The sequence below is a fragment of the Nicotiana tabacum genome, chromosome 2 (genome assembly GCF_000715075.1).
Source record: "Nicotiana tabacum cultivar K326 chromosome 2, ASM71507v2, whole genome shotgun sequence".
NCBI lineage: Eukaryota > Viridiplantae > Streptophyta > Magnoliopsida > Solanales > Solanaceae > Nicotiana > Nicotiana tabacum.
The window spans coordinates 110,658,214-110,730,302 of record NC_134081.1 but is presented as its reverse complement, the minus strand read 5'-3'; the positions used below and the strand labels follow the sequence as shown (position 1 = coordinate 110,730,302).

Here is a 72,089-nt window from a genome sequence, read left to right as displayed (position 1 = left end):
TTTCTAGATGCATGACGTTCAGTTTTACATATTTTTTCGCTTTTTAACAGCATGCAGCGATGGACGGGAATGCAACAACAAAACTTTCCAATCAAATACTTAGGTTGCCCTTTGTTTGTTGGAAGGCAACGGATTGCATATTACTCAGAGATGATCACTAAAGTAACTAGCAGGATAAGAGGCTGGCACTCTAGGTTATTGTCTCCAGGGGGTAAAGCTACTTTGATCAGACATATTTTTCTTGCCCTCCCTGTGCACCCGATTTCAGCCTTACAACCTCCTAAGGGTGTTCTTGTTCAAATAGAGAAATTACTGGCAAATTTTTTTTGGAGTTCTACAAATGGCACAGTTAGACACCCCTGGGTTTCATGGTCTAATTTATGTTATCCATGTGCGGAGGGGGGTGCGAATTTCAGGAGCTTACAAGATATATGTAAAGCACTCTCATCCAAGATATGGTGGAATCTAAGAATGGGCAACTCTATGTAGAGGGACTTTATGCTAGCCAAATACTGCAGCAGGTACCACCCTGTAGCCAAAAAACGTAGCACGGGGACATCACATAGTTGGAAACAGATGTGTAAGATCAAACATAAAGTAGAGGAGCACATGATATGGTTAGTGGGAAATGGTGAAGTATCGTTCTGGTATGATAATTGGACTTCACTAGGACCACTTTGCAAGTATCTGGGAGATGAAGCGAGACCCAAAGACATAAAGTTGAGGGACGTCTTCGTAAATGGTGAATGGAATGAGAACAACACTGGATTGACTTGGCCAGAATCCTTAAAGAATATCGTGCAAAATATGAATTTGGTCCTATGTCCTGACAAGCCGGGCAAACCAATATGGGTACCAGATAGCAGAGGAACCTTCACGACATCATCAGCATAGAACATATTTAGACACAGAAGGGGACCTTCTACTATGGATATTAGGATTTGGCATAAGTCAGTCCCTTTTAAAATGGCCTTTCTCACATGGAGAGCAATTCATGATAGACTATCTACGGGTGAGAGAGTATCCAGGATGGGTATTTCTTTGGTGGAAAGATGTTACTGTTGCAGATCACCAACCCCTGAAACGACCGAATATTTATTCTGCTTAGGAACTTTTGCAAAAACAATATGGTCTAATTTTTGTGCTCCATTTGGTATTTCTTGCAGGGATACTCACTTGTTACAATTACTTCACTCCTGGTGGAACCTCAGAGTTTTGAATATAGTAGCTTCTTTTATAGCCAAGATATTGCCGCAAATAATTATGTGGGAATTGTGGAGGTCAAGGTGTGCCAGCAAGTACGGCTCTGAGCTCCCTTCTATCCCAAGATCTATGGCTATAATCTCTTTCAATCTCTCATGTTTGGTTCAACAGAAATTCGGACAGTTACAGATGGAAACAATATGGGAAAAGCTGCAAAGAATTGTTGACCAACCTATTACTCATAGAATGTACAAAGTGGTGAAGTGGTCTAGACCTCCTCCTTTTTACTACAAGCTTAACAGTGATGGAAGTTGTGTGGAAGGGGCTTGTGGAGCTGGTGGAGTAATTAGAGACTGCAATGGAACACTTGTCATGGCGTACTCAGTATACTTTGGTCAAGGGACGAGCAATTGGGCGGAAGGGCATACCATGCTCTTGGGACTATAACATTGTATATCGAGAGGATTGGATAAAATAATAGTGGAAGCTGATTCAAAGGTGTTAGTTTCTGCGGTCAATGAAGAATCAAGCACACTATGGAGGCTGTTGCAAATTGTGAATAAAATCAAGCAGATTGTAAGTGAAAAAGGAGCAGCAGTAAAGCATTGCTACAGAGAAGCGAATAAAGTCGCAAACAAACTAGCATCAACAAGCCATCTCCACAAGCAGGCCATTGTATTTTCGGACTTTACTGGATTGCCGAGACAAATCAGAGGGTTGCACCAGCTGGATAGATGGGAAATGGCGTCCTTTCGAATCAGACAAAGGAAAATTTCAGAGATATATTTTGAACCACCTTAAGGTGTCCTGCTAGATAGTAGTCTATGTATTTTCTTTGTAGTAACTAGCAACAGAGCATGTGCACCAAACTAACAAAGATACGAAAGGGTCAGGTGAATGCCCCCATTCCCAAAATGTAGCAGCTCTTTCCACTCGTTAATAAAAGTTTTGATTAGTTAAAAAAAAAAACAAAAAAAAAACAGCATGCATAATCAGCAAGCAGGGACACGTACTGCTTTATGTCTGAATTGACTCTATCAAATGGTTTGATATTTCCAGAACTTGCAGCCAATTACGTCGCTTCATATTGAGTATCCTGGATTCGATCGATTTCTAACATTATACTTTATGTTCAATGTAGAGCAGCAAGTAGAGGCGGATTCAGAATTTCAAGAGAATGAGTGCTCTAATGTGAAGAGATTGATCTAAAATTTATATTTGACGTGTTTAACTTTAGACTCTTACTATGAACCACTACGCTTTTGAAATTATAGGTTCAAAATTATATTCTTTTTAAAATTTTAGTGATTTTCACGTATATATCTATACTCCGTACCAAAAATAAGATCGTCTGAAGTGGATTTGAACCGTCAATTTTACTCGTAGAGGTGCACCCAATAATTATTATACCATAGAAGTCTTTGAGCATGGGTGCACACACATATTTTTGTGAATTTTAAAGAAATGTAATATTATTATATATGATTTAGAGAGAAAAATATGGGTTCACGTGAACTCATATCCTAAGAACTAAATACGCCGCTGGCAGCAAGCACGATTAAGGGATATAGTGTTTGCAAACAGAATTTAGCCGTCCAAAATGGCATTGTTATGAAACAATCCGTGTCAGTCCAGTATAGTTATGTGTGTATTATCTGTCCAAGAACGTTAATGGATAAATCCTTTTCGTTCGCTGTAGCTATCTGAATAACGTTTGCACAAGCACTATACATAATTTGTTTTTTTGTGGAGTATCTTCTATGGAAAATCATAATAATAAGAGGGTCACAACACTCCATATATGATTTCGAGTCGGATAATCAATTAGCTTTTATTTTATTGGGCTAATATAATTTTTCATCCAAAAGAATTTGCAGTTATAAGATTTAATTTTATCTTCATTTTTAGACACATGCCTATTAGATCTTCCTACTTAATGGTTAATTGTTTGCTTTACGGGTTGTATCTGCAACTTAGTCATGTTATGCATATTCGATGTAATATATTACCCATCGACTCATTATGATATGTTCGAATTTCATAAACACTCATCATTATTCTAAGAAACTTAATAAAAGAAAAATATTTCCGAGAAGTTATCGTATTCCCTCCATTCCATTTTACAAAGATGTAGTAGTCAAACAACTTAATTAATTCTCAATGTCATTTCAGATATAAAATATTCAAATTAAGGTTTGGAGCATTACATATTTAAACTAAACCTACATAAAAAGGTACTATAGATCACAAAAATTAATAAGTACGTAATATATATAAGATTTATAAATAATAAAGAAAAAAAGGACAGTTCCTTAATTACGCACGGGACGGAAATCAGACGAAAGATGCTATATATGGAGGAAACACAGGTTCTTCTCCTCAAGCAATCCAATCAGTTTAAGCTACCTTTTATGGCAGAATGTCCGGCACGTGAGTCTAATCTTCATTTGAAAGCGAGAGCACGCCCAGCTAGTTAATTAGCCTCCTCTACTCCTCTCTCTCTCTCTGTGTGAACTTTTGAAACCAGCGCAGCAGTACGTATTTCACTGCAACAAAAGTCCACTCTTTTAGCTGTATTCACTAATCTTGAAAATACCCAGACTAATTATTAGTTAATTAAGCGTACAAAATACATAGTACTATCTATATATGTATGTTCATACTATGAAATACCAGTAACGTAATACATATGTGTTCAGTGTTTACATGTATACACACGCATTCTTTGCCGTTAATGTCAGCGATCAAAACTTGAAAAATGAGCACAGAGTCTCAATTTCTCCTGATTCAAGTCTCTCTAGTGTTGCTTTTCTGTAAGTGGTTTTCATTGATTAGCCATTGTTCAATGCTTGATTAGATCGATGTTGAATTGCTTAATTAAGGAAGAAATTATCTTGATGCAATGTAATGAATTGTACTTAATAAGAATTTGAGTCAGTCTAACCTTTCTAGAGTCATCAGCCATACATAATTGGGGTGTAAAGTTTTGAAAATGGATGGCATGCATTGTGTTCTTGAATTAACACCGAGTGGTGCTTTCTTGATATTTGGAATTGTTGATAACGAGATAAAGGAGCATACTTGGTTTAGTGGCTTTTGTTTTCTTCTTTCCCTTTCTTGTTTTAATTAGATGCAGTGTTTGGTATTTGATTTTGCAAGTCAAAGTTGATCATATTTCCCACGTTGAGAACTAGGATTCCTATCTGTTCTAAAGGAGGCTTTCTCTAAATCAAGATGAGTTCAGAAAACAAATCTTGTGCTCTTGGAGGAGGAGGTGGCAAATAAGTGTAGAGAATTTCTTCTACTACTTCGTATCTTATTTCTTCTTAGAAATTTATGAGTGTAGTACGTGTCTGAACCCTCATATGCTGCGCTCTTGTTCTACATTGTGACTGTTAAACAAAATTTATCATCTGAACCTCACTCTCTTCGAAGAAAAATCCATTCCTATTGACAGGATCTACAAATTATGTTTAGACGTCCCTACTATTTTGGAACTAATATACGGATGTGATAAGGTAGACCTAGAGTGATCAGTGTAAGCGACGTGAGTAACTAATAATGCAGGTCACTTCAACATTTGGTGCATTAATAGCATTTGTGCATAAGCAAGTTGTTTATATTTAAGACGCCAACATGATGACCTCCGTGTTGGATGGAAAACAACACCTCGATGTGCATCACTAATTGAACTCACAGCCTTTTGGATTCAATTAGCGATGATAGATTTCTTCTGACTGATGTTCAATCATTTATGCGATCTCTATGAACTATGTCTCAGTTTCAGGAATTCATGGATCTCTGTGGAAGCAAGATAGTGATATTCTGTCCTCTGATATATTGAGTAGAACTCATTATGATGCCTCTCCAAACATCTCACCTAGCATTGCTCCAGAATCTATGTTGCCGATGCAAGCACCTTCACCATTGATGCCATTTACATATACTGGTGTGCCAAAGTTATCAGGTATGCAACATATAGACTGACAATACCTCATAGGGATTGTTTACTAAAAAATTCCAGTGAGTTGATATAAGCTGGTTACTGATGAATGGTGCTGTTTTTAACTTTTCAGGACATTGTGCATTCAATTTTTCAGCTGCAGACAGTATTTTGAGAACAACAGCGACTAATTGCTGGTCTTCACTTGCTCCATATCTTGCTAATGTGATATGTTGTCCTCAATTTGATGCCAGCCTAGTGGTTCTTGTAGGGCAGGCTAGTATTCAGTCACAAAGGCTCGCGCTGAACTTGACTCATGCTACGCACTGCCTTTCGGATGTTGAACAGATTCTTGAAAGTCAAGGTGCTAGTAAGAAGCTTCTTGAGATTTGTTCTGTGGATCCGTCCAATCTTACAGAATCCTCTTGTCCTGTTATAGATGTTAACGAAATCGAAAACAGTTTAAATACATCAGCTTTGCTGGTTGCTTGTGAAAAAATAGATCCAACTATTGAGTGCTGCAACCAAGTTTGCCAGAATGCTATATCTGCTGCAGCTGAAACTTTAGCTGCCAGGCATAAAAATGTAACAAGATTCAGTGGCTCCCTTATTTTGCCTGAGAAATCAAGTCTTATGAGTGACTGTACGAGCATTGTATTGCGATGGCTGGCCAGCAAATTTAATCCTTCTTCAGCTAATAGAATCATCAGAGCACTTTCAAGCTGTGACATTAACAAATGTAAGTCAAATATTAAATTGAATGAAAAACTGTTGAGAACTTGGAAACTTTGTAATTTTGCCTCTTCAATAGAATCTACATGTTGAATATCAAATCTGCATAATTTGAAATTTATACAATTTAACTCTGGCCTCGAAATTTTTTGACCAAGGCCATGCATAATGTGTCATCTTTAATTTGGATACATATATTTTGAGATGATAAAATTAGGCCTATTTTTGTTTCTGAACTATTCGTTTGTTTACGCTGGTAGCCTGTCCATTGGTGTTTCCTGAAATAAAGGACATTACTAAAGAATGTGGAGAGGTAACGAGTAATCAGACATCCTGCTGCAATGCAATGGATAGTTACTTGTCGCGCTTGCAACAGCAGAGCTTCATTACAAATCTCCAAGCTTTAAATTGTGCTACATTGCTTGGCAAGAAGTTGCAAGAAGCTAATATTACTAGCAATGTTTTTGACCTTTGCCATGTAAATCTCAAGGATTTTTCTCTTCAAGGTTAGCGCCTTTTCTGCATCTTTTCATCCTGCAATGATTTTCTCTTGGTATTGTTTATATTATTGACATTGTTTTGGTGTTCAATTTGTTCTTACTGCTGCGCAACCCTGGATTTCATTCACCACATGCTGATCAACAGTCGATGCTAAAGGTAATGAATTGAATTTTAGGTCTGTCTTTGTATCAACTAGATACTTTATTATATATTCCCAACAGCTTCTCTATATTGACCCCATGAAATGGCACCCCATAATCTACTTATATTTTTTCACTTAAAAGAGAAGACAAATGCAAGTACATTGATATATCTGATAGGATCTAGATTACTTGTTTTATCTTGATCCTCCAGAAGTATGGGACACACTTGATCAATCTGGAGTTGGTTTTTTTGACATGTTGAACTTTTTAATCGAAAACATATGATTTATTGCTTATATACACTATATAGTGTGAGGCATGTAGTTTAATATCGTCGTTTTTAATTGGGTACAACATTGTTTAGCACATGGAATGCATGATATGACACTCTTAGCTAGGAAAAGCAACATGAATGAATGATGCTTCTCTGATTTCTTTAGTATTTCTTTCTGCTCAATAGTTGAATGATATTTATGTCTAATGAGAATTGCAATTGTTGAGTAGAAACTTCTCATTTCACTGTCATTCATTCTCATGTTCGACTGAATTTTTTTGGTTTTAATTTACTGTAGAATCGGGATGCCTCTTGCCCAGCTTGCCTACAGATTTAACATATGACCAGAGTTCAGGAATTGGCTTCATTTGTGATCTTAATGATAATGTGGCAGCTCCTTGGTCCTCAGCATATTCTGGTGCTGCTTCTACCTGCAACAAGAGTATGTACAACTTTTCCCTTCACAAAACTTTTAAAAAGATAGAAATATAATTAGCTTTCTTTACAATTGCAAAAATCTTAGAACTTCCATTTTCCTTTCCTTCTGATTATCCATTTGTCAAACAACAAAATGATTTTGCAGCTGTTGCACTTCCAGAACTTCCCAAGGCAACATCCTCTCAGTTCAGTATAGGTATGGGTTAATAGCTAGAGCCTTGTATTCTCTAAATAAATTAGTTGTTACTACCTCTTTTCTTTTTGGCCTTAGGCATCCCAATATCCTGAAACTCACTGACTCGATTAATTCGGATTCACCCCGGGTAGAATTAGAATGTCACTAATCTATTCTGTTTCTTTTGGTGTCATAAATTTTCTAATGAAGAAAGTTATTTCCTTCAAATTTATTAGTATCTGACAATATTTAACTAAACGGGATATCTAAATCTACAAACTTTTATTGCATTTCAGGAGTCAGCATCAAAGATATGGTGTATACCCTGATATTTGCTTTATCAATGGTCTTCCAGTTGCTCATCTAACTCTTCTGGATTACTTGAATTTTCATCACAAGAAATATGCTATACCGTATATTTATATACGATTCTATCTGGATTTTCAGAAAGAAAATGTTAGCACAAGTAGCTCAAATTTGCTGCATTTACAGCATCATTTATCTATCATTCATTATTCTCTTTTTCTTTTTCTTTTGTTTGTCGCAATAAAAATTGTACAGAGAAACTTGTTACGGTATATACTATTAACCATGCATTTAGATATAGTATATTCTAATAATTGTCATGGTTAAAAGCCTAAGTGAGAGATTGTTGGGATATATACTATTAACCATGGATTTTGGTTTGGATATAGCATTTATTATGGAACAATTGTTTATTCCATTTTAATAAAGTTTTAAATAGATCATATATTTGTTTGTCTTTTTTATTTATATAGTAGATGATATAGTGTATAGAGTTTAACTTATACACGGAAGATTAAATCATCGGTTCTTATAAGTATAAAGATCATGTTCACAATCTAATGATGGAATTGGACAAACCATCACTACTAGAAATTCGGCAAAAACCGACCAAGGTCGACCGACCAGCTTTGGCCGGTCGAAAAACCGGCCAAAAAACCGACCAAAGTTGGTCGGTTTTTCAAAATATTTTATTTTTTAATTTGTTTTACGAAACCGACCAACTTTGGTCTGTTTTCTTTAGCGCAAAAATGCGAAAAACTATTTTTGAGTCACGCGAAATTTATTTTTCAAGAAACCGACCAACTTTGGTCGGTTTTTCAATTAAAATAAATAAAAATTAATATTAAAAAAATCGACCAAAGTTGATCGGTTAATTCGGCCGGTCATTTCAAAAAAATCGACCAACTTTGGTCGGTAATTTTATTTTTTAATAAAACCGATCAACTTTGATCGGTTATTTTCGTGCTAAAATACAATTAAAGAGTATAAATCAAATAAAAGATAATCTTAAAACAAAAAGCACCAATGGTCTAGTGGTAGAATGATATCCTGCCACAGTACAGACCCCGGTTCGATTCCTAGATGGTGAATCTTTTGATTACATAATTAAAAAATCGACCAACTTTGGTCGGTTTTTTTTGCAATATTTATTTTTTGAATTTAATTGATCGACCAAAGTTGGTCGGTAATTTCCGACTAACTTTGGTCGGTATACCTTTCCGACCCCTAAAATACCGTCCACACGTAAATGGTCGCGTTTTGGACGGTTATTGGCCATTACCGACCAAAGTTGGTCGATTTGTTTGGTCGATTTTTTCCGAATTTCTAGTAGTGCATCAGGAATGATTGTAGTACAAGATTAAATATAATTTATCTTGATTATGGGAATGATTTAATTCCGACTTCTTGTACTAATATATTTTGTATGTATTGAACGGACCAAGTAGAGATAAGAATTTTATACTGACTTAATAAAATAACTTCTCTAGCCACTAAACATACTTATACTTTTAATCTTGCTATAATTATTATTAATTGTGTATATTATTTATTGTTTTGATTTATTAAAAGGCGAGATTCTTTTGCAGGTCAATATGCCTGGTAAATTGGACAATGATGATATATATTGACGAAGTAATAGTTAGTTGAAGGAGTCCATGTCTCGATCTAGAGATTGATGATACACATTTATGAAAGCTTATAAGTTTTCATGTGTAAACCCTGCAGGTGGATTTTGTATCCGTCACATGAAATAAGTTAAGCGAAAGTCTAAAGGAAATAATCAATGAATTAAATTGTTAGTAATTTAATTTATTTGATTAGTATTTGAATCTTAACATGGGGAGTTAAATAAGGTTTAATGGAAGAATTTTAAAATTGAACTGATGAGTGCAGTTACGAATTTTTAGTAGAATAATTCATAATTTATTATGGTAGTATTAATTCGGATATTTCGAATTAAGTCCATAATAGGAAGCCTTGTTAATTAAATACTGCGGTCCCTACTGTACCCGAATAATTAGGAATTAAATGGAATCATATTTCTTGGTGTAAAATGAAGACCCGACATGTTTAGAAAAAGGCTTTAAACCCTAAAACATGTGGCTATATAAAGATGTCTTATTCCATAAGGAGGCGATGGTTTTTACTACATGGTTTTCCCAAGAGAAATTCGCTCACACGAATTTCGTTAATTACGGGCATTATTCAGGTTACACAGCAAAAGACTGTGGAACTGGAGGATGATCTCGTGGACGATTTTCGCTCTTACTTGAATGCTGTTTTCGCGATCGCGATCACGCTTCAAGAGATAAGTATCGATTTTATGTTTGATTAAAATTTATGATTATGTATTGTCTATATTACATGCAAGTGATCCGGGTTATTTTCTTTCGTTGTTCATACATGTTTCCAATCAAAACTTTGGATAGGCGATGATTGTATATAGTTATATACCATATACGTGGTTTATTATGAGTTTAATCTGTTACTTTTGTAGTATTGTTGATCAGTAAACTAAAACTCTTTTTTCAGTTGACCGTTTCCATAACAGTGACAAAGTTCTGGTTTATAGACCAAAAGAATTAGAGAATTATTTGGTAATTTTTACTAGCTCGTTGGCCAGCTGCTCGTCAATTCAGACAACTTTTTGATCAGTTGAAGGAAAAATCATTACACCAGCAGCCAAAAGCCAATGCCATAATTTGGAAGGTGAAAATAGTACGGGCTAGCCAGTTTTTAGATTGGTAATTTAAAAATAGTCAGCGTTTGCAAAGTCATTGAAAAATAACCATTATTTTTGCCGAAACACTAAAAGTTCCATCATAATATGCTGGATTATGAAGCTCCTGCATGTAAACTTCCATCATATTATGTTGGAACTCCAGCACATGGAAAGTTTCAGCATAATATGCTGGATTATGGAGCTCCTGCGTATAAACTTTCAGCATATTATGTTGGAATTCCAGCACATTGTGAAATTCTAGCACATTATGCTGGAGTCTCATATGTTAAAAATTCGAGCTCCAGCATATTATGCTGGAATTTTTCCGTACTTTTAATGGTGTTTTTGTTTAAATTTTATTTTTAACATAAAAAATGGCTAAATTTCGATTACTTTTGAAACTATGACTATTTTTCAATTACCAGTTGTAAATCTGACTATTTCTGATTTTTTTCCCCATTAGGAAGTTAACTTAATAAAATGTCAAACATTATTTTCACTACTTATTACTTACGATTATCAGAAAAAATACAACACACCCTTATTTCAGCATCTCATCACATCCCTATTAGATTCTACCAGCTTTAGGCATACAATTCTTTTTTTAAGTAAATATTTTATTGTTTACCCTTAAAATTGAATAACAATTAAACTTATAATGAGGTTCTAAGGATACGTGATTTCACTTAATACCAATAAATAAATATGAAGATTAATGACAGAAATGAACTATAAAGTAAAGTGAACTGGTGTTGAAATGGAATTCGACCCTCGAGCTAGGATGCCCTCGAATTAATTGATACCAAAACAGTTAAGAATAAAGCAAGTTGATGAACAAGATAGTATAAGTTAAAGAGAGAGAGTTATATTGGCTTTTTTATGCGAGAACAATGTGTCTTACAAATGGTTAATACTCCTCTTTATATAGTAGAGGAGTTCTACTTATGGTATAACTCTAATTACAGAAGAAAATCTCATAATTAGCTAATTAACCGTTTCTTATTTGATTCGTTCCGAGATTTATACCATAATCCTCGACTAGTCACTGAGGTTTATGCCGTGATCCTCGACCAGTCACGGATATCTCGTCTTTCTGTTATTGTGCTATCTTCGATCTTGCTAGATATCTGTCTCGTTTGGCTTCGATCGCTACTAGCCTCGATCTCGACAGGTACCTCGGTTCTGAACTTAGTACTTAGTCCTCGTGATTTAGTCTGTTCCGTTACGAGGCCGTCCTTCGATGCAATTCTCCCGGTCTCGGTCAAATAATAAAATCGGATGGGCCCGTTTTAACCGTATACAGATAGTCCCCTCGTTTTTTTGGAGTGTAATGACAAGAAACAAATTAAGCCTTCGATTTTTTTACCTCGACCTGTCATGACGTCATCCTCGTGACGTAAGCAATGGAAGTGAATGAAATGTCCCGTCTGTACAGTTACCAAGGCATTAAACGCACGTCGGTCGATGGTTCGCCACCACCAATTTTGAACCATCGTTGTGAAATCTATAAATAGCTCCTCTCTTCACCATTTCGAACTTTTACTTTCAAATTTCCAATCTCCAAAGCTTTTTACATCTTCTAAGTTTTTCATCTGCAAATCTACGATTCTTACTGCTAACCTCTTCTTAGAATACCAAATCTTATCATCTCCATCTATTTTTAACTTCAAGTCCAAATGGCGAAAACGTCAAAAACTGTTCCTCAAAAGGAAAACGCTTCTTCATTGCGGCCGGCCGGCGACAAAACACCGGTGGAGCCGCGCCCTGAGGAGTGTGTTCCCGGGGGGTACGTCCTCACTTCCGACTTTAAAATTGATAAAGCCTCGTCAATTCCTGGTTGATGCGAGCCAATGTCGAGGTATATATGCTCGATAACCGAGGGATACCTTAAGTAGGTAAATAAAGATTGCAACTAGGAGGGCAAAGAAGTGGTGATCCCGACCCCCGAAGAGGACATCACCACCCATGTTGAAGGGTTTCTAAGTGTTTACACTTACCCTTTCACGCCGGGCCCCCTCGACCCTGTCGTCGTTGATTTTTGCCGTCAATACCAAATAACCCTAGGCCAAGTCCATCCTTCCTTTTGGCGAATTGTTATTCTGCTCCGATTCTTCGTGAGCAAAGTCGAGGGGATGTCTTTCACCCTCGACCACCTCATCAGGTTGTACAGCCCCCGCCTCTATCGAGGCGGGTTAATAAAACTCCAACGCCGGGCTACTAAAGTGCTGTTCTCGAGCATATAGGAGGACAAGGACTGAGACTGGATGGGCCGGTTCATTCGAGTGAGGATTTCCGACCTAATCCGGGCCAAGAAGATGTCATTTCTCGAGAAATGGAATATAAAGCGTAAGTACAATCCCACTGTTAGCTCCTATTTAGTGTTTTGCTCATTTGCTTCTTCTCATCGATATCCTTTTCCGTGATGTAGCGGTTGCTTGGATGCCCGGTGCAATTCCTAACCTCAAGAGCTGGGTTCGGGACCTGGACTCGACCTCTACGTATGCCAAGCGCTCATGGCGCGATTTATCAAAGGGCCGATGGGAGGCCAAAACTCATGGTAAGCTCCTTTTCCACGTCTTTGATGATTTTGTTAAAGCGTTTCTTACTTAATTTCCTTTCATGCATGCCTTGGCAAAGATGCTGTCATGAGGCCCTTATCTGGTGAGGAGGAGACTTTGATCCCGACACCGAAATTGGCGAAGGACAAAAGGAGGAAAAAGACCTCAACCTCTGAGGATCCAGAACCTAAGAAGAAGAAGGCCCGTAAGCCGAAGAAGAAACATCATCCTTCTGACCGAAGACTCTGTTCGGCGTCTAAGGAAGGAAGACGAAGAAGAGGAAGAAGATGACTCTGGGTTGGTGGCCCGAGTGGAAATGAGCACCGAGGCCCCAAAGGCCACCACTGAATCGGTGAAGGCTGCAGAGGCTCCGTCTCGAGATGAGGGGGTCTCGGGAAGAGACTTGGGTGAAGTCCCCGAGTCATCGAGGATTGAAGATGCCTCCCACCATAATGAGCCAGCGGTAGGTACGGCTGTAGGGGCTGGTCTCGAGGCCCCTCGAGATGGAGAGAATGCCCCAAGTGATCCACCTGGGGCAATAGAAATTGGATGCTCGCCTCATTTTTCGAGGAGATGATTCAAGAGGCTCGGGCCTTGAAGACCCTCTCCATCGAAGGAGCCCACGGAAGGGAGGATCCCTTCCGTGATTACTTTATTGGGGTCGAAGATGCTACCGACCTGAGCGACTTGGAGGTCTCGAGGAAGGACTCGGGCGAGGCATCGAGCCTTTTCAACGAAGCACAGCAAGCTCTGAATCGGGTAAGCCTTAACTCCGCTTGTTGGTATTGCCCTTGTGTTCATTTTTCTCTTCATGTTTAACTTCTTTTCTTCTTTATGTGTAGGCCTCAGCGCTTCATCGGGAAGTATTTTCTCGCTCTCGAGCTGAGCTGAGTCAGTGTGAGGCCAACCTCTGAGGGCTCACGGAGGAGAGAAATTCCCATAGACTTCTCTGTGGGAAAAAGAATAGGAGACCAAGGACATCCGAGCCGAGTTGGCCAGGGCTCACCAAGATCAGACCGACCTGATCGAGTAGGTAATAAAAATCTTAAAAGCTCATGGGCTCGATTCGGTAATGGTGGCTAACATTTCAATCTCACAACTGCAGCAGAAGGTCGAGAGGATCGAGCAGCTCCGCGAGGAAGTCAATATGATGCAGGCAGAGACCTTGGGGTGGAAAGAAGGTATGTACCGCTTTGCTGTAGAAAAAGAGACTGCTTTATCCCAATTATCATCGGCCGAAAGTCAACTTCGAGGCATAAAGGAGAAAAGCTCAATTCAGGCAAAGAAAATAGAGGAGCTCGAGGCTTGGTTGGCTTTCGAACTTGCAAAGGCCAAGTCTGAAGCCAAAAAGGCAAAGACCGAGGCAGAGGCGATCGTGGCCGTCTACCGAACCGATGCTGAAGCCGCTCAAGTCCAAGTGAGAGAGGCAGCCGAGACCGCTCAAACTCAAGCACATTGGATTGCTGAACTCGCCAAATGCCAATCTCGGAGGGAAACCCTCGAGGAGATCCACGCTCGAGGTTTCGATCTTACTGACGAGATAATAAAGGCTAGAGAGCTTGAAGTTGATGCTGGAGCGCTAGCCTCCTCCTCCGACGATGATGATGCCGAGAGCAAGAGCGGGTCCGAGAGAGGGGAGGACCTCGATGGAGAAGAAGCTGCCCGTGGAGAAAATTAGGAACCTTAGAATTTTTCACTTTTGATTTTTTGTGTAGGATCCTGATCGGACCTTGTAAATATTCTTATATATATAAAGATCTCTTTCCTTTCCGATTTTTCTTTATTTCATTTTCTGCCTGGTGAAAATTTTGTTTCATTCATGCCTTATGAAAATTTTGTTCATAAGTTCGAGGCTTAGGCAATTTGATCGAAGTCGGACTAGTGTAATTTTTATAATCTAATGAGTACTTGCTCGAACTCGGAGTAGGGTGACCCTTAGGTTTTAATTGAGTGAGGATAATTTCTCGAACTCAAAAATAAAATGGCCATTTAGGCTCTTGAATTAGGCCGATACTGCCATAGTAAAAAGAATGGCTTTCTCCCCCTTTTCGGCTTGAAAAGTTTATTATTTGATCATATAAAATCTGTTGTGCCTTAGCATGAAATAAGGGATTTGCTCGAGAGTTCGAACGATTCCGTACCCATTAGGGTTTTCAAGGGTTGATATTATCAAGACCCTTTGTTTCGTAATGCCTTAGCATAAAATAATATCGACCCTTGAAAGCCCTAATATCAATCCTTTATTTCGTAATGCCTTAACATAAAATAAAGAATTCGTTCGAGAGTTCGAACGACTATTAGGGTTTTTGAGGGTCGATATTATCGAGTCCTTAGTAATTCAGCTAAGGGTAGCCTTTTTAACTGGTTTATGAAAATATTCGAAGGCCTGTTTTATAACGGAAATCGGACGTCTCTGAACCGTGTTAATTTGGCCGTTGCCTTTAGCTTGGGACTCGTCTTTGGGGATTGTTACCCTGTTATACTTCGAACTTGTTCGAAGTATCTGTCCCCGAGTGGGGTAGCCGTGGCCTATAAAATCGAGGGTTGCCTTTTTAAGGTCTTACGATCTCAAGGTTTAGTAATTCGATCATGTCGATTTTTCTGATGGTGGTCCCCGAGTGCGGGGTCAAATGTTCGAACTTTAGTTGTGACTAGCCCTTAAGCCAGTTTCCACAATAGATCACAAACACGACATTGTAAAGTAAATATTTCTCGAAGGCATGAAATATCTGGGAAGGAAAAATACTTTTTTCAATAGATTAACATGCGTATATGTTTGCCATTAGGGCTCGAATAATCTACATGGGCATGGTTCGTTCAACTATTTGACCCTTACAAAATTTACCTATTGAGACCTTGTCGGCACAAAGCATTTTCCTTGTAACTATCCAAGGGTGATGCCCCCAGTATTCGAGGTTGATTGTAAAGGAGCTTCAGATACTGTTGAATTGCTCTAAGTTAGAACGAACAATGGTTGCCTCATTAAAAACCTCGCCGGAAAAACCCGTTTGAGACAAAAATCGGTCTAAGGGAAAAAGAGTGCAACGCGTGCTTTCAGACCTAAGGACGTTGTGTTTGAAGAAACTTTTGATGTATTCGATTAAACACCTCCAAATGGTTAGTATAAAATATAAACGAAAGTTGAGAAGGTCGTACCTTAGCAGTAATATCGTTTGAGGAGTGATATGTTTTAATTGTTTGGTAATTATTCGCCGTTCATCGTGCCAAGTTTGTAGGATCCCTTTCCGATGATATCGAGGACCTGATACGGTCCTTCCCAGCTCGGGCCAAGTTTTCCTTTATTTGGTTCTTGAGTATTGAGGGTGACCTTCCTCAGAAGCAAGTCTCCGATTTTAAAGTGTCGAAGAATGGCTCTTCGATTGTAGTACCTTTCGATCCGTTGTTTCTGTGCGGCCATTCGAACGAGAGCGGCTTTTCGCTTTTCATCTAGCAATTCGAGGCTTGTATTCATAACCTCGTGATTTGACTCTTCCGTTGCATATCGAAAGCTGATGCTGGGTTCCCCGACTTTAACCGGGATCAGAGCTTCGGCGCCATATAATAAAAAGAATGGAGTTGCCCCCATACTGGATTTTGGTGTTGTTCAATATACCCAAAGGACTTCGGGCAATATTTCTCTCCATTTTCCCTTAGCGTCATTCAATCTTTTCTTTAGATTTTGAATGATGGTCTTGTTTGTCGATTCGGCCTGTCCGTTCCCACTAGGATGATATGGTATTGACATGATCCTTTTTATTTTGTGATCTTCGAGAAACTTTGTCACTTTGCTGCCGACTAATTGCTTTCTATTGTCGCATATGATCTCGACAGGCATCCCAAATTGGCATATAATGTGGTCCCAGATGAAATCTATGACTTCTTTCTCTCTAATTTTCTCGAAAGCCTATGCTTCAACCCACTTAGAAAAATAGTCAGTCATAAACAAAATAAATTTAGCTTTACCTGGGGCTGATGGTAGAGGGCCGATGATATCCATTCCCCATTTCATGATTGGCCATGGGAATAAGACTGAGTGGAGTTGCTCTCCGGGTTGGTGAATCATCGGCGCATACCTTTGACAATTGTCGCACTTTCGAACAAACTTTTTTGTATCCTTTTTCATATCGGCCAAATAGTATCCTGCTTTGATGACTTTGTGAACCAATGATTCGGCACTGGAATGATTTCCGCAGGTGCCCTCGTGGATTTCTCGTAGGACGTATTCGGTATCTCATGGTCCTAAACATATTGCCAATGGTCCATCGAACATCCTTATAGCGTGTTCCATCTTCGGCCAATGTGAATCGTGCGGCCTTCGTACGTAGAGTCCTCGATTTCTTAGGGTCCGATGGAAGCTTCCCGTTCTTTAGGTACTCGATGTATTTGTTCCTCCAATCCCAGGTCAGACTTGTGGAGTTGATTTCGGCGTGGCCTTCTTTGATTACTGACCTTGAAAGTTGTACGACAGTCCCCGAGCTAATCGCGTAGTCTTCAACTGTTGACCCCAAATTTGCAAGGGCATCGGCCTCGCTGTTTTGTTCTCAAGGTACATGTTGTAGGGTCTATTCTTTAAACCGATGTAAAGTCACCTTTAATTTGTCCAAGTACCTCTGCATTCGATCTTCTCGAACCTCGAAGGTTCTGGTGACTTGGTTTACCACAAGCAGGGAGTCACATTTGGCCTCGACGACCTCTGCTCCCAAACCTTTAGCTATCTCGAGACTTGCAATCATGGCCTCATACTCGGCCTCATTGTTAGTTAACTTGGAAGTTTTGATAGCTTGTATAATTGTATTACCCGTGGGCGGCTTTAAAACGATGCCTAGCCCGGACCCTTTCACGTTCGAAGCGCCATATGTGAAGAGGGTCCACACCCCCGATGATGTACCCGACTTTAATAATAGTTCCTTTTCGACCTCAGGTACGAAGGTTGGCGTAAAGTCGGCCACAAAGTCCGCTAAGATTTGAGACTTGATGGCCATTCGGGGTCAATACTCGATATCATACACACTAATCTCGACGGCCTATTTGGCAAACCGGTCCGAAAGTTCGGGCTTAGTAGGCATCGAGAAAACTAAGGATCTCGTGGCCGGCCGTGGCATCGATCATGCGATCAATATTCGGCAGAGAAAAAGAGTCTTTAGGACATGCTTTGTTTAAATCTTTATAGTCTACGCACATTCTAAGTTTATTTCCCTTTTTCGGGACTACGACTACGTTTTCTAACCATTCGGAATATTTTACTTCCCGAATGGATCCTATTTTGAGAAATTTGGTTACCTCGTCCTTGATAAATGTATGTTTTACCTCGGACTGAGGCCTTCTCTTTTGTTTTACCGGGCGGAACTCCAGGTCCAAGCTCAGTTGATGTGTAGTGATCTCCGACGAGATTCCTGTCATATCTAGGTGGGACCAAGCAAATCAATCCATATTATTGACAAGAAATTTAATGAGTTTTTCCCTGAGTTCGGGGTTTAACCCCGTACCCAAGTATACCTTTCGATCGGGTAGATACTCGATCAATATGACTTGCTCCTGCTCTTCGACTATCGATTTGGTGGCATCGGAATCCTCGGGGATTATGAAGGATCGAGGGGTCCAGTATTCATCGCCCTCGTCCGTTTCCTGCTTCTCCGACTGAGTCGAGGCTGGTGGCTGTGATTGCTATTTAGCTTCCTGTTCTCCTTTGGACTCCAACCCCTTTGTTGACGAAAGTGCCGATACCAGTATTAATTTGTCGACTGCGAACATCTCTTTGGCAGCATGATGTTCCCCATACACTGTTTCTACTCCCTCTGGTGTTGGGAAGTTTAGCATTTGGTGAAGGGTTGAGGGGACCGCCCTCATGTTGCGAACCCAGGGTCTTCCGAGCAGTGCGTTCTATCTCATATCGCCCTTGATCACATGGAACTTTGATCTTGAATAGTTCCGGCTATATTTACTGGTAGGATGATTTCACCTTTAGTTTTTTCACTCGCCATGTTGAAGCCATTGAGAATTCGAGCTGCGGGTATGATCTGGTCTTCCAGGCCGAGCTGATCTACGACCCTCGATCGAATAATATTGGCCGAGCTTCCTGGATAAATTAAAACACGTTTAATCTGAATTTTATTCATAAAGATAGAGATTACCAAAGTATCATTAAGGGGCTGTGAGATCCGTTTTGCTTCCTCATCATTGAATGATAAAGTGCCTTCTGGCACATAGTCACGTGTTCATTTTTCCCTGGTGATTGATACTTTAGTGCATTTGAACACGGGCCCTTGTGGAATATCGACCCCACCAACGATCATGTGAATTACGTGCTGAGGTTCTTCCTGCTCGTTTTTCCTATTTGCATCTATATGTCTGAAATGGTTTTTAGCTCGGTCGCTCAAGAATTCGCGAAGGTGGCCCTCGTTGAATAGACGGGTCACCTCTTCCCTTAGTTGCCTGCAGTCTTTGGTTTTATGATCATGTGTACCATGGTATTTGCATATTTGATTGGGGTTTATTTGGGATGGATCAGTTTGTAGGGGTCTGGGCCATCTAGTATCTTTAATTCTCCCAATGGCTCACACAATACCTGATGCGTCGATGCTGAAGTTGTATTCCGATAGTCGTGGTGATTCTATGGGGACCGACATGTTTATCGAAGCCACGTTTGCTCATGAGCCCTCGAGAGCTCTGTCCTCGATCGTTCCTTCGATCATTTCGGATGGGTTTGCTTCTTGGGCCGTTGTTCCTACGATCTGCATTGTATGGTTGATACCGATCTCTATTCGACCGGGGTTCTCTATCGATATCCCTTTGAGTTCTGCCGACGGGCCTATTTGGATAAACGGAACCGGAAGGGGTCCCCAATTGATCATCCTCGACCATGATCTTTGACTGGTACCAATTATGTACATCGGCCCAGGTTACCGCTGGATATTCAATTAAATTCTACTTTAGTTGTCGTGATGCCACCGAACTTCGTTCGTTCAAACCCTGAGTAAAGGCTTGATCAACCCAATTGTCTATGAATGGTGGTAGTTCCATGCGTTCCATCTGGAACCGAGATACGAATTCCCTCAGCATTTCGTTGTCTTTTTGTTTTACCTTGAAGAGGTTCGACTTCCTAGTTGCAACCTTTATTGCTCCGGCATGTGCCTTTACGAAGGAGTCTGCAAGCATGTCGGAGGAATCGATAGAATTAGGCAGCAAATTGTGGTACCATATTATAACTCCTTTCGACAAGGTTTCTCCAAATTTCTTCAGTAAAACAGATTCAATCTCATCATCTTCCAAGTCATTCCCTTTTATTGCGCACGTATAAGAAGTGACATGCTCATTAGGGTCGGTGGTCCTATTATACTTAGGAATTTCTGGTATTCGAAATTTTTTCGGAACGGGTTTCGGTGCCGCACTTGGAGGAAAAGGCTTCTGTACGAATTTCTTTGAATCCATACCTTTTAGAATCGGCGGTGCCCCCGGTATTTGGTCAACCCGGGAGTTGTATGTCTCTATTTTCTTGTCATTTGCCTCGATTTTCTTTTCTCCTAATTCAATCCATTTAGTGAGCTCCTCGGGCATTTTCATAATGGCGGGGTCAGTCCCCGATTCGTTGGCGTTCGACCTTTCCGGCACAGGCTCGGTCCTGTGGATGACTTCTGGTTCGATCCTACTCGGTGTTCGGTGCTGATTTTGTAGTTGTGCTATAGCGGCTTGTTGAGCCTGTAACATTTCGAATATCAATTGGAGGCTAACTCCACCGTCTTCTCCGCCCTACGTACCTCGACCACTTGATCGAACTTCCCTGCGTACGCTACCTTCGGGATAAACGCCCAAATTTGCATTTAGGGCGACATGTGAACTGACATCGACAGGATTTGCAATTGGTGCTTCCTCGAGGTCAGCCTGAGGCACCTCGATTCCTGGAGCGGCTATATTGTCATTTTTCCCGTGAAATCCGAGGCCGTTGTCACCATGTATAGGTGTTACTTGTGAGTTTGATATGTTTATCCTGAAAATAAAGATTCTTACGAGAACAAGTGTAAAGCAGTATGTGTTATCAAAATTAGTATTAATCAATCACTATTATCCTTAGCCCCACGGTGGGCGCCAAACTGTTTACTCTTAAAATTGGATAACAATTAAACTTATAATGAGGTTCTAAGGATACGTGATTTCACTTAATACCAATAGATACATATAAAGATTAATGACAGAAATGAACTATAAAGTAAAGCGAACCAGTGTTGAAACGGAATTTGACCCTCGAGCTAGGATGCCTGATACCAAAACAGTTAAGAATAAAGCAAGCTGATGAACAAGAGAGTATAAGCTAAAGAGAGAGCATTATATTGGCTTTTTTATGCGAGAACAATGTGTCTTACAAATGGTTAACCTCTCTTTAAATGGTAGAGGAATTCTACTTATGGTATAATTCTAATTACAGAAGAAAATCCCATGATTAGCTAATTAACCGTTTCTGATTTGATCCGTTTCGAGATTTACGCCATGATCCTCGACCAGTCACCGAGGTTTACGCCGTGATCCTCGACCAGTCAAAGATATTTTGCCTTTCTGTTATTGTGCTATCTTCGATCTTGCTCGATGTCTGTCTCGTTTGGCTTCGATCGCTACTAGCCTCGATCTCGACAGGTACCTTGGTTCTGAACTTGGTACCTAGTCCTCGTGATTTAGTCTGTTCCGTTACGAGGCCGTCCTTCGATGCAATTCTCCCGGTCTCGATTAAATAGTAAAATCGGGTGGTCCCGATTTGAACAGTATACATTTATATTGTCCAAAATAGAGTGTCTCTGCACTTTCTAGCAGCTAGCAATACAAGTAGACATACGAATTCAAGACGTTGCATTAAGACATACGCTTTTATGCTACTTTACAAGTTTCCTTTTTTAATTACAGTCATTTGTCAGAGAGAATTACGAAGTTATTCAATTATAGATCAAGCAATGAATACATATCAATGATAAGTACAAAGTTAGTCACATTAAGAGAAAAAGCGATTAGTACACGTTACCTACATCCAAATAGAGCTGAACCCGTGACCCTAATTTTTCTGAAAAGATTCACTGCAAATACTATTCATCATTATCTATAAAGATTAACAACGTTAATTTGTTATAAACCAAAAATAAAAACACATCAAATTGGTGAGCTTTACGGGAATCCACCAATGCCGTGCAGAGAATCTCCCACCTGCTCCTTTTGGCAACATTGAGCAAAATGTTACTTTCATCTATTAAAAACACATATAACGAATCAAGCAAAAACAAGTATAAAATTAATCGAAGTCTTAAAATATAAATAATTGGTTGTTTTGACGTTTTAAAGGAAATGGTACACTACATCATTTAGATTGACAAAATTTCCTAGATAAATTGAAATTTTGGATTTAGTATATATTGAATTAACAATTTAAGTTATGTACTCAGTCGTCAAATGTTGTTTCATAAAATTGGAAAAGAGTCTTTATTACTATTACATACTCCCTCCCTCTCAAATTATCTGTCATATTGCTCTTTTACACCGCCCTTAAGAAACATTAATTAGAATAGATTTTTGGCTATTTTAACCTTATTTATGTCTTATAAGATATAATCTATCTTCGTTGAATATCTATTCTATTTATAAGTCATCCTCATCTTCAAAAACAATTACTACTAAGGGTAAAATAGAAAAAAATAATTAATTTTGTCTTGAACTTCTAAAATGACAAACAATTTGGAGTAACTTTCATGGGTGGTCATTCAACTTTGTGTTTATTACCCAAAAGTCATTTTTCTTTCTTTTATTACGTAAAGTTCATTCAACTTTGTGTTCGTTATCCAAAAGTCACTTTTCTTTCTTTTGTTGCACGAAAATTATTTTACTATGCTCTAGTTATCACAATAATCACTTTGACCAGATTTTACAAACCTTTCACCTGAAAAAGTCTATTATGCCCTTGACATTATAAATCCTTTCATTTATGTAATACCTTCTATATTATATGATATATAATATACTTTTACCCAGCTATTTTACTTAAAATTAAAATAACTTAATATTATTTTATTTATTATTTTTATAATATATTCGTACATTTAATTTGTTCTTAATATTAATTTTTAAGATATATAAGTAGCATTATTAAATTTGTCAATAACATTACCGTGAACAAATCTCAAGTCCATGTTCTTAATCATGCTTAATAAAATATATTTAATAAAAATTAAAAAATCAAAGCTCATTGATTTATCAGCCAAGCCATACTCATTAATTTAATAAATAAAATACCTACATTTAGCAAAATGACACATCAGATTAATACTTTTAAATAAATAATATTAACAGATAAAGCTTTAAAAAATTTAATATTAAACACAAATATCTTTGAAACTTCTTTTAAAATTTTTATTGACTATAAAAAACTATTATTTGTTAAACAAATATATTTTTTATTATTTTAAATAAATATTAAAAAATAAATATTTTTTGATCATTTTTATATTTAAAATATGTTCATGTTTGAATATGATTAAACAAATTGAGTGCCATGAAAAGATTAAATGCATGGATATATTATAAAAATAATAAATAAAATAATTTGAATTTATTTTATTTTTAAGTAAAATATCTATGTAAAAATATATTATATATTATATAATATAGAAGATATTACATAAATGAAAGGATTTATAATATCAAGGATATAATAGACTTTTCAATAAAAGTATTATAAAATTTGGCCAAGGTGACTTTTGTGATAAATAGAGTAAAGTAGAATAATTTTTGTGTAACAAAAGAAAGAAAAGTGAATTTTAGGTAATGAACACAAAGTTGAATGATTTTTACGTAACAAAAAAAAGAAAAATGACTTTTGCGTAATGGATACAAAGTTAAATGACTACCATGAAATTTTGGTTATGACCAACTAGGAATAATTTTGTTTAGCATTCTGAACCATTTAGGGAAAAATAACTTTCTATAAAAAGTGTACCAGTTATTTATGATCAATAATAACCTACCCTTGAAATGGTTAAGTTATAATGCTAAATCTTTTGGGAAAATAACTACACCTACCTAATTTATTGTTATAAAATTTCTTATTTTAGTTCCTCATATTAATAATGTTTTTGTTTAAATAAATTGACACGAGTGTAAAGAAATTTATCAATTTTCTTTTTTGAATTGCCAACTCACTTTTACTGTATACAGTTAGTTACTACAGATATTATATTAGCAAAACAAATTCGTGTACATGATTATTCCTATAAGTTGAAAAGATGCAACTGTGACAGCTGGTTGTAGCATGTAAGATTTCTTTACATCTCCAATCGTCTATAAAACACACACACACACACACCATTCTAACCAACTTCCAAAACTTCGCTCTCTTTTTCCACTTTAAATTCTTCACTTCACAGCTCCAGCTGCTGCCACCGTCCACGGCTGCAGCCACCAACCCACCACTATGACTTCCTCTAAGAACGAAGTCAACCAACCATTTCTTGAAAACAACGGGGTATCAGCTTTATCACCCCAGTTATCTACAGAGCAAAATCTTGAATCCAACAGTGAGCTAGAGACAGTACTCTTGGACACTTCATTACCTCTATGGAGTCGCCTCCGACTTGCCACGTGGATCGAAACGAAACTCCTTTTCTTCCTTGCTGCTCCTGCTGTAATGGTTTACATGATTAATTACCTCATGTCCATGTCTACGCAAATCTTCTCTGGCCACCTTGGTAATCTTGAACTTGCAGCTGCTTCTCTGGGTAACACTGGCATTCAAATCTTTGCCTATGGCCTCTTGGTATGATCCATAATATTTCTTGTCTATGGTTTTGTTTTCTAACGTTCTCGACAGATCCATGATTCAAACTCTGTGGGCTCCGCCTTTAAAGTTTTTATCATTAACTCATTATTATTATTTTTTAAATTATGAGTTCATATATATAAGGAAGTATTGCCGTAACTGGTAAAGTTGCTGTCATGTGACCAAGAACGGGTTCGAGCCGTGTAAACAGTCTCTTGCAGAAATGTAGGGTAAGGCTGCGTACAATAGACCCTTATGGTCTGAGTCGTCCCCGGATCCCGCGCATAGCGAGAGCTTAGTGCATCGGCTTGCCCTTTTTTTTTTTAGGAGTTCATATATGCTATTTGTTGAAATTTTAGTAGACTTTTATGCATCCTGTCATTTTTACCTTATTAGTCCTATATGGGCTATGTATAGTTAGTATTTGTACTGTATTTAAAGATTTAATTTTGTTTGTTATTGTTTGAACAGTTGGGGATGGGAAGTGCAGTTGAAACACTATGTGGTCAGGCATATGGAGCGAGAAAATACGATATGCTAGGAGTATATCTTCAAAGATCAACAATTCTTCTCACTCTAACAGGGGTGTTACTAACTTTAGTCTACATTTTCTGCAAGCCAATTTTAATATTTCTAGGCGAATCACCAGAAATTGCATCAGCAGCAGCCTTATTTGTATATGGTTTAATACCACAAATTTTTGCCTACGCTGTGAATTTCCCAATTCAGAAATTCCTTCAAGCGCAGAGCATTGTGATACCAAGTGCCTACATTTCTGCTGCGACTTTGGTGTTGCATTTAGTGATGAGTTGGGTTGCAGTTTACAAGATTGGTCTCGGGTTATTAGGGGCGTCATTAGTATTGAGTTTGTCGTGGTGGATCATAGTGATAGCTCAATTTGTATACATTTTGAAGAGTGAGAAATGTAAGCAAACGTGGAATGGGTTCAGTTTGAAGGCATTTTCTGGGTTGTACGGATTCTTCAAGTTATCAGCAGCTTCAGCGGTGATGCTATGCTTAGAGACGTGGTATTTTCAGGTTCTTGTTCTTCTAGCTGGCCTTCTTGAAAATCCAGAATTGGCTTTGGATTCGCTTTCTATTTGGTAAGACAAATATCTCCTAATTAATAATATTCCCACATCCCCCTCTATATCTCGTTCTTGAGCATTAATTGTTCTGCTATAATGACTATTTGAGTGTGGACAAAGGTCTTTGGTTTTTCTGTCATTGATTTAAATTTAATTGGAGGGTTTTGGTTCTTGACCAAGCTTCTTTTGGTCATTTTTTTTTTTTATCAAACTTTTAAAAGAAAAAAAATTATTTTTGAGTAGAATAGAAAAAATAACCAAAAGTATATTTTTTGAAAAAAGTGTTTTTTTTAAAAAAAACACTTAAAAATACTTTTAAAAGGTTGGCTTAATTAGTCAATTCAAGCTGTTTTTCTTAAAAAAGTACTTTTAATTTAGGATTCTTTGCCAAACATTATTAGACCCCGCCATAAGCCAAAATTTCTTGCTGTAACAACAAAAAATAGTTAAACATTGATTTGATCTAACTTTTGTATGGAAAGCTGTGCTCTGGTCAGTCGACTTTCTTTGCTTTATTTTAGTTTTGCTTTTATTATCCTAATGGACAAACATATGAGATCTGCGTCTATGTTGTAATAGACAAAAATGGCTGACATTCTGTGTTGTAGTAATAAAGAAAGACGGCTGACACTTGTGACGGTATTTCACTATATTCTAGTGATACAGAAAATTGGTGTCAGTTTATCTATATTTTAATGGATAAAAATGGCTAATGTATTGCAGTTTATCTATATTCTAATAGTGAAGAAAGGCCTACACATTGGCAGTCTATATTTACTGTCCGTTTGGACATAAGATTTTTTTTATTTTTTTCGATTTTTTTTTATTTTTTTCGAAATTAGTATTTAACCATAAATTTTTTAATTTTTACTTGAAAATTAAAAAAATTCAAAAATTTAAAAAATTCCAAAAAATTATTTGTCAAAATTTCCACTCAAATCACTCACAAAATTTCAAAAACAATCCAAAACTATATTCATGTCCAAACACAACTTTAATTTTCAAATATTATTTTTAATTAAAAATTTCTTCTTCTTTTTTTTTGGAAACGCCCACTTAATATAATAGGGAGCAATGGTTGATACAGTAACTGCTTTCCATGCTATGGAAAAACTCAAAACTTATTTAGCTAATTTCAATCTTTCTTTCCTCTCTGTAAATCCTCACTACTGGAGTAAACAAGAAAAACAAAATTATCATTGTGGCCAAAACTTGGAGTAAATCGTAGCTTATGAGATGAAAACGGGACTAATTGCCACAACTACAAAGTTGATATACTCCACATTTTGAGCCCACAAAAGCCAAAAACATGCCTTTTTAAAAGACCTGTACTACCCAGAACTCTGTCGGCTGCAGCATAATGTAATAAAAAGCAGCCCCATGTCACTGCAATCTTTGTCGTATTGTTAAAACTTAAAATAGCGCACACCTTTTTGGACTTTGCTTATTCAATTGAAAATTTCTAGGTTTATTTACCGTGTCTCTTTCTTGTCACATTTGATTTAACCAAGTCTGAACTTTAGATGCATGGATGATTTGATCGCAATTTATATTGGCTTTTGTACATTATTTCATCCGTTCCAATTTAAATGAGGTAGTTTGATTCGATACGGAATTTAAAAAAAAAAAATTTAAAACTTGTAATCTTAAAGCTTAAGGAATAAAAGTTTTATGGGGGCATGATATTTTTGTGATTATAAAAATTTCTCATTAAGAGTAAAATAGGTAAAATGAAGAGTTTAAAGTTGAATTATTTCTAAATTTAGAAATGTGTCATTTATTTTGGAACAGACTAAAAAAGAAAGTAGCTCATCTAATTTGAAACGGATTGAGTAGTAGTTAAATATCCAAATTTTAATTTTAAAATATAGACTACCTTATATTCTATTCAGCTTTACAACAATAACAACAACCCAGTATAATTCCACTAGTGGGGTCTGGGGAGGGTAGTGTGTACGCAGACCTTACCCCTACCCTGAGGTAGAGAGGCTGTTTCCAAATGACCCTCGGCATCCTTCCCTCCAAGAACTCTCCACCTTGCTCTTGGGGTGACTCGAACTCACAACCTCTTGGTTGGAAGTGGAGGGTGCTTACCATCAGAGCAACCCACTTTATCGAACTAGTTCTATTCAGCTTTAGAACTAGTTAAATTGACCCTCAATGAACAAATAAGTTAAAAATAAATTGGTAAAAGTGAAGTATATATTTGGAGAGTCAACATACAGGAGTAATAAGATCTAAGATTTTCAAAATATATGATATATTGTACTTCTATGATTTATAAGTTTAATAATTCTAATCTTAAAAAGTTGATGAACTATATGAAAACCATAGAAGAAATTAAAGATAGTTTGACTATCATAAATCATACACATTTAGACATGAATATTTTGATTAAAAGACGTAAAAGTTCTAAAAGTCTACCTATTTCAAACTTATTTGGTCATTAGCACCATGAGTCTGGAAGTAATGGCACTTATATTTGCTGTTGTTAGAGAAATTCACTTTCGTGACTATTTTCAATTAGCTAACCTTATTGTGTTTTTCCTTTATTTTGGTGGAAAACAACAAAAGCATGACAATTTCTGGTTGGGTTTTCATGATATCAGTTGGACTCAATGCAGCAGCAAGGTCGGTCAGTTTTAGTTTTCAATCATTTAAAGTCTAGAAATATGCTAGTAAAACCATAGTTAATTGACATATTTAAAATGTTAAATGATGGTGAACAGTGTGAGAGTGAGCAATGAATTAGGAGCAGGGCATCCAAAATCAGCAGCATTTTCTGTTATTGTGGTCACAGTATGCGCTTGTATCATCTCTGTGATTGCTGCAATTACTATTCTTGCATTTCGTCACGTCATTAGCTATGCTTTCACTGGAGGTGAAGTTGTGGCTGAAGCTGTCTCAGATCTCTGTCCTCTGCTTGCTCTCACCCTTTTACTTAATGGAATTCAGCCTGTCTTATCTGGTAATTAAAAGAGTTTAATTAACCTTCTTACTCTGTAATTTCTTGAATATTAGATTCAGATTACTTGTTTTACAACGTGATTTGACATTATTTTTTTTCTGGGGTACACATATTAGATTAAAGTTTATGTATTTGTAAATGTAATATAGGTGTGGCTGTTGGCTGTGGATGGCAAACTTTTGTGGCCTATGTTAACGTCGGCTGCTATTATATTGTGGGAGTCCCATTGGGTTCTCTTCTCGGATTACAACCTCTTGGTTGGAAGTGGGGGTTGCTTACCATCAGAGCAACCCCTCTTGTCATAAATTTGCTAGTCCATTCTAATAATGATATTTTTATTTGTGTATACAGGGTATCTGGTCAGGAATGATGGGCGGTACACTTATGCAAACAGTGATTTTGGTATGGGTCACCTTTCGAACTGATTGGAACAAAGAGGTAAACCTCTCTTACCTTTTTCTTTTTTCTTTTTCCTTGTGGCGTTTTGTAATCGTATTATCTCGTTAGAAGCAGATTCCATAGTCAGTATTTAGTCAAAAGTTTTCTGCTTTCTTGTATTTTTGTGTACGTCCACACTCTTAGATAATGTTTGTATAATGCTAGACAAATTTTTGTGGAGCTGTTTATCCTGCATTACATTTCCCAAATGCGTTTTATCAGTGAAAATGCAACTTCATTTGTTTTTCATGTAGAGAAGTCTTTATAGATAGAGAATAATTTGTATTATGAGGACAGCTTGAATCTGACACCAATTTTGGAAACTTCTAACTTTATGGGCAGTCATTAGCGGTGAATAAAAAGAATGGTAGTTTTATAGCAACAATAAAAATTGTCTGATCTATACATCACGATACGGACGGAACTAGGGTGGCAGAAGGGGTTCATCCGAATCTCTTTCGTCAAAAAATTACAATGTATATATAAGATTAAAATTATTTTTTATGCATAGATAGTAGATGTTGTTATCCCTTGGCTTGTTCGTACGTTTGCTTTTTAATATTCCGAATCCCCATTGTAAAATTTTTGGCTCCGCCATTTGATTACGAGTTCGAGTCGTGAAATTAACCACAGATGTTTGCATCAGTATAGACCGCCTACATCACACCCCTTGGGTGCGGCCCTTTCCCGATCCTGCGTGAATACGGAATGCCTCGTATACTGAGCTGCCCATTACCAAGAACTTGAGTAAGGGGTATCTGGTAAATAGTAATGGCAAGAAAGCAAATATCATTAGAAAGTATAGAACATAAGCATTCTTTTCCTTGAACTAATTAAATGTGAGTACATTTCATCAATTGCAGGTTGAAGCAGCTCAAGGGAGGTTGAATAAGTGGGAAGACAATAAAGGACCAGTTCCAAAGGAGTAGGAGAAGCTTTAATGTAAGGTTACATTTGCAAAAAAGTGACCAAATAGGAGACATATTTTTTCGATGATTATCATGTTTTAAATTGGCCATGAGAAATTGTTAAATGGCGTAAGTCGTAGATGATAGTTATCTCTTCAAGAGAAAGGAAAACAAAACTCTTTCTCAACCTTCCCCGCCCTATCCCCATCCCCACCACTCCCCACACCCATATCCCACACCCACCCAACCCCTATCCCAACCCCACCTATGCACCCCACCTACTCACCCTATTCTCACCCTAAATAAAAATATTATTAATAATACTTTCTTTTCATGTTATAAATACTTTTTTTTTCATTTCAACAAATGAGTATTTCTTTTTCGTGGTATAAAAAACTATTTTTTTCATTTAAAAAAAAAATACTTTCTTTCATTTCAACATAAAAAGTATTTTCTTTTCATGATATAAAAAAAAGTATTTTTTTCGTTTCAACAAAATGAGTATTTTCTTTTCATTAAGTAGAAAAAATATTTTTTTTTTATTTCAATAAAATAAGTACTTTATTTTCATGTTGTAGAAAGAGTACTTTCTTTTTCAACCAAAAAAAGAGTATTTTTTTTTAGTTATGGAGCACAAATTTCAACGTTATTTTTGCGTAAAAAAGTAAAGCAGCACATTAGTTCCTTTGGGTTTGAGTGAATTTTTAGAAAAATAATTAAATTCTTAAAGAAAATAGAGTCCTGAAAACGTTGGATATTTGGGAGGGGGGAGCAAGGAAACATAGGGACTTGGGAGGGGGGGGGGGAGAGGGGGTGAAGAGAGTAGCATAAAAAATTATTTAAAAAAAAAATATTCTACTCTCTAACCAAACACTAAAAAATATTTTTCGAAATTTTTTTTTCACTAACTAACTAAAAAAGAAAAAATAAGTTATAAAACTACTCATTTTACATGAAAATATTTTCTAGAAAAATATTTTCCTTAATGCCAAACACACCCAAAATGTGGAGGCCTTTTCTTCTATAGGAAAATAGAAAAGGAATAGTTTTTAAGTTAGTTAAAATCCATCATCCTTGTCATCACACGACCAAATGGGTCATATTAACAAGCGAGCTAAAATATTCTTTAATTCATAACACTCCATATGAAGAAAGTCTTAATCTAAAGAAAAATGATTTTAAAAAAGACATAATTTTATGGATGATCACTCAACTTTTTATTTATCTCACTAAAGTTACTGAATTTTTTCTTATAATAATCAAACAACTCCTTCCTTAGTAGTAGATATAGACAAAATTGTGGGACATAAAGAAAGAAATATGGGCACAATTATGTCACAGCCTCGCAAATGGATGAACTGAAAAGTACTTCCTCTATTCCAGGTTGTTAGGCAAGCTCAATTTGATACAAAGTTTAATAAAGAATACCAAAAGTATTATTATACTAAACAATTTGTTTTTGTAGTTAAAGGAGCCAAACAAGTATAGTAATATGAGGAAGTAAAAATAAACTAACTTGTAAGTATCTAGAGACATCAATATTATTTGAATTAGATGAAAAAGGAAAGAATTATGCCAAACATTTTAAAACGAAAAGAATTCTCATTTTCAATTTTTTGTCAGCACCTATAATAAGTGGAAGACAAAAGGAAAGATCAAATGAAAATCGAATCTTGTACCTCATTAAGGAGAGGTATAAGTAGTTCTAATAATCTCCCTCTCAGTCCCCGAGCTAACATCCACTCTGACAGTAACTTGATCAAGTTCCTCGCGTGCATAAATTGGTAAATACCAAATTATCAAACTGAAATAGAAAATTTTGATATTTGGTATTTAGTATTTGGTATAAATTTCATTAACGTTTGGTATTTGAAAAAAATATACTAAATTACCAATACCATATCAAAATACTTACTAACTTACATTACACATATTTTAGATTACTAGTCTTAGGATACGCGCTTTGTACGTGTATTTATATTAAGGGGTACACAATTTTAAAAATAATGAATGTTAATCTCATTTAGCTAACTCAATGGAAAAAAACTTGCTCTACAAAAGTCCTTAAACGCCTTATGATTATTTTAGACTTATTTTCTTTTACCTAATACTGAAAACAAATAAATCACAAAAATATTTTCAAATAAAATAAATTAAAAAGTTAAATCGTTTGGTATTTTAGAGATTTGAAAATAATTACTAATGTTGCATTAATATTTTACCAAAATAATTCAATATAAAAAAATATAGGGAGCTATCATGTATTGAAATGAATGTGAAAAGAAACAAAAAATTAGTACCAATTCATCCATTTTAGAATGCATTTTATCTACTACTTTTTTATTATTATTGATTTAAGTTTATATTTTTACCAATTTGACTTTAATACTATAGTAACTATTTTGCTTTTTTTTTTTTTTATATCGTTAACTACCAATGCTCTTCTTATAAAAACAATTTTATGTAGCCTAGTAGTTTTTCAACTTGAAAAATATTTTTTACTTATATAATTAATTTGGAAAGAAATTGAATTGGATACTTTTGATTGCTAATTAGTTAATTAATTTAGACATTAATTATTTTCTCTCAACCTTAAAGGAAATAATTATTTTGTTGACTCAAATTCATATTAGCTCATCTAAGCTTTAAATATTTAAATTTAGCAATAATTTTATCCAAGCATTTATAACTTGGAAAGTTCCTTTTACCCTTTGAAGTTTTAATTAATATTAGTTTACCTAAAGTTAAATTTAGTTAGATATTTTTTATGATCTAATTTAAGTACCTAAATGTTTGAGTTTTTACATTATTCATGATTAACACATCTATCATTTTAGAACTTGCAAATTTCGTTAAGTTTTATATTATAATGCAAACACATATTTTAAATAATATTATTTTATTTTAAATTTTTTATTTTTAGCAAAATATCGTTCATCTTTTTTACTCTTTATAAATTAATTTCACATTTAGATATTTTCTAATATTTGTAACTTTAAAATTAAATTTAAAAATTATTAAATCTTTTCTTATTTTAATTAGGTAGAAATTCATAATATTTAGAATTTTAAAGTTCATTAAAATTTTACCTTATAAAATTATTTCTTTAAAGAAATAACTATAGATTTCGGTCCTATTTTCTTGTTGGAATCCATAACTTAACGTGAAAGGAACTTAAAAGTGAGGTGTTATTACTTGGCCTAATTTATAGAAAATTTTGAGGTAAAATCTTACTCAATCTCAAACTCTTAAATATTAGTAGGAGTTCTACATAGATCAAATAAGTAAAAATTTAATATTTTTTTATTTTATTTTAAAATTCTAAATATTAGAAAAATAATTAATTACAATCTTGTCCAATGTGAAAACTATTTTTAAGGGGCAAAAAAGGTGAACAACATTTTGCTAAGGGCTTTCGTAATTTTAATATAGTATAGATAACATAGATATACAAGGCCTTTTACTTCCTTTATTCTTAGTGAAATTCTCATGTTAGTGCTTGAAGAATCCCAAATGAATCAATATGGAGATGAGAAACTAAAATTAAATTTTAAATTATCTTTGAGTTTTTATTTTCTATAAAAGATCTAATCCAAGTCTGATCATTATCACTTGAGGAAGCTTTATTTTATTTTGCATTGCTCTTCAGATTCCTATATTGATTTCAGAGCTATGGTAGTCTATTTCAAAAGTTCATACATAATCGAGGATGTTGAGAAGACACATGGCAGATGAAATGAGGATATTGAGATACATGTATAGATATACCGAAAAAGACAAGATTAGGAACACAATTATTAGGGAAAAAGTAGGTGTTGAAGTGTTGCCTCGGTGGAGGACAAATTGCGGGAATCAAAGCTGTGATGACTCGGGCACGTGTAGAGGAGAGACATAAATATCCCGGATAGGAGATGTGAGAGGTTGCCCATATCGTGTATAAGGAAGGGTATGGGTAGGCCAAAGAAATACTGGAGTGAGGTTATTAGGCAGGACATATTATTGCTCCATCTTACCGAGGACATGACCCTCGATATGAAAGGGTGGAGATCGAGAAAGGTAGAAGGTTGACATGTACTCGTTAGTGCCTCTCAGTCTTACCAGTAGTACTAGTACTATTTTTGGTATTTTTTTTATTCCTCGTTCTTTAGTATTACATATTGTGCCATTTGCTTCTATTCCATTGTTGTTGCTACCATTTGTTACTTTATTTTCACTATTCTTTGAGCCGGATGTCTATCGAAAACAACCTTTCTACCTTCACAAGGTAGAGGTAAGGTCTACACATATACTACCCTTTTCATACCCCACATGTGAGATTACACTAGGTTTGTTATTGTTGTTGTTGTATACATAATCACACATGCTTTTCCTCTAAGGCTCTAACTCACTCTGTGGAAAATTGAAAGTTTTAGATGGCATTTTCTTTGATTTAATGTTAGTCCAAAATTTCTCCTTACATCTTAAACAAAAAAGAAAGATACGATTTTTTTAATCCATACCGATAAACTAAAATTACCAATCTAATAAACCCTAATTGAAAGGAAAAAAATTAAACTATACTGAATTTAATTAGATATGATATTAGTATAGCATTTTAGAAATGAGTGCCAAATTACGGAACCGAAATATAAAAAAATCATATCGACCTGACCGACAAAAACACCCCTAGTTCATGTGCATTGATCAACCGAGTTGGGTGGGCCTAGGAGCATTGAAGATTGGGTGAAATTCAAAAATAGCCAGATTTACAAGTGGTAATTGAAAAATAGCCATAATTTCAAAAGTAATTAAAATTTAGCCACTTTTCATGTAAAGATAAATCTAAATAAAAACACTATTCAAAATCCGAAAAATATTCCAGCATTATATGCTGAAGTTCGAATTTTTTACATGTGAAATTTCATAATATGCTGGAATTCCAGCATAATATGTTGGAAGTTCATACACAGGTGCTCCAATCTCCAGTATATCATGTTGGAATTTTTCGTGTGCTGGAAGTTCATACACACGTGCTCCAATCTCCAGTATATTATGCTGGAACTTTCCGTGTTGCAGCAAAATAGTGATTATTTTTTAATAACTTTGCAAACGCTGATTATTTTTCAATTAACAGTTCGAAAACTGGCTAGCCCGTGCTATTTTAACTTGAAGATCGAAGTATGGGCCTAGTAAGTATTGAGGTCGGCAAAGGCCCAGGCAAAAGGAAATAGTCCAATAAGGAGGGTAGGCTTTTGAGCCCAGAATTATGAAACTTCCTGATCACGATTCCTCAGTGCCACCAAAGACCACTCGCTATAGAATAGAGTAATTTTCACCGTTGCGTATTTACACACGTGTTAACTAATTTACAGCGAGTAAAAATACAAATCCTAAACGCTCGAGTAACCTTCTCACTCTGCAGACTGCAACTCGTTCACGTTTTTTCAGCATTCATCTTCCCGCCAAAAAGGACGAAGGAATTATTTTTTCGAATTGGCCTTCCTCTCCACTCCCTATAGGCTATAAATAACAACCCAGGACTTCCCCATCCCATTATTCACTCACACTTCTGATCACGTTCTCAGAGCTCTTCTGCTTTTTCCAATCTCTGATTTTGAAAGTTCAAACTATCTCCCATTCTCTGCAATTTCAACTAAGAGGAAACTATGAAGGGAACTAAGATTGCTTCCGTTGCTCACAAGAAGCTCGACACTGAGTATACTCTCCATTTCGTTTATTTTCAGTCTATTTCGTGTCTCGAAGCTTTTAATTTGAAGCATTTTGTTCTCTCTCTCTCTCTCTCTCTCTCTCTCTCTCATTTTTTTACGGTATGCTTTTGAACTGTGAGCCTCTCGTGTTTTAGTTTCTGAATCTGCTCTGCAATATTTGAAAACAGGACAATGAAGAAACGCAAGGCTGAAGCGGACTTGAAAAAGAAGGAGAAAGCAATCAAAACCGCTGGAGCTCCAAAGCGTCCTCCTACTGCATTCTTCATTTTTATGTGAGATTTTTTTGCTGTAGTTTTATACTCAGTATATATCTCCTTTCGCACTGAAGTTTCAACGTTTTTAGTAGCAATTTCACTTGTTTTTTATTTGTAACCTTCAGTTTGGTACTGAATTATGTTCTGTCATGATACTGAACTATGAAACAGGGCTGATTTTCGCAAGAGCTACAAGGAGAATTTTCCTGATAATAAATCTGTTGCTGTGGTAAGATGACTCTGTTTATTGCATTTTAGATTCAAATCAATGTTTCTGATGTTATTTCGTTCCTATTGCTCTACTAAGAGTGTGCTGTGTTGTTGCTTCAATTTTCTATTAAGAGTTCATTATAATTTCTATGCATCTTCAGTCATATATGTCTTCTATGAACAATTTTCTTACTCATTCGTATTTGTATTCATTTAAGGTCGGGAAAGCTGGCGGTGAGAAATGGAAGGCAATGTCTGAATCTGTAAGACCAGATTTCATGCACAAACTTGAGAGATAAATCTCAATATACATTACTGTTGTCTAATGATTTTCTCTGTGGTTATGGCAAATTTGCATCTAATTTTTTTTTTTTTTTTGGAGAAGATTTTGTGGTTCCTGATTATCTTTATTTATTGTCCTTAGGAGAAAGCTCCCTATGTGGGAAAAGCTGCTAAGCTGAAGGCTGAGTATGAGAAATCAAAGGAAGAGCATAACAACAAGGTTGTGTTACTCATATTCATTTAAAACAATATCTCTCTGTTTCTGTGATAGTTGATGCGAATGAGTATCCACTTGGTGTTGAACTAACTATATGACACTAACGGAGCAATTTTACTGTTGGTTCTCAATTGCTTAATTGTGGCAGACTGTTACTGGGGAAGCAGCAAAATCTGAGGATTCTGAGGTGCAAGATGATGCTGAGCAGCAAGCTAGCTCTTAGGTACCAGTGGATACCAGTCCTTTTTTAGTGTTCACTTATATAAATTGAATTCAATTTTTGTGATTCGACCTGTCTCCAATTTGTTTTTAAAACTGACATTTTCTTCCAAAATTTGTATGCAGAGTGCTACATAGTTCTTTTGCTCCAATGCTGATCTGGCAAGTGAAAGCTACTGGGAAATTCATATAGCTAATCAAGTGTTAATACATAGTTATAGCTAGTTATAACTCTAGTATTAGTATATTTCTTCCGTTGCAAGTCCTATTATCAGCTTATGCTCATGTTCACCATTTTGTACTGCAATGCAAAGCAGATTATGGATTGAGTATACTTTTGATTCTGGTTATTAAGAAAAAATTGCGTTTAGTACTTGATACATGCTCTGGTTTTAGTCCAATCTGTGATGTATACCGTTATTGCAATGCAGTAATTTCTTGTGAAGATCCTTTAGCAAATTATAGTCTTATTTGAGTTTTCATGCTATTTTGTAAATTCAGTGAAATGCTTAGTCGCTTGATTCTTATTTCTACCCATTAATTTAAGTCTACACGTGTTTGCAAAATTTGTAGGCCAAAGGTACAACAGTTGCTTATTTGATCTATTTTGAAATTGTAACTATTACTTACTAATTAATCAGTCAAATGATTAATATCTTATTAGTCTCTAACTATTGATTTTAGATTCTTTTCTCTAACATAAAATAATGCTAGTGGAGAAACAAAGATGAAATTAAAAGTAAAAACTTTGAAGCGTCTTTTGAAGTATTGGACGTGGTATGCGTATACAGAGTACTTGTCCAGATTCCTTTAGAACGATCAAGACTTAAAAGGAACTTTTGCTTTTGGCTAATTTTCTTTTTTCCTTTATTGTGGAATAAGTTGAAGCAGCGATTAGATGCTAAATGGAATAACCAGCTTTAATTAAATTAAGGATTATACTCTTTCCACTTGTTTATATGCATATGACTTCTGCTGTTCCTTCCTGTTCTGTTGGCCCCCCCCCCTAATTAAACAACTTTTAAAGCGAAAATGCACATCCAAAGTAGGGGCAGATTAAAGTGTTAACCCATGCGTAACTGCTCCTTATTTTTTTTTTTTTGCTTCCTGAAGAGAAAGAGGAGGTAATGTATATGTAAGTAAGAAGTCGCAATTTGGAAAATATATAGTGCTCCTAATAGAAGTCTCAACTATGTGCATATATTATTTAGCTCCCATTTGTATGTAGATTTCTTTTTTACTTTGTTTCAAAAAAAGTTTGAAAACATTATTTGTTCATGGAATTTGATCAGTTTTTGAATAAATTTGAAGAAAAATTTTCAAGTTCCAAACACTTGTTTAGATAAAAAAATTTCTACCATTCACAAAATTTTAACTTTTTTCCGGGTAAAATGCATGTCACTTTCCAAAATTATTTTTTAACTTAACTCTAATTTTTTTTAAGGTTCAACCAAATTTATTTCTAAACGCTAACTTAGCCACTTGGTTAATCACTGACTAGATCGAGTAGAAACCCCTTTTCTTGGCATTTTACTGCTATCAATAAGGCCAAAAAAGGAAAGAGAGGGGAACGTTCCCTGAAAGTGATGGATGAAGTCTCATCATAGATGAAAAAGAAAAGAAAAAAATCGAATCATCTTATGTGGAATTGAGCGAAGACCAAGAGATAGAAATTACACAACCATAACAAAAAAATAAGAATACTTTTGACGTAACGGTACTATTGGATGAAAGCCATGTTTCAGCCACTTCTCTGGATTTCCCATGAATGAAATTACACAACCATAACAAAAGATAAGCTGATATTGGCGTAATTAAAATAGTAATGATTTCGCTATCACCGGACTAAAGCCATTTACATCACGTACCTACTATTACGAAGGGTAATTAAACATTCCTTTTTAGCAGCTAGTCAACCATTACTAGTAGACGAATTTGAAACTAATACCTGAATCGGAGTCTAGGACCACGTATAGTTTTCAACCAAGAATGTTTCAACGGTCTAAAAAAACTTTATTTAACGAATACGTTATACTACAATAATTATAACACAATATATTATAATGAGAATGATGTTTAACATTTACATTTCTTGTGGGACAGTCTACTTGTATTAAATTTGCTACGAAAAAAGGAAATAGTAAAAATATAAACAACAAAACAACAATAATAGTGTAAAAGTGAAGTTTGAGGAGGGTGAGGTGTACGCAGACCTTATCCTACCTTACGAAGGTAGAGATAATATTTTTTGAATTGTGATGACACGATAAGTTATCTTTACATTTAATATTCATTTATGTGTTCTGAGACCTCGAATAGCACCATTTAGCATTGCTCGACTTGCGTGCGCAGTCCGTATATTTTTCCGGAAAGCTTTTATGTGAAAATTTGATAAAAATGAGAAATAATGCTTTAAAACTCAATTGAGTTGATTTCGATCAATATTTTTAGCAAACGGATCTGGATCGGTGTTTTGACAATCCTAGAGAGTTTGTATCGTGATTTGGGACTTGGGCGTATGCCCGAAATCAAATTCGGAAGTCCCTAGCTTGAATTATCGCCATTTGACGAAAACTAGAAGCTTAAAGGCTTAAAGATTTTAAAGTTTGACCACAAATTGACTTTTATTGATATCGGGGTTGGAATCCAATTCTAAAAATTTTCATAGGTCCGTTATTTCATTTATGACTAGTGTGCAAAATTTGAGGTCAATCAAACTTGATTTGATAGGTTTCGGCATCGAATATAGAAGTTAAAATTTATTAGTTTCATTAGGCTTGAATCGGGGTATGATTTATATTTTTAGCGTTGTTTGAAGTAATTTGAGGCTTTGACTAAGTTCGTAAGATATTTTAGGACTTGTTGGTATATTTGGTTGAGGTCCCGGGGGCCTCGGGTGAGTTTCAGATGGTTAACACATCGAAACTTGGACTTAAATAGTTGTTGGAAATTTTGACCTTCTGGTGCAATCGCACCTGCAGAATTTAGCTCGCAGAAGCGAGCCTTGCATCACAGAAGTGTGAGGTACGCAGAAGCGGACGATGCCTCGCAGAAGCGGAACACACAACGCATAAGCAGAAAAGGGGAATGGGCAGCCTCGTCGCAGAAGCAGACACTTTATTGCAGAAGCGGACTCCTTATCTGCAGAAGCGGAAGCTTCACCGCAACAGCGGAACCGCAGATGCGGTTAAAAATTCCGCAGAAGCAGAACCTCTGGTCAGTGTACAAAAACAGAGGGGTCCGAGATTTTCTCATTTTTGGACATTTCCAACACGAGTTGAGGCGATTTTTGAGCGAGAATTCACGGGAAAACTTGAGGTAAGTCACTTGTGATCATTGTTAGTCAATAATATTAAATTATCATCGATTATTCCGACTAGATTACGTATTTTTAAGGTGAAATTCGAGGATTTTGGCCTAAGAATTTAAAAATAAGATTTGGGAATTTGATGGTCGAGTTGTTGTCGGAATTTGGTAAAAATTATATGGTTGGACTCGTGGTTGAATGGGCTTTCATATTTTGTAACTTTTATCAGATTTCGAGACGTGGTCCCCATGGGCAATGTTTGAGTTAAATTTTGGATTTTGTTAGAAAACTAGTATTTTCATATGGAATAAATTCCTATGATTTGTATTGACTGAATCGAATTAATTGTGACTAGATTCGAGACGTTTGGACACTAGTTCGCGAGGCAAAGGATTATTGAAATCTTGAGTTGCTTACAAATTGAGGTAAGTGTCGTGGTTAACCTTGATTTGAGGGAGTAGAACTTGTTTGTCTATTTTTTACATAATTTAATGTGCGAGTACAATGTATATGTGAGGTGACGAGTACTTATGCGTTGTGGTTGAGTCAAATCATGCTGGTGGAATTTGTTCATTTTGAATAATTACCTATTTAATTAAGATATTCTTGCTTAAGTTTATTATTATTTATTTAATCATTTTTCATGAAATTGTTCATAATTTAATTATTGTTGAATATTTTGGAAGGTGAGGTCGGTATTCTGGTAATAAATTGATTGATAAGTATAGATCCACGCATTTAAAATACTCTTCCGAATTTATATTATCATTTTCATGGTAAGGAAGAGTGTAAAAGCACGAAGGGTGATGCCGTGCTATTTATACTAATTATATTATTATTGTCATGGTGAGAAAGAGTGTAAAAGCATGAAAGGTGATGTCGTGCCATTCATATTATTTATTTATCATTTCATGGAAAGAATGAGAGTAAAAGAATGAAGGGTGGTGCCGTGCCATTTTCATATTATCAACTACTTATTTTATTGTTGATGAATTAATTGGCTGCTACGTGATACTTCTCCTGCTGAGATTTTTATATCATTCCCCTTCGCATGTTCCCTCTCAAATTTGTAAATTGTTAATTATTGTGTTCATTGTTGCTTCGCATTTGTATATACTTGTACAAGTTGTTTATGTATGTGTCTTGTCATAGCCTCGTCACTATTTCGTCGAGATTAGGCTCGACACTTACGGAGTATATGGGGTCGGTTGTACTTATACTACACTCTGCACTTCTTGTGCAGATTTTGGAGTTGGTTCGAGCGGCGTACCATATACTTGCTCGGATTCAGCTACCCAAAGGAGACTTGAGGTATAACTGCATAACGTCTGCAGTTCTGAAGTCCCCTTCTACTTTATCTTAGCTGTGTATTATCTTTCAAACAACTTGAATTTTTATTCAGACCTTTATTTGTATTATTCTAGTAGCTCGTTCACTTGTGATACCAGATTCGGGAAAGTATTTGGATAATTCAGTTGTTGGTCTTCCGCACTTTATTTCAGTAATTAACTTCCGTTTAATTTGATTTATTTTTTAAAAAATGGATAAACATTATTCTAATGTTGGCTTGTCTAGCAAGTAAAATATTAGGGGTCATCACGGTCCCGAAGGTGAGAATTTTGGGTCGTGACAGTTGGTATCAGAGTACTAGGTTACTTTGGTCTCACGAGTCACGAGCAAGCTTAGCAGAGTCTGAGAGATCGGTACGGAGACGTCTGCACTTATCTCTGAGAGGCTATGAAGTTTAGGAACAATATTACTTCATTCTTATTCTGTCGTGCGATTTTTATTCTATCATTGATGATTGAACCATTATGTTCTTATTCTGTCGCAAATGGCGAGAACACGTAATACATCGCCCCCGATGGCAACTATGACCAGGGGTAGAGGCCGAGGTTATGCCAGAGCTAGAGGTAGAGGTGGAGCTCAGTCTAGAGATCGAGCAACAACACCTGTTGTAGAACCTCTACTGGATTTGGAAGCGGAGGTTCCAGCTCAGACTATACATGTTGGACCAATTCAGGTCCCGGAAGGATTCATAGCTACTCCAGTACTTCAGGACACTCTAGTCTATTTGGTGAGCATAATGGAGGTTTATTGATGGACTGACTCACCATATCAGGCTTCAGATGGCCAAGGAGACCAGAAGTGAGATTTCCTTTCAGGCGGCTGCTAATGTTGCTAGAAGGATCGAGATGGTTCTTACACAGGAGAGATGGTAGGGGTCTGATAAAATGCCTCGTCAGTTTGGTAGGTTCAGTGGTACCTCGTCTGGAGGAAGGGGTAATTTTGGTAGAGGTCATCCTCCTAGGACATTTCATTCATCGCTCCAGGCATCCCACAGTGCTTCAGGTGGTCGCGGCCCTCATATGTCTCATTCCGACCAGCTAGCCTACAGTGCACCACCAGCTCCTATTAGTGCACCTCCGCTCCAGAGTTTTCAGGGTGGTTACTCAGGTCGACAAGGTCAGCAGTCACAACAGTCGAGGTCCTGTTATACTTGTGGTGATCAAAGGCACATTGCTAGATTTTGCCCTCGGTCACCGGGCAGCTCACAGCAGCAGGGTTCTCGTGCTATGGTCTCGACACCGGTTGCTTCACTGCCCGCTCATCCAGCTAGAGGTAGGGGACATACAACTATAGGTGGAGGTCAGGTCATTAGAGGTAGAGGTCAGGTTGTTAGAGGTAGAGGTCAGCCAGTCAGAGGCCGTCCCAGAGATGTAGCTCCGAGCGGTGGGGCCCAACCCCGATTTTATGCTTTTCCAGTTAGGACTAAGGCCGAGTCTTCCGATGCCGTGATCACAGGTATTGTTCCAGTTTTCTATAGAGATGCTTTAGTTCTATTTGATCTGGGATCTACGTATTCCTATGTTTCTTCCTATTTTGCTTCATATCTGGTTGTGCCTCGTGATTCTCTGAGTGTTTCTGTGTGTGTGTCAACATCGGTGGGAGATTCTGTTGTAGCATATCATGTCTATCATTCGTGTGTGGTTACTATTAAGAGTCTTGAGACTAGCATGGATCTTCTACTCCTTGATATGGTAGATTTTGATGTTATCTTGGGTATGGATTGGCTGTCACCTTATCATGCTATATTGGATTGTCACGCCAAAACAGTGACCTTAGCCATGTCGAGGTTACCTCATTTAAAGTGGAAAGGGATTCCTGGCCATTCTACCAGTAGGGTTATCTCTTATGTAAAGGCTCGACGTATAGTTGAGAAGGGTTGTCTAGCTTATTTGGCGCATATTTACGATTCTAGTGCGGATGTTCCTTCTATGGATTCAGTCCTAGTTGTCCGTGAGTTTCCAGATGAATTTCCTACAGATTTGTCGGGGATGCCACCCGGCAGAGATATTGACTTTAGTATTGATTTAGCTCCGGGCACCCAACCCATTTATATTCCACCACACCGTATGGCCCCGCCGGAGCTAAAGGAATTGAAGGAGCAGTTACAAGACTTGCTTGATCAGGGGTTCATTAGACCTAGCGTCTCGCCTTGGGGTGCACTAGTGTTATTTGTAAAGAAGAAAGATGGTTCAATGCGGATGCGTATAGATTATCGACAGTTGAACAAGGCTACTATCAAGAATAAGTATCCGTTGCCAAGAATTGATGACTTATTCGATCAGCTCCAGGGTGCCAAGATGTTTTCAAAGATTGATTTGAGGTCTGGTTACCATCAGTTGAAGATTAGGGCATCCGATGTCCCTAAGATAGCTTTTCGGACTCAATATGGGCATTACGAATTCCTAGTGATGTCATTTGGACTAACAAATGCCCCAGCAACATTTATGGATTTGATGAACCGGGTATTCAAGCCATATTTCGACTCTTTTGTGGTTGTATTCATTGATGATATTTTGATTTACTCTAGCAGTCAAGAGGAGCATGAACAACATCTTCGAATTGTACTTCAGACTTTGAAAAATAATCATTTATATTCCAAGTTTTCAAAATGCGAATTTTGTTAGACTCAGTTGCCTTTTGGGGCATGTTGTATTGGCAGAAGGCATAAAAGTGGATCCTAAGAAGATTGAGGCAGTTTAGAATTGGCGTAAACCTACTTCAGCTACAGAGATCCGGAGTTTCCTGGGTTTGGTAGGTTATTATCGCCGGTTTGTGGAGGTGTTTTCATCTATAGCATCTCTATTGACCAAATTGACCCAGAAGGGTGCCCCATTCAGATGGTCAGACGAGTGAGAGTTGAGCTTTCAGAAGCTTAAGATTGCTTTAAATACGGCTCTAGTATTGGTTTTGCCCATAGGTTCAGGATCTTATACTGTGTATTGTGATGCATCTCGCATTGGGCTTGGTGTAGTATTAATGCAAGATGGTAGAGTGATTGCATATGCGTCGCGACAGTTAAAGGTTCATGAACAGAATTACCCTATTCATGACTTAGAATTGGCAGGTATTGTTCATGCGCTGAAGATTTGGAGGCACTACCTTTACGGTGTCTCGTGTGAGGTATTCACTGATCATCGTAGTCTACAGTATCTGTTCAAACAAACAGATCTCAATTTGAGGCAGAGGAGATGGTTGGAGCTGTTGAAAGACTATGATATCACCATCTTGTATTATGCCGGAAGGCCAATGTGGTGGTCGATGCTTTGAGTAGAAAGGCTGTGAGTATGGGCATCCTTGCATATATTCCGGTTGGTGAAAGGCCACTAGCCGCATATATTCAAACTTTGGCCAATCAGCTCATGAGGTTAGATATTTCAGATCCCAGTCAGGTTCTAGCTTTCACAGTCACTCGGTCTTCTTTATATGAGCGCATCAGAGAGCGGTAATATGATGATCCTCATTTGCTTGTCCTTAAGGACACAATGTGGCACAGTGGTTCCAAACAAGTTGTTGTGGGGGAAGATGGAGTTCTGCGGATGCATGGTCGTATTTGTGTGCCTAATGTGGATGGACTTCGTGAATTAATTCTTGAGGAGGCCCACAGTTCCCGGTATTCTATTCATCCGGGTACCGCCAAAATATATCACGATTTGCGGAAACATTATTGGTGGAGGAGAATAAAGAAGGATATAGTTGCATATGTAACTTGGTGTTTAAAAGGATATAGTTGCAAATGTAGCTCAGTATTTAAATTGTCAGCAAGTCAAGTATGAGCAACAGAGACCTGGTGGATTGCTTGAGAAGTTAGAAATTCCTGAGAGAAAGTAGGAGCGTATCACTATGAATTTAATTATTGTGGGTCATTGTGGACAGTTTGACCAAGTCAGCACATTTCATTCCAGTAGCAGTTACCTATTCTTCAGAGCGGTTAGCGGAGATTTACATCCGTGAGATTGTCCGTTTTCACGGTGTGCCAGTGTCTATTATTTCTGATTGAGGTACACAACTCACCTCGCACTTCTGGAGGGTTGTACAATGTGAGTTGGGCACGCGGGTTGCGTTGAGTACAATATTTCATCCTTAGACGGATGGATAATCCGAACGCACTATTCAGATATTGGAAGATATGCTTCGTGCTTGTGTTATAGACTTTGGAGGTTCTTGGGATCAGTTCTTGCCACTTGTGGAGTTTGCCTATAATAACAACTACCAGTCGAGCATTCAGATGGCTCCATATGAAGCATTATATGGGAGGTGATGTCGTTCGCCAGTTGGCTGGTTTGAACGGGGACAGGCTCGGTTGTTGGGTACCGATTTGGTACAGGATGCCTTGGATAAGGTCAAGGGTATTCAGGATCGACTTCGCACAACTCAGTCTAGGCAAAAGAGTTATGCCGACCGTAAAGTTTGTGATGTTGCATTCATGGTTGGAGAAATAGTATTGCTCCGGGTTTCACCTATGAAGGGTGTAATGAGGTTCGGAAAGAAGGGCAAGTTGAGCCCTAGGTATATCGGACCCTTTGAAATTCTTGAAAGGGTGTGTGAATTAGCCTACAGGCTTGCACTACCACCTAGTTTATCAACAGTTCATCCGGTGTTCTATGTGTCTATGCTCCGAAAATATCATGGTGAGCCGTCCCATGTGTTAGATTTCAGCTCAGTCCAATTGGACAAGGATTTGACTTATGAGGAGGAGCCGGTAGCTATTCTAGCCCGGCAGGTCCGACAGTTGAGGTCTAAGAGTTATCCATCAGTTCGAGTGCAATAGAGAGGTCAGTAGGTTGAAGCATCTACATGGGAGCCCGAGTCAGACATGCGGAGTAGATATCCACACCCTTTCACCAGCCTACGTACTTTTTCTAAATTAGTTCGAGGACGAACGTTTGTTTTAGAGGTGGAAAATGTGATGACGTGATAAGTCATCTTTAAATTTAATATTCATTTTTGAGTTTCGAGACCTGAAATATCACCATTTAGCATTCCCCGACTTGCGTGCGCAATCCGTATATTTTTTCGGAAAACTTTTATGTGAAAAATTGATAAAAATGGGAAATAATGCTTTAAAACTCAACTGAGTTGACTTCGATCAACATTTTTAGCAAACGGACCCGGATCGATGTTTAGACAGTCTAGGTGGGTCCGCATCGTGATTTGGGACTTGGGCGTATGCCTAGAATCAAATTCGAAAGTCCCTATTTTGAATTATCGCCATTTGACGAAAACAAGAAGCTTAAATGCTTGAAGATTTAAACACATGCTGGAAATTTTGGCCTTCTGGTGCAATCGTACCTGCGAAATTTAGCTCGCAGGTGTGAGCTTGCAGAAGCGAGCCTTACATTGCATAGGCGTGAGGTACGCAGAAGCAGACGATGCCTCGTAGAAGCAGACGATGCCTCGCAGAAGCAGACGATGCCTCGCAGAAGCGCGACCGCAGAAGCGGCACACACATCGCAGAAGCAGAAAAAGGTAAGGGACAGCCTCGTCGTAGAAGCAGACACTTTATCGCAGAAGCGGACTCCTTGTCCGCAGAAGCAAAGGCAGTCGCAGAAGCGGAAGCTTCACCACAAAAGCGGAACCACAGATACAGTTAAAAATTCCGCATAAGCGGAACCTCTGTGCAGTGTACAAAAACAGAGGGGTCCGAGATTTTCTTATTTTTGGACATTTTCAACACGGGTTGAGGCGATATTTGAGCGAGAAGTCACGGAAAAACTTGAGGTAAGTCACTTATGACCATTGTTAGCCAATAATATTAAATTATCATCGGTTATTCCGACTAGATTATGTGTTTTTGAGGTGAAATTCGAGGATTTGAGCATAATGATTTGAAAATAAGATTTGGGGACTTTAAGGTCGAGTTGATGTCGGAATTTGGTAAAATGTATATGGTTGAACTCGTGGTTGAATGGACGTTCATATTTTGTAACTTTTGTCAAATTTCGAGACGTGGGCCCTACGAGCAATTTTTGAGTTAAATTTCAAATTTTGTTGGAAAATTAGTATTTTCATATGCAATAAATTCCTATGATTTGTATTGACTGAATCAAATTAATTGTGACTAGATTCGAGGTGTTCAGATATCAATTCGCGAGGCAAAGGTTTATTGTAATCTTGAGTTGCTTGCAAATCGAAGTAAGTGTCGTTGTTAACCTTGACTTGAGGGAGTAGGACTTGTTTGTCTATTTGCTACGTGATTTAATGTGCGGGTACACTGTATATATGAGGTGAAGAGTACTTATGTGTTGTGGTTGAGTCAAATCAGGCGGGTAAAATTTGTTCATTAAATAATTACCTATTTAACTAAGATATTCTTGCTTAAGTTTATTATTGTTTATTTGATCATATTTCATGAAATTATTGTTGAATATTTTGGAAGGTGAGATCGATATTCTTTTAATGAATTTATTGATAAGTATATATCCCCGCATTTAAAATACTCTTTCGAATTTATATTATAATTTTTATGGTAAGGAAGAGTGTAAAAGTACGAAGGGTGATGTCGTGACATTTATATTATTTATATTAATATTGTCATGGTGTGAGGAAGAGTGTAAAAGCGCAAAGGTTGATGTCTTGCCGTTCATATTATTTATTTATCATTTCATGGAAAGAATAATAGTAAAAACACGAAGGGTGGTGCCGTGGTATTTTTTTATTATCAACTACTTATTTTATTGTTGATGAATTAATTGGCTACTATGTGATACTTCTCATGCTGAGATATTTATATCATTCCCCTTCACATGTTCCCTCTCAAATTTGTAAATTATTAATTATTGTGTTCATTATTGCTTCGCATTTGTATATACTTATACATATTGTTTACGTATGTGTCTTGTCATAACCTCGTCACTACTTCGTCGAGATTAGGCTCGACACTTACGGAGTACATGGGGTCAGTTGTACTCATACTACACTCTGTACTTCTTGTGCAGATTTTGGAGTTGGTTCGAGCGGCGTACCATAGACTTGCTCGGATTCAGCTACCTAGAGGAAACTTGAGGTATAACTGCAGAACGTCCGCAATTCTGAAGTCTCCTTCTACTTTATCTTAGCTGTGTATTATCTTTCAAACAACTTGAATTTTTATTTAGACTTCTATTTGTATTATTCTAGTAGCTCGTGCACTTGTGACACCAGATTTAGGGATGTATTTGGATGATTCGGTTGTTATGGTCTTCCGCACTTTATTTCAGTAATTAACTTTCATTTAATTTGATTTGTTTAAAAAAATGGATAAATATTATTCTAAGGTTGGCTTGCCTAGTAAGTGAAATATTAGGCGCCATCACGATTCCGAAGGTGAAAATTTCGGGTCGTGACACTGATAGACCCGGCTAAATAGTAAAAAAAATGTTAGTTATAAATTGGATAACTTTTTTCATAATACCCTTAGCATACAGATTGCTCCTCTAATTTTAAATGCTTATAGCTAGATAAAATATTGCTTAATGAAGAATGTCAATGGATAATGTTAGTTTTAATACCTTGGCAAATGTAACAAAATCTGTTTCCTTAAATTATTTCCTAATAAATTTTTCAAAACTAAAGATTGTGACAAAGAATTAGCTTTAATAATTATTTTTAAACATACAATTGTAGCATAGAAATAATTGAACTAAAATTTATTAAAATTCTTATTATTTAATACATAATTATTTTAATTTGTACTAAATATTTACCCTCAAAATCGGATAACAATTGAATTTATAAGTGGTTTTAAGGATACGTGGATTAACTTGACACAAAATGATAAATCAGATTGAAATTGAAATAAATAATGATAAAATAAATGCAAACCACACGAATTGAGTAATTTTAGCCTTGGAAGGTTAGACACCCTTGAGCCGAACGTATTTCGATTGATATCAAGACAGGAGAATAAGAACTTAAAGAGAAAAATAATGTATTGCTTTGGAATGCGTGTTACCATGTCCTTTTACAAGTAATCAGATCCCTTTTATATAGTAGATGAGTCATACTTTAGGTACAATTCTATAAAAGGTAAAAGTCCCTTGATTTGCTAATTACCGGTTCTCTATTGATACGAGCCGAGATTCCCGCCGCAATATCCGACCGGTCACGAATATTTTGGTCTTCTATTGGTTATGCTAATAACATTTCTCCGAGCTCGTTCGGGGCTGAGGTCGATTCTGGGATCACGAACTCAATGGTCTCAAAGGCAGACGTTCTGATCCCGGGTTCTAGATCGGTAGGACTTGGGATCGATCTTCAACCATGTTCTGAGCATGTCACTCCATGTCGTAGGCGAGTTCGATTTCGATCGTATACAGATAGTCCCCTCGTTTTTCGGAGAGTAGACGACGAGAACCGACATGAGCTTCTGATTTTTACTTCGAAACCCCGCGACAGAAATGACAAAATAGGGGAAACGTCTCGTCAGTCAAGTCTAAAAGCATTAAACGCTTGTCAGTTGCCGGTCGACCATTCATGGATGCCAACCGTCACTGAAAACTATAAATACCCTCTCCTTTGTTCATTCAAATTTTATATCAAATCTTCTACCCTCGTGTCTAAGAAATTTCAATATTTCCAAGCACTTATATTGTCACGGCTCAAAATTTTCCACCGACGGGACCGTGATGGCGCCTAACATTTCACTTGCTAGGCAAGCCATCGTTAGAGCACCAATTCCTTATTTCCATTCAGTAATTAACAATAATTAACTAAGATGAAATATAATAAGTGCGGAATATCATAAAACTGCATTAATTACTGCCACCCGGATCTGGAGTCACAATTCATGAGCATTCTAAAATTTACTACAAGTAATAATCTGAAAGAAATATAACTGTCTAAATGAAAGAAACAGTAGAACAGAAAAGATAGGCGTGGACTTCAAGGTCTGTGAACGCCAACAGATCTACCTTGAGTCTTCGGATAGCAGACCAATAGCAAAATCTCGATCAACCCGAACCGGTATCAAAGTCTGCACAGAAAGTGCAGAGTGCAGCATCAATACAACCGACCCCATGTACTGGTAAGTGTCGAGCCTAACCTCGGTGAAGTAGTGACGAGGCTAGGACAAGACACCCACATATAACCTGAACAGTATAATCATGCTAGTGGCAACAACAGTAAATAAAGAAATAACGCAAAAATAATGGGAAGGAAATATACAGTGGGGGAATACAAAATAAAGAGTGAGAATAATGAAAAGACAAAATTAAATAGAAAATTCCTTAAACGAATTGAGCAATTAAAACTGCACGACATCACCTTTCATGCTTTTACTCTCAACCTCACCAAATAACAAATAAGACTGCACGACATCACCCTTCGTGCTTTTACTCTCTTCCTCACAATATAAATAATTCATGCATGATATCACCCTTCGTGCTTTACACTCTTCCTCACAAATATAATTAAATTATGCACGGCATCACCCTTCTTGTTTTACACTCTTCCTCACAATATAATTAAATTATGCACGACATCACCCTTCGTGCATTACACTCTTCCTCACAATATAATTAAATTATGCACGGAATCACCCTTCGTGCTTTATACTCTTCCTTACAATATAATTAAATTATGCACGATATCACCCTCGAATCAATAACAATGGATAGAGAGAAGTTTCACAAAGAGATCAATATTTCATCAATGATTACTTTCACAATTTAACATCTCAACCTCGAATCAATATTCACAATTTTATCAACCTTGGTAGAACCGGATACAAGTCTCCCAACATTTCAATAACAACAATAAGCATGGATAACAAGATTTAAGACTACAAATTTGCAAGAATGAAATTTCACTCGCATGCTATGACTCGACCACAACGCATAGATGCTCGTCATCTCAACTATACATCGTATTCAACAATAAAACACGTAGAAAATACTCACACAATGCATATTCCCTCAAGCCAAAGTAAGACATGACACTTACCTCGCTCTGAAGGCCACTTAATTCTCAATCACAACTTTTCCTTTGGAATTCACCTCCAAACCACTCGTATCTATTCAAAAATGACTCAATAATATCAATATTTCTAAAGGAATCAATTATATTTCATAAATTAAATTTCCCAAATTTTCCTCCAAAAAGTCAAAATATCGACCTCGAGCCTGCTTGGTCAAAACAAGAGGTTCGGACCAAAATCCTTTTACCTATTTACCCCCGAGTCCGAATATGTAATTAGTTTTTGAATCCGACCTCAAATTGAGGTCTAAATTCCCAAATTGTCGAAATCCCTAGTTTCTACCCTAACCCCAAATTCTACCATGAAAACTCTAGATTTTAGGTTGAAAATTCAGGAAATGTAATGGGTAATTGAAAGAAAATGGTTTAGAATCACTTACCAACAATTTGGGGAAGAAATGACTCTTGAAAAATCGCCTCTCACCGTTTGGTTTTTGAGAAAAATGAGTTTTTGGCTAAAATCCCGTTTTTGGGTTCTGTTAAGTGCTGGGCGACAGTGTTCATCGCGTTCGCGAGAGCACTATCGTGTTCGCAAAGTGTATGGGCTACCAAGCTTTCGCGTTTGCGAAACAGTGTTCGTGTTCGCGTAGGCTACCCTTCCCTGGTCTTCGCGTCCGCGAGTCGTTGTTCGCGTTCGCGATGAAGAAAAAGTTATCTGCCCCTCCCTAGTGCCTAACACTACGCGTTCGCGATGGGCTTGTCGCGTTTGCGAAGGGTAACGCCCCCATCGCTTCTCGTTCGCGACCAAGCCTTCGCGAAGAAGAAATCCTCAGCTGCCTAGTTTACTCTTCGTGTTCGCGAGAGTACCTTCGCGAACGCGGAGAAGGACATGCCATAATACCTGTTGCAGCAAAATACCAGATTTCCAAAGTCCAAAACATATCGTGGCCTATCTGAAACTCACCCGAGCCCTCGGGACTCCAAACCAACCATGCACACAAGTCTAAAAACATCATACGGATCTGCGCGCGTGATCAGATCGCCAAAATAACATCTAGAACTCGGAATTTAGCACCAAATCGAATGAAATTCTCAAGAACACTTTAAAATTACTATTTTCTCAACCGAAGGTCCGAATCACGTCAAATCAACTCCGTTTCTCACCAAATTTCTCAGACAAGTCTTAAATATCATAATGAACCTGTACCGGGCTCCGAAACCAAAATACGGACCCGGTACTAACAATGCCAAACATCAATCAATTCTTAAAAATTATTAATTTTTAGACTTTTAATTTTCATCAAAAATTCATAACTTGAGCTAGGAACCTCCGAATTCGATTCCGGGCATACGCCTAGGTCCCATAATTTGATACGGACCTATCGGGACCATCAAATCACGGATCCGGGCCCGTTTACCAAAAATATTGACCGAGGTCAACTAAAATTAACTTTTAAGGCAAAAATTCTTATTTTCATTAGTTTTTAACATAAAAGTTTTCCGGAAACCTATCCGGACTGCGCACGCAAATCGAGAAGGGTAAAATTGAGATTTTTAAGGCTTAAGAGCGCAGATTCGAGTTCTAAAATATAAGATGACCTTTTGGGTCATCACATTCTCCAACTCTAAAACAATCGTTCGTCCTCGAACGGACATAGAAGAGTACCTGGGTTGGTGAAAAGGTGGGGATATCTATTCCGCATATCGAACTCGGACTCCCAAGTAGCCGTCTCAATAGGCAGACCTCTCAACTGCACTAGAAATGAAGGGTAACTCTTTGATCTCAATTGGCGAACTTGCCGGCTAGAATTGCCACCGGCTACTCCTCGTAAGTCAAATCCTTGTCTAACTAGACAGAGCTTAAATCTAACACATGGGATGGATCACCATGATACTTTCGAAGCATGGACACATGGAATACCGAATGAACAGCTGCTAAACTAGGTGGCAACGCAAGCTTGTAAGCCACATCTCCCACTCTCTCCAGAATCTCAAAAGGTGTAATATACCTAGGGCTCAACTTACCCTTCTTCCCAAATCTCATAACACCCTTCATGGGCGATACCCGATGCAATATTCTTTCTCCAACCATGAATGCAATATCATGAACTTTACGGTCGGCATGACTCTTTTTCCTAGACTGAGCTGTGCGAAGTTGATACTGAATAATCTTGACCTCATCCAAGGCATCTTATACCAAATCGGTACCCAATAACCGAGCCTCTCCCGGTTCAAACCAGCCAACTGGCGAATGGCATCGCCTTCCGTATAATGCCTCATATGGAGCAACCTGAATGCTCGACTGGTAGCTGTTATTGCAGGCAAACTCCGCTAACAGCAAGAACTGATCCCAAGAACCTCCAAAGTCAATAACACAGGCGTGGAGCATATCCTCCAAGATCTAAATAGTACACTCGGACTGTCCGTCCGTCTGAGGATGGAATGTTGTGCTCAAATCAACCTGCGTACCTAACTCATACTATATTGCCCTCCAAAAGTGAGAGGTAAACTGCGTACCTCGATCAGAAATGATAGACACAGGCACACCTTGAAGGTGGACAATCTCACGAATGTAAGTTTCAGCTAACCTCATTGAAGAATAGGTAACTTCCACTGGAATGAAATGTGCTGACTTGGTCAACCTGTTCACAATGACCCAAACTGCGTCAAATTTTCTCTGAGTCCATGGGAGCCCAACAACAAAATCCACAGTGATATGCTCCCACTTCCACTCAGGAATTTCTAACTTCTAAAGCAAACCACCAGGTCTCTGATGCTCGTACTTAACTTGCTGACAATTCAGACACCGAGCTACATGTGTAACTATATCCTTTTTCATTCTCCTCCACCAATAATGTTGCCGCAAATCTTGATACATTTTGGCGGTATCTAGATGAATAGAATACCTGAAACTGTGTGTCTCTTCAAGAATTAATTCACGAATCCCATCCACATTAGGCACACAAATACTACTTTGCATTCGCAGAACCCCATCTTCCCCCACAACAACCTGTTTGGCATCACCGTGTCGCACAGTGTCCTTAAGGACAAGTAATTGAAGATCATCATATTGCCTCTCTCTGATGCGCTCATATAAGGAAGACCGAGCGACTGTGCAAGCTAGAACCCGACTGGGTTCCAAAACATCTAGCCTCACGAACTGACTACCCAAAGTCTGAACATATGCAGCTAATGGCCTCTCACCAACCGGAATATACGCAAGACTTTCCATACTCACAACCTTTCTATTCAAAGCACCGGCCACCACATTGGCCTTTTCGGGGTGATACAAAATGGTGATATCATAGTCTTTCAACAACTCCAACCATCTTTTCTGCCTCAAATTAAGATTTTTTCGTTTGAACATGTACTGAAGGCAACGATGATCAGTAAATACTCACACGAAACACCATAGAGGTAATGCCTCCAAATCTTCAGCGCATGAACAATGGCTGCCAGTTCTAAGTCATGAACATGATAATTCTTCTCGTGAACTTTTAATTGCCGTGATGCATATGCAATTACCTTGCCGTCTTGCATAAATACTGCACCAAGCCCAATGTGAGAGGCGTCACAATATACCGTATACGATCCTGAACCTATGGGTAATACCAACAGTAGCGTTGTAGTCAAAGTGGTCTTGAGCTTCTGAAAGCTCAACTCACACTTGTCTGACCATCTAAATGGGGCACCCTTCTAGGTCAATCTGGTCTTAATAGTTGTTCATAATCAATTACAGAATCGCCAATTAACTTCATGTTAACAAAAATCTCATTTCAAACCTTCACAATACTAATAACAAGATGCGAGACATGAATACCTCATAATTATTTACCCGAATTAACGAGTCACATTTAACGCCACCTGGGAGGGCACCTACCTCGTATGTTACAACTCAATATTACAACACGAATTTGGCAAGTATGCACAGAGAATATCATACAAAAAAATTTCAAATAAGCCTAGCAGGCATGACTCCCTATTAGTACTATAGTATAAATTTAATTTTCACAAGGGAGAATTTAAACACAAGAATTTTTTATCATAAGGATCTCGTCCTTATATGACTTCCACCACAGCTCATAGCCCAGTTTAAACATATCAATTTGTTTTAAAAATACGAGGACCTCGGCCTCAGTTCTGAATCACAAGTAATATGCACATCTTGCCAATTGAAACTTTCCATTTTCTCCTTTTAAATAACTTTCGTTAAACAAAATCACAACACATAATGAACCCCATACCGGTAGGGCATATAATTCACAATTTATAAATAATTATCCGGAAATACATCAAAACATACCGAAAGAAGTACTAGAAAGGAACCTTTAGCCTCACAGATCTTATTAGAGTCCATCATGGAATGATAGGTGTAGTTATCTCCATAAAACCTCCCCACAGAAGTAGACACATAAGTAGATTATATAATTACGAAGCTCACTCATAAGTGGAGCACGACTCGTCTTGATACTCAGAACCGAATCAAGTTAAGGAAATTATTTCTTTATTTTAAATCGAGGTCGTACCTATAACAACTCCATCTGATGTAACGACCTCCACCATACCATTAAACAAATATAACAACGGCTGGGTCTCCACCTCTAGGACGCCTTCTACCCGCCTGTCCTCCACCCCTAACTGATCGTGTGGGTGGTGTGGTAACTGCAATGGGGCATGTAGCCTGAGTGCTTTGCTGAAATATATCTCTCCCAAGTTTGGGACAATTTTCTCATAATGTGCCTGGTATCACCGTATTCATAACAACCTCTTTTGCGGGTTTGGCTGCTCATATTGAGTCTGTGCCAGATAATTGGAATAACCATTGTAGGAAACTCATGTCGGTGGTGCATTAAAAGAACTTACTGGAGCACCCCGAGTAATCCGATGTGCGAACTAGGCTGGCTGACTGCACAAGCCCCCGCCATAATGATTTATACTTGCATAGTAGAATCCACCGAATCCCCCAGAACCTCGAGACGTCTTGGTCTCCTTAGTTTCCTTTTTCCTCACCCCAAACACGTCATAATATCTTAGAAATTTCTACCACTAGTGGAAATGAAGTATCAGCCTGTAGCTCCCCAGTCATACAAAATTTTAGGATCATAATTAAGTCCTTTAATGAGTCTGTGGACTCGCTCTCTGGCTGTAGGAAGCAAAGTAGGAATATGACGGGCTAACTTATTGAACCCGATGGCATATTATGACACCGTCATGGTGACCTGATGCAATCGTTCAAACCCTATGCGCCATGCATTACGGAGAGTCCGGGAACAAACTCTTTCAAAAGCATTTCTGAGAACTGAGCCAAGTGGGAAGTGTTGCATTGGCTGGTCTGCCCTCTTCATAGGCTTGCCACGGACACCTGTGGAGAATTATCTCTCCCAAGGCTAATTTCTTCTTTTGTTATGCTGACTTAACACTGTTGAGCTGACCCATTTCTTAACATACTTTTCGATTCTTCTCAGAGGTAACCCTTACCTCTATTTATACACAACGATCACAAAAGTAGAGCTCTATACAGACAAATCTTGGCACAAACCACATAGTCCAGAATCTCATCAACCACTGTACTTCCTTCGAAGTATCCCAAAATCTGCAACCATGACGTCCACGCTGAGTAGATCTTCTGTAAATTTACAGTTATTTCTCTAACTCCTTTGGTACTGAAGTATAGGATTATTAATTAGGCGGATATATCACAAGTACCAACTTTATCCTCTACAAAATCTCAGGCCTTAAACATGTGTAAATTTTTGGGGAACCTTTCAGTACCACTTATATACATTTCAGGCCAAAACTGATGTAACACATGACCCCGCAATCCATTCATTGATAGTGGACTCTCCCACTTGGCGTGAAGTCATAGTTCACCATGTCCGATGGTCCACAATACTAAACTTCACAACTCGTATAAATCAACCAGATGCCAAGGTACGTTGCACCCCCCACATTATTCACTGGGTGATCCCTTTATACGTCTGCATCTTTAGTCGGAATCACATGTTGAGGCATTGTTTGAGCATCTCTGGCTCCCTCGTAGTTCATCTGCGGCATCATGAATCATCAGCGAACAATTGATATCGAGTGCGCATTGTCATACATGAGTAGATACAAAGGAATGTGAGATATAGGTTTCAAGCAAAATCAATGTCGCACGATAAGGAATGAAAAAGGTGATATTGTTCCTAACTTCATAGCCTCTGAGAGATAAGTACAGACGTCTCCGTACCGATCCTTCAGACTCTACTAAGTTTGCTCGTTACTCGTGAGATCTATATAACCTAGTGCTATGATACCAACTATCACGACCCAAAATTTTCCACCGACGGGACCGTGTTGACGCCTAACATTTCACTTGCTAGGCAAGCCATCGTTAGACGATCATTAAACCTATTCCTTATTTCCATTTAGTAATTTACAATAATTAACTAAGATAAAATATAATAAGTGCGGAATATCATAAAACTATATTAATTACTACCACCCGGATCTGGAGTCACAATTCACGAGCATTTTAGAATTTACTACAAGTACTAATCTAAAAGAAATACAATTGTCTGAATGAAAGAAATAGTAGAACAGAAAAGATAGGCGGGGACTTCAAGGTCTGTGTACGTCGACAGATCTACCTTGAGTCTCCGGACAGCGGACCAATAGCAAACTCTCGATCAACCCGAACCGGTATCAAAGTCTGCACAGAAAGTGCAGAGTGCAGCATCAGTACAACCGACCCCATGTACTGGTTAGTGTCGAGCCTAACCTCGGTGAAGTAGTGACGAGGCTAGGACAAGACACCCACATATAACCTGAACAATATAATCATGCTAGTGGAAACAATAGTAAATAAAGAAATAACGCAGAAATAATGGGGAGGGAACATACAGTGGGGGAATACAACATAACGAGTGAGAATAATGAAAAGACAGAATTAAAAAAAAAATCCCTTAAACGAATTGAGCAATTAAAACAACAAAGAAAAACTGCACGACATCACCTTTCGTGCTTTTACTCTCAACCTCACCAAATAACAAAAAGGCTGCACGGCATCACCCTTCATGCTTTTACTCTCTTCCTCACAATATAAATAATTCATGCACGACATCACCCTTCGTGCTTTACACTCTTTCTCACAAATATAATTAAATTATGTACGGTATCACCCTTCGTGCTTTACACTCTTCCTCAAAATATAATTAAATTATGCACGGCATCACCCTTCGTGCTTTACACTCTTCCTTACAATATAATTAAATTATGCACGGCATCACCCTTCATGCTTTACACTCTTTCTCACAATTCACAGAATCAATAACAATGGATAGAGAGAAGTTTCACAAAGAGATCAATATTTCATCAATGATTACTTTCACAATTTAACATCTTAACCTCGAATCAATATTCACAATTTTATCAACCTTGGTGGAACCGGATACAAGTCTCCCAATATTTCAACAACAACAATAAGCATGGATAACAAGATTTAAGACTACAAATTTGCAAGAATGGAATTTCACTCACATGCTATGACTCGACCACAACGCATAGATGCTCGTCACCTCAACTATACATCGTATTCAATAACAAAACACGTAGCAAATACTCACACAATGCCTATTCCCTCAAGCCAAAGTTAGACACGACACTTACCTCGCTCCGAAGGCCACTTAATTCTCAATCATAGCTTTTCCTTTGGAATTCACCTCCAAACCACTCGTATCTATTCAAAAATGACTCAATAATATCAATATTGCTAAAGGAATCAATTGTATTTCATAAATTAAATTTCCCAAATTTTCCTCCAAAAAGTCGAAAAATCGACCCCGGGCCCGCTTGGTCAAAACCCGAGGTTCGGACCAAAATCCTTTTACCCATTCACCCCCGAGCCTGAATATGTAATTAGTTTTGGAATCCAACCTCAAATTGAGGTTTAAATCCCAAAATTCCCGAAATCCCTAGTTTCTACCCTAACCCCTAATTTTACCATGAAAACTCTAGATTTTAGGTTGAAAATTCAAGAAATGTAATGAGTAATTGAAATAAAATGGTTTAGAATCACTTACCAATAATTTGGGAAAGAAATGACTCTTCAAAAATCACATCTCACTGTTTGGTTTTTGAGAAAAATGAGTTTTTGGCTAAAATCCTAATTTTGGGTTCTGTTAAGTGCTGGGCGATAGTGTTCATCGCGTTCGTGAGAGTACTGCCGCGTTCGCGAAGTGTATGGGCTGCCAAGCCTTCGCGTTCGTGAGACAGTGTTCGCGTTCGCGTAGGCTACCCTTCCCTGGTCTTCGCGTTCGCAAGTCATTGTTCGTGTTAGCGATGAAGAAAAAGTTGTCTGCTCCTCCCCAGTGCCTAACACTACGCGTTCGCGAAGGGTAACACCCCCATCTCTTCACGTTCGCGACCAAGCCTTCACATTCGCGAAGAAGAAATCCTCAGCTGCCCAGTTTACTCTTCGCATTCGCGAGAGTACCTTCGCGAACGCGAAGAAGGACATGCCAGAACACCTGCTGCAGCAAAATACCAGATTTTCAAAGTCCAAAACACCCTGTGGCCTATCCGAAACTCACCCGAGCCCTCGAGGCTCCAAACAAAACATGCACACAAGTCTAAAAACATCATACGGACCTGCTCGCACGATCAAATCACCAAAATAACACCTAGAACTCGGAATTTAGCACCAAATCGAATGAAATTCACAAGAACACTTTAAAATTACTATTTTCTCAACCGATGGTCTGAATCACGTCAAATCAACTCCGTTTCTCACCAAATTTCTCAGACATGTCTTAAATATCATAATGAACCTGTACCGGGCTCCGAAACCAAAATACGGACCCGGTACTAACAATGCCAAACATCAATCAATTCTTAAAAATAATTAATTTTCAGACTTTTAATTTTCATCAAAAATTCATAACTTGAGTTAGGGACCTCCGAATTAGACTCTGGGCATACGCCTAGGTCCCATAATTCGATACAGACCTACCGGGATCGTCAAAGCACAGATCCGGACCTGTTTACCAAAAATGTTGATCGAAGTCAACTAAAATCAACTTTTAAGATAAAAATTCTTATTTTCATTAGTTTTCAACATAAAAGCTTTTCAGAAACCTGCCTGGACTGCGCACGCAAATCAAGGAGGGTAAAAATGAGATTTTAAGGCTTAAAAGCACAGATTCGAGTTCTAAAATATAAGATGGCCTTCTGGGTCATCACATATATTTTGATCACTTTGAGATCTTTTATAAAAGCTTTCATTCGTTTTCATCTCAAACCATCAAGTGTAACTTCTTCTTTTTCCTCATTTTTTCTCCATCTTTCAAAGAAATGGCGAAGTATTCAAAATCCGTTCCCCAAAAAGAAACTCCCTCTACCTCACGGCCGGCTACTGAGGTAGTCGTTTCGCGTACTGCTGTCGAGGAACCGGTACCGGAACCTCCTCTGAAAATGTTCATCCTCGGGGGATGCCCGGTTAATGCTGATTTTAAAATCGAAAAACCCTCCTCCATTCCAGGCTGGTGTGAGGAGGTCTCGAGGTACATCTACTCAATCACCGAGGATGTTCTCGACGAAGTCAAAAAGGATTACAACTGGGTTGACAAACATGTGGTGATTCCCGAACCCGACGAAGCCATAACCATCCACGTCAAGGGATTTGTAAGTGTTTACACTTATCCCTTCACGATGGGTTCCTTGGACCCGGTTATCATCGACTTTTGCAAAAGATACGAGGTAACCCTTGGTCAAATTCACCCTTCTTTCTGGAGGATCGTAATCCTCCTCCGTTTCTTTGTAAGCAAGATCGAAGGGTGCCCCTTCACTATCGATCACCTCATGCGATTATACAGTCCCTGACTCTACCGGGGGGACTGATCAAGCTTGCCTATCGGTCCAGTAAAGCCTCGTCCTTCAGTATCGATTAAGATATGGATCGAGGTTGGCAAGGCTGTTTCGTCCGAGTGAGGACCTCAGACTTGATCCTGGACGAGCACACGTCATTCCCTGAGAAGTGGAACATGTCACATAAGTATAATTTTGCTCCCAAGATTTAATTTATCGCTCTTTTCCTTTCTTCTTATTGGTGTTCTGTGGTGGTGCAACTGTTGCTCGGATACCGAATGCAGTTTCTTGACTCAAGGAGTGGGTCAAGGGCATCGTATTACAAAGGCCTTATTCTGAGCGTTTGTGGCGCGAGCTTTCAAAGGGCCGATGGGAGGCCCGTTCGCACGGTGAGATCTCTTTCATGAGTAATATTCGGTGAGATCTCTAAAGAACGGGCATCAACCGAAGGAGGGACGATAGAGGGCAATCCCTCCCAAACTTATGAGGCCAATGCATTAGTGAGGCTCGAGAACCCTCAAGACGTCGGTTCTGTACCACTCGATGTCATCGACATACAAGGATCGCCTTTGTTCATGAACTCAATGTTCGGTGAAGCTCAGGCAGCGAAGGAGAATTCAAATGAGGGGGTCCAAGGAGCGAACGATCCCCTCTAAAGCCTTTTTGATGGCATGGATTCTACTGCTACGGAGGATGTCACCGGATTATGTAATTTAGAAGTACCAAGAAAAAGTCCACCCTTGGGGACAGGTGGGTCTAGTTCGAGACCGAGATTAGTCAACTGGTCCCCTGCCCTAAGTGTAAATCCCGGTCGGAAGAGGTCGATCATTATCTCTGTTCCGGAGGACGCTCGGGTCTTTTTCGCACCTACTGGGGTAGCTAGTTACCTCCGGTGCCTGGTGACTGAAGAAGACAAGGAAAAGTTGAACGAGGTGGAATCTCTATGCTTGTTCAATGAAGCACAACAGGCGTTGAATCGAGTAAGGTGTTACCAAACATTTTCATTTTCGAACTTTGGTTACTTAATGATCTTAATATTTTTCATTGTATTCACATGCCTTGGTACATCACCACAAGACCTTCCTCAGATACCGAGAAGAGCTGAGTCTCCTCGAGGCCGAATCCAAAGAGCTTAATGAGAAAAGATATATGCACAAACTTCTCAGTGAGCAATGCGAGGAAGAGGCTAAGAGTCTTCGGGTCGAGTTGGACGTAGCTCAGAAATAACATGTCATCCTGGTGGAAGAGGTAAAATTCTTTGAGGTTAGTGACGATGAAATAGACTTGGCAACTAATGGTAGGAATCCGCAAGTCCAACAAACAATCGATCGGGTCGATCAACTACGAGCTAAGATGGACGTTGTCAAGGACGAGACCGATGAATGGAGGGGAAGGATGGACAGTCTAGCCTCGGAAAATGAGAATGCTCGGGTGCAGCTGGATTCAGCTGAGGCCCAACTTCGAGCGGCAAAAGAAAAGGTCGAGGTGCAGGAAAAAAAAGTTGTAAAGCTCTTGTCCTAGCTAAGCTCAGCCGCCTCTGAGCGAGATATTATGGCTAAGGAGCTTGAAACGGCCAAGTCAGCGGTCGTGGCGGTTAAAGTTGATGCCGACGAGATGGTGGCCCAATATAAAGCTGATGCCGAGGCGGCCCAGAATCGCTTGAAGGACGTTGTTGAATATGAGAAGCGACAGTCATGAAGAGAGGCCCTCGAGGAGATTCATGTTCGAGGTTTCGATCTTACTGATCGAGATCAAAACCGCTAAGGGGCTCGAGGCCAAGGCTGGGAAGTTGGCCAACCCCGAAGAAGAAGAAGAAGATTCCAAGGGTTTCGATAGATCCGGGGGTGGAGAAGACTAGGCTATTTAGACGCCTTTGTAGAAGTTTTTTACTTTTTTGTACTTGTGTACTTTTATATTTTTTGTTAAGGCCATTTGGCCTTTGTAAAGATTGTATATATAATATAAGGCTTGTTTTTCCCTTCGACAATTTATGAGTTTTGTTTCCCTTTACTTTATTCTTTATGTTTGCAAAGATCGAAATGCCTTAGCATAAAATAGTTAGGTCATGTTCGTAGGTTCGAACAAGCCTTGCATTCGACATTATTTTATTTAAGGCATCGTGGGGGTTCAGCATGACCAGAATTTCCCCCCCAAAGTATTTATGATTTTTTAGATTATAGTTTGCCGAGGGTAGCCTTGAGAACCGGTTATGAAATTATGAAGGCCTTGTTTTTTGTTACGGGTCTCGGACGTCTCCGATCCATTTAAACATGATTGTAGCCTTTTTAGTTCGGGTGTTGCCCAGTGGATTTTTTACCCCAAATTATACGGGCTTGCCTAAGATAACAGTCCCCGAATGGGGATGGACGTAGCCTTTAAGGTTCGGGCGCTGCCTAATAGGTCTTGTTCCCCCGGGCTCCGATAGCCAGAGTTGTCCGAGTTTATTTTTGGATCGCAGTCCCCGATTGGGAGTGATCATTTGAACCCGAATAAGGAGGCCCTTGGGCTCGATACCTTTAGGGGATCGTATATATGAAATTCCTTTAAGAAAGAAGAGAAATTTCTTAAGGGACAAGATACTTATCTGCAAGGTAGAGACTTCTTTTTATTCTTATGCGTAATAGCTACACATGTGTACAAGATTTGCGTCAGGGCTCGAGCAGTCTATGCGGGCACGGTTCATTTGACCGTTTTGCCCTTACAGTAAATCGTATCGATCGAGCCGAGACCATTCAATCATAAAGTTTCTTTCCTTGTTAAAATCGTTATCCGATGATAATGCCCCCAGGTGTTCGGGGCCGATCGTAGAGAGGCCTCAAATACTGTTGTTATGATCTTCGATATCGGTACGTAACCGGACTTCAATTCTAAGTTAGCACGATTTACTGTTGCCTCATTGAAAACCTTGTCGGAAAACATATTTGGGACAAAACTGGTTCAAGGGAAAAGAGTTCAACGCGTGCTTTGAGGCCTAAAAGTTATGTCGTTCCTTTTTTGTTACCTGCAAGTGTTAGTTCAAAATAAAAGAAATGAATGGGGTCGTACCTTAACAGTAATATCATTTCAAGTGAGTTATATTCCAGTTGTTCGGTAGTTGCTTGCTGCTCACTGCACCGAGTTTGTAGGAGATCTCAATAATTTGATATGGACCTTCCCAGTTCTGCCCTAATTTCCCTTCGTTCAGGTTTGTGTTTAGTGTAACCTTCCTTAACACCAAGTCCCCGACATTAAAGTGTCGAATGTTGGCTCTCCGGTTGTAATACCTTTCGATCCATAGCTTTTGGGGGGGGCAATCGAACAAGGGCGGTTTCACACCTTTCATCTAATAGATCTAGTTTTGTATTCATGGCCTCGTCGTTTGATTCCTTGGTTGTATATCAGAACTTGAGACTTGGTTCTCCGACTTCGACCGGTATCAGAGCTTTGGCGCCGTAAACCAGTGAAAACGGGGTGGCCCCGATATTGGACTTCGAGATCATACGATATGCCCATAAGACTTCGGGCAGGATTTCCTTCCATTTCCCTTTGGAGTCAGTTAACCTCTTTTTTAGGTTCTGGAGTATGGTTTTGTTAGTCGATTCTGCTTGTCCGTTCTCACTAGGGTGATTGGGTGTTGATAGGATCCTTTTGATTATGTGGTCTTCGAGAAACTTGCTTACTTTGCTGTCGATGAATTGTTTCCCGTTGTCGCACACGATCTCAGCCGGTATTCTGAATCGGCATATGATGTGGTAAAAATTGGACCTTACCGAGTGCTTATGGAAGGGGGCCAACGATGTCCATTCCCCACTTCATGATTGTCATGGTGATAGAACTGAATGCCACATCTCCCCGGTTCAATGGATCATCAGAGCATGTCTCTGGCACTCATCACATTTTCGTATGGACTCCTTTGCGTCTTTTTCCATATTGATCCAGTAATAGCCAGTTCTGATTACCTTTCGAACCAATGATTCGACGCCTGAATGATTTTCATAGGTGCCTTCATGAATTTCCCTCAGAATGTACTCGGTGTCTCCCGATCCTAGACATATCATGAGCAGTCCATCTAATGTTCTTCTGAACAGGGTTCCGTCTTCGAACAAAGTAAACTGAGTTGCATACATACATAGGGCCCTCGATTCTTTCGGATCCGAGGGCAGTTTTTTGGTATTCAGATATTCTATATATTTGTTTCTCCTATCCCAAGTTAGGCTCATTGAGGTAATATCGGCATGACCTTCTTCCACTACCGATCTCATAAGTTGTACGACTACCCCTGAATTGAATTCATCGTATTCGATTGATGATCCTAAGTTAGAAAGGGCATCGTCCTCATTATTTTGATCCCGAGGTACGTGTTGCAAAGTTCATTCTTTGAACCGATGTAATGTTACCTACAACTTGTCCAGATACCTTTGCATTCGTTCTTCTCTGACCTCAAACATCCCATTAACTAGGTTCACCATGAGGAGGTAGTCGCACTTGGCTTCGATCACTTCTTCCCCCAAGATTTTGGCTAATTCGAGCCCTGCAATCATGGCCTCATATTCAGCCTCGTTGTGTTAGTTAATTTCACAGTTCTAATAGATTGTCTAACTATATTGCCTGTTGGTGGCTTCAATATGATGCCAAGTCCAGACCCCTTTTGGGTTTGAGGCACCGTCCGTAAAGAGGGTCCAGATTCCGAAGATGTCCCCGAGTTCAATAACAACTCTCTTTCAACCTCGGGTATTAGGGTCGACGTAAAGTTGGCCACGAAATTTGCCAATATTTGAGCTTTAATGGCAGCCCAGGGTCGATATTAATTATCGTACCCGCTGATCTCCACGGCCCATTTGGCCAATCGCCCCTAGAGCTCGGGTTTATGCATTATATTTCGCAATGGGTAAGTAGTTAGATCATAAAGATGCTCGAGGAACTAAACAAAAGGGTAAAATCATGGAAGAAGAAAATCGAAGCTAATGACAAGAATGTGAAAACCTATAATTCCATGGTCGACCAAATCCCAGGAGCACCGCCGATATTGAAAGGCCTGGATTCCAAGAAGTTCGTGCAAAAACTATTTTCTCCGAGCGAGGCTCCAAAGTCAATCCCAAAGAAGGTCTGCATGCTCGAGATTCCTAAGTAAAATGGAACGACCGACCCAAATGAGTATGTAACCTCCTACACATGTGCCATCAAAGGGAACGACTTGGAGGATGATGAGATCGAGACTATCTTGTTGAAAGCGTTTGGAGAGACCTGTCAAAGGGAGACATGATATGGTACCATAACCTACCTCCTAATTCTATTGACTCGTTCGCTATGCTTGCATATTCCTTCGTAAAAGCACATGCCTGAGCTATCAAGGTCGAGACTAGGAAGTCAGACCTCTTCAAAGTGAAACAGAGGAATAATGAAATGCTCATAGAGTTTGTATCCCGATTTCAAATGGAGGGAATGGACTTACCCCTGGTCGCGGACGATTGGGACATTCAGGCTTTCACCCAAGGACTCAACATTCAGAGCTCGTTGGCTTCACAGCAGTTAAAACAAAACTTGGTAGAATATCCAGTTGTCACTTGGGCCGATGTATATAACTGGTATCAATCAAAAATCAGAGTCGAAGATGATCAACTTGGTGCCCCTTTCGAATCCGTGTATCCCATCAGAACCATCGACGGAGTCAGGAGAGACATCGAACGTGAACCAAGATCGAACAGGGATCGGTATCAACCGTACAATGGAGACCCAAGAAGCAATGGGTCCGGGCGGAACTCTGTAAGAAATGAAAGGAGAAGTGATCGAGGTCCGAGTAACTGGGGACTCATGAGCAAAAACAGCTTCGACAGGCCCATCGGGCCTAAAGAAGCACCAAGGTTATCGAAATACAACTTTAACGTTGATGCTGACGCCATTGTATCAGTTATCGGACGCATCAAAGATACCAAATGGCCTCGACCTCTACAATCTGATCCAACTCAAATGGATCCTAACCAAATGTGTAAATATCATTGCACTCACAGCCACAGAACGGAGGATTGCCGACAGTTGAGAGAGGAAGTAGCCCGACTATTTAACAACGGGCATCTTCGAGAATTCCTGAGCGACCGAGCCAAGAATCATTTCATGAATAAGGATTCTAACAAACAGACCGAACAAGAAGAACCTCAACACTTCATTAACATGCTCATTGGTGGGGTCGATGTCCCTCGGGGGCCGATGTTGAAGCGCACCATAATGTCCATCACGAGGGAAAAACAAACTCGAGATTACATACCGGAAGGAACCTTGTATTTTAACGATGAGGACGTGGAAGGGATCGTGCAGTCCCACAATGATGCACTGGTAATATATGTACTCGTAAATAAATTTTGAGTTAAGCGTGTGTTGATTGATCCAGGTAGCTCGGCCAACATCATCCGATCGAGGGTCGTGGAGCAACTCAGTCTACAAGATCAAATCGTGCCTGCAGTCCGAGTCCTAAACGGATTCAACATGGCACGTGAAACCACTAAGGGGGAGATCATATTACCAGTGAACACAACCGGGACCATCCAGGAAGCTAAGTTTTATGTGATCGAAGGAGACACGAGGTACAACGCTTTGTTCGGGAGGCCATGGATCCACAACATGAGGGAAATACCCTTGACTCTGTATCAAGTGTTAAAATTCCCAACACCAGGTGGGATTAAAATAGTTTATAGGGAACAACCGACTGCCAGGGAAACGTTCGCGGTCGATGAAGTAATCTCGGCATCCACAATCTCAACATCAGATCTGAACCGGATGGTCAAAAACGAGGCCAAATAGCAATCACTGGTACCAACCTCGACATAATCAGAGGAACGAGGGGTAGACAAGGACGATGACTACGGGGTCCCCAGATCTTTCACAGCCCCCAATGACTCCGACACTACGAAATCAACGATCGAGGAACTGGAATAAGTCGTATTGAGTGAACACTCGCCCGATCGAAAGGTATACCTGGACAAGGGGTTTACCCCCAAGCTCAGGAAAAAACTCATTCAATTTCTTATAACTAATGAAAATTGTTTCGCTTGGTCCCACCTTGATATGACAGGAAGGCCGCCGGAGATAAGCACTCACAAACTAAGCCTGGACCCGAAGTTCCATCCGGTCAAGCAAAAGAGGAGACCCCAGTCCGAGGTCAAACATGTTTTTAATCAAGGACGGGGTATCTAAACTCCTTAAAATAAGGTATATTCGGGAGGTTAAATACCCGGATTGGTTAGCAAATATAGTAGTAGTCCCTAAAAAGGGGAACAAATTAATAATGTATGTTGACTATAAGGAATTGAATAAGGCATATCCCAAGGACTCTTTCCCTTTGCCCAATATCGATCGCATGATCGATGCCATGACCGGCCACGAGATCCTCAATTTTCTTGATGCATACTCCAGGTACAACCAAATATGGATGAACCCGGATGATCAGGAAAAAACCTCCTTCGTCACTAAGTACGAAACTTACTGCTATAACGTGATGCCATTCAGATTAAAAAATACGGTGCCACTTACCAACGCCTAGTAAACCGGATGTTCGAGGAACAAATAGGAAATTCAATGGAGGTTTACATTGACGATATGTTGGTTAAGTCCCTGCGAGAAGAGGACCATTTAAAACATTTACAGGAAACCTTCAACATATTGAAGAGATACAATATGAAGCTAAACCCGTAGAAATGCGCGTTTGGAGTTGGATCAGGTAAATTCCTCGGATTCATGGTATCCAACTGAGGAATCGAGATCAACTCCGACTAGATCAAAGCCATCGAAGATATCACAGTCGTAGACAACGTGAGGACCGTGCAAAGATTAACCGGACGCATAGCCACCCTGGGGAGATTCATCTCGAGGTCATCTGATAAGAGCCACCGATTATTATCACTATTGAAGAAGAAGAATAACTTCTCATGGACCCCGGAATGCCAACGGGCCTTAGAGGAGCTCAAGCGGTATCTATCGATCCCACCGCTGCTTCACACGCCGAAGACACACGAATAGCTATACCTATATTTGGTAGTATCGGAGATAGCGATAAATGGAGTCCTGGTCCGGGAAGAGCAAGGTACGCAATTTTCAATTTACTATGTTAGCAAGACTATAGGTGAGGCCGACACTAGGCCGACACTAACTACTTACCTATTGAAAAATATAATGCATAAACCCGAGATCTCGGGTCGATTGGCCAAATGGGTCGTGGAGATCAGCAGGTATGATATTGAATATCGACCCCCGACCGCCATTAAATCTCAAATATTAGAACACTTCATGGCCGAATTTACGCTGGCCCTAATATCCGAGGTCGAAAGAGCATTGTTAGTGAACTCGGGGACGTCTTCGAGAATCTGGACCCTCTTTACGGACGGCGCTTCAAACGCAAAAGGTTCCAGACTTGGCATCATATTTAAGCCACCAACATGCAATGTAGTTAGACAATCTATTAGAACTGTGAAATTAACTAACAACGAGGCAGAATATGAGGCCATGATTGCAAGGCTCGAATTAGCCAAAAACTTGGGGGCAGAAGTGATCGAAGCCAAGTGCGACTCCCTCCTCGTGGTGAACCAAGTTAATGAGACGTTCGACGTCAGAGAAGGACGAATGCAAAGGTACCTGGACAAGTTGCAGGTAACATTACATCGGTTCAAAGAATGGACATTGAAACACGTACCTTGGGATCAAAACAGTGAGGCTAATGCCTTTGCTAACTTAGGATCATCGGTCGAAGATGACGAGTTCAACTCGGGGGCATTCGTACAACTTATGAGATCGATAGTGTAAGAAGGACATGCCAAGATTAACTCAACGAGCCTAACTTGGGACTGGAGAAACAAATATATAGAATATCTGAAGACCGGAAAACTGCCCTCGGATCCGAATGAATCGAGGGCCCTGCGTACGAAGGTATCCCGTTTTACTTTGTCCGAAGATGGAACCCTATTCAGAAGAACATTCGATGGCCCGCTCGCGATTTGTCTAGGACCGAGAGACACCGAGTACGTTCTAAGGTAAATTCCCGAAGACACCTGCGGAAATTATTCAAGCGCTGAATCATCGGTTCGAAAGGTAATCAGAGCTGGCTATTACTAGATCGATATGGAAAAAGGCGCGAAGGAGTTCGTACGAAAATATGATGAGTGCCAGAGACATGCTCCGATGGTCCATCAACCCCGGGAGTTGTTGCATTCGGTTCTGTCACCATGGCCATTCATGAAGTGGGGAGTGGATATCGTTGGCCCATATCCATGGGCACCCAGAAAGGCCCAATTTATATTGTTTATGACTAACTATTTTTCTAAGTGGGTGGAAGCCCAGGCATACGAGAAGGTCAGGGAGAAGGAGGTCATCGACTTTATTTGGGACCATATCATATGTCAGTTCGGAATACCGCCCGAGATCGTGTGCGACAATGGGAAACAGTTCATTGGTAGTAAAGTAAGCAAGTTTCTCGAAGACCACATGATCAAAAGGATCCTATCAACACCCTATCACCCTAGTGAGAACGGACAAGCAGAATCGACCAACAAAATCATACTCCAGAACCTAAAAAAGAGGTTAACTAACCCCAAAGGGAAATAGAAGGAAATCCTGCCCGAAGTCTTATGGGCATACCGTACGACCTCAAAGTCTAGTATCGGGGCCACCCCGTTTTCACTGGTTTATGGTGCCGAAGCTCTGATACCGGTCGAAGTCGGAGAACCAAGTCTCAGGTTATGATATGCAACCAAGGAATCAAACGACGAGGCCATGAATACAAGCCTAGATCTATTAAATGAAAGGTGTGAAGCCGCCCTTGTTCGATTGGCCGCCCAAAAGCAGCGGATCGAGAGGTATTACAATCGAAGAGCTAACCTTCAATACTTCAATGTCGGGGACTTAGTATTAAGGAAGGTTACACTAAACACTCGAAACCCGAACGAAGGGAAATTATGGCAGAACTGGCAAGGTCCGTATCAAATTATCGAGATCACCAGAAAGAGGTCCTACAAACTCGGTGGAGTGAGCGGCAAGCAACTACCGAACAACTGGAATATAACTCACTTGAAACGATATTACTGCTAAGGTACGACCCCAATCACTTCTTTTATTTTGAACTAACACTTGCAGGTAACAAACACGAAACTACATAATTTTTAGGCCTCAAAGAACGCATTGCACTCTTTTCCCTTGAACCGGTTTTGTCCCAAATATGTTTTCCGACAAGGTTTTTAACGAAGCAACAGTAAATCATGCTAACTTAGAATTGAAGACTGGTTACGGACCGATATCGAAGATCACAATAACTGTATTCGAGGTCTCTCTACGATCGGCCCCGAACACCTGGGGACATTATCCTCGGATAACGATTTTATCAAGGAAAGAAACTTTATGATTGAATGGTCTCGGCTCGATCGATAGGATTTACTGTAAGGGCAAAACAGTCAAATGAACTGTGCCTACATAGATTGCTCGAGCCCTGACGCAAAACTTGTACACATGTGTAACTATTACGCATAAGAATAAAAAGAAGTCTCTACCTTGCGGATAAGTATCTTGTCCTTTAAGAAATTTCTCTTCTTTCTTAAAGGAATTTCATATATACAATCCCCTAAAGGCATCGAGCCCAAGGGCTCCCTTATTCGGGTTCAAACAATC

General features: G+C 38.7%; 3 protein-coding genes across 4 annotated transcripts; all 3 read left to right on the top strand.

Moving 5' to 3' along the window:
• Positions 1 to 3,761: 3,761 nt before the first annotated feature.
• LOC107759574 (putative GPI-anchored protein At1g61900) lies at positions 3,762 to 7,933 on the top strand. Its single transcript, XM_016577548.2, has 8 exons — positions 3,762 to 4,016; positions 4,985 to 5,170; positions 5,280 to 5,885; positions 6,139 to 6,384; positions 6,524 to 6,535; positions 7,095 to 7,238; positions 7,380 to 7,430; positions 7,706 to 7,933. The coding sequence occupies exons 1-8, from the start codon at positions 3,962 to 3,964 to the stop codon at positions 7,774 to 7,776; spliced, it is 1,371 nt and encodes a 456-aa protein (XP_016433034.1). The 5' UTR covers positions 3,762 to 3,961; the 3' UTR covers positions 7,777 to 7,933.
• Positions 7,934 to 24,271: 16,338 nt separating this feature from the next.
• Positions 24,272 to 30,372, top strand: LOC107759565 (protein DETOXIFICATION 40). Of its 2 annotated transcripts, none has more exons than XR_012702522.1 (7): positions 24,272 to 24,780; positions 25,255 to 25,886; positions 28,446 to 28,502; positions 28,601 to 28,839; positions 28,989 to 29,103; positions 29,191 to 29,277; positions 30,141 to 30,372. XR_012702522.1 is itself a non-coding variant. In XM_075237623.1 (7 exons), exons 1-7 carry the CDS (start codon positions 24,439 to 24,441, stop codon positions 30,204 to 30,206), a joined length of 1,542 nt encoding a protein of 513 aa, XP_075093724.1. In that variant the 5' UTR covers positions 24,272 to 24,438; the 3' UTR covers positions 30,207 to 30,299. The 2 variants fall into 2 exon arrangements, 1 of the variants encoding a protein (XP_075093724.1); XM_075237623.1 differs by having other exon boundaries at positions 28,989 to 29,085; positions 29,169 to 29,277; positions 30,141 to 30,299.
• A 5,347-nt stretch (positions 30,373 to 35,719) lies between these two features.
• On the top strand, positions 35,720 to 37,520 carry LOC107759576 (HMG1/2-like protein). The gene is made up of 7 exons (XM_016577550.2): positions 35,720 to 35,880; positions 36,061 to 36,165; positions 36,319 to 36,376; positions 36,576 to 36,620; positions 36,782 to 36,859; positions 37,005 to 37,079; positions 37,202 to 37,520. The coding sequence occupies exons 1-6, from the start codon at positions 35,831 to 35,833 to the stop codon at positions 37,077 to 37,079; spliced, it is 411 nt and encodes a 136-aa protein (XP_016433036.1). The 5' UTR covers positions 35,720 to 35,830; the 3' UTR covers positions 37,202 to 37,520.
• Positions 37,521 to 72,089: the final 34,569 nt, after the last annotated feature.

Coding starts and splice junctions, on each gene's coding strand:
- LOC107759574 (XM_016577548.2), top strand. CDS start 3,962: ATGAGCACAGAGTCTCAATTTCTCCTGATTCAAGTCTCTCTAGTGTTG. Junction 7,239..7,379: donor TGCTTCTACCTGCAACAAGA/GTATGTACAACT, acceptor ATGATTTTGCAG/CTGTTGCACTTCCAGAACTT. Junction 7,431..7,705: donor ATCCTCTCAGTTCAGTATAG/GTATGGGTTAAT, acceptor ATTGCATTTCAG/GAGTCAGCATCAAAGATATG.
- LOC107759576 (XM_016577550.2), top strand. CDS start 35,831: ATGAAGGGAACTAAGATTGCTTCCGTTGCTCACAAGAAGCTCGACACT. Junction 36,166..36,318: donor ACTGCATTCTTCATTTTTAT/GTGAGATTTTTT, acceptor ACTATGAAACAG/GGCTGATTTTCGCAAGAGCT. Junction 36,860..37,004: donor AGGAAGAGCATAACAACAAG/GTTGTGTTACTC, acceptor TAATTGTGGCAG/ACTGTTACTGGGGAAGCAGC.
- LOC107759565 (XM_075237623.1), top strand. CDS start 24,439: ATGACTTCCTCTAAGAACGAAGTCAACCAACCATTTCTTGAAAACAAC. Junction 28,840..28,988: donor AATTCAGCCTGTCTTATCTG/GTAATTAAAAGA, acceptor AATGTAATATAG/GTGTGGCTGTTGGCTGTGGA. Junction 29,086..29,168: donor TTGGGTTCTCTTCTCGGATT/ACAACCTCTTGG, acceptor ATTCTAATAATG/ATATTTTTATTTGTGTATAC.